A 52371-nucleotide genomic window follows, 5' to 3' on the forward strand; every position below is an offset into this window, starting at 1 on the left:
GACACTACACTTAAGAATAACAACAATTACGGTGTTGTAAGACATTAATTTCTTGTTTAGAAAATAATATGTAATTAATATTAGGAGTACAAATTGAAAACCGCCGTTTTCCAGTAAATGGCGCCAGCGGTAAATGCTGGCGCCAAACGTTAGATCAAAAATTTTAAATGTAAGGTTGGGCATCTGGCAACAATTCCTTATCATTGCAGTTGTGAATTTTTATCGGCGTTATATATTTTTTTGTGATCGAAAATGTCGAAATTTGTGCCCAATAAGCGTCATTTGCGGGAAGTTTTGCTTTTTGCCTTCAATTCGAAAAAATCTGCGGCTGAGGCGCGTCGAATGATTGTAAAAACTTATGGTGAGGCTTCCATTAGTGAAAGAACGTGTCGAGAATGGTTTCAACGCTTCAAAAGTGGTGATTTCGGCGTAGAAGACAAGGAGCGTCCCGGACAGGTGAAAAAGTGTGAAGACGCACAATTGGAAACATTACTGAATGAAGATTCATTTCAAACGCAACAGGAGCTTGCAGATTCATTGGGCGTGACTCAACAAGCTATTTCACATCGTTTGAAAACCATGGGAATGATCCAAAGCATGGACACTGGGTGCCATACGAATTAAAGCCGAGAGTCAAACGGCGTTTTTTCGCGTGCGAACAGCTGCTCCAACGGCAAAAACGGAAGAGTTTTCTGCATCGTATTGTAACCGGCGATGAAAAGTGGATCCATTATGATAATCCAAAGCGAAAAAAATCGTGGGGCTACCGCGGCCATGCATCAACATCGACGGCCAAGCCAAACATCCATGGCTCGAAGCTCATGCTATGTATTTGGTGGGACCAGCTCGGCGTGATTTATTATGAGCTGTTGCAACCGGGTGAAACCATCACAGGAGCTCGCTACCGAACACAACTAATGCGTTTGAGCCGAGCATTGCAGGAAAAACGGCCACAATACGAGCAAAGACACGAAAAAGTGATGTTGCTGCACGACAACGCTCGGCCACATGTTGCTCAGGTCGTTAAAACCAATCTGGAAACATTGAAATGGGACGTCTTACCTCATCCGCCGTATTCTCCTGACATCGCCCCTTCAGATTACCACTTGTTCCGATCAATGGCGCATGGCCTGGCTGAGCAGCACTTCCATTATTACGAAGAGGCCAAAAACTGGGTCGATTCGTGGATCGCCGCAAAAGACGAGCAGTTTTTTCGACGCGGGATTCGTATGCTGCCCGAAAGGTGGGAGAAAGTAGTGGCCAGCGATGGACAATACTTTCAAGAATAAGTATGTAACCATTTTTCAACAATCAATCCTCAAATTTTGACCAAAAACGGCGGTTTTCAATTTGTACTCTTAATATAAGTTAAACATTTATTTACTGGTCTACATGATTCGACTAGAATATTTGTTCTCTTCAACATTTTATAAATAAGGAGACTTGGATTACAAAAAATTATTACTCACACATTCCATACCTTCACTATTTAACGCCAGCTCATCAATTAACAACAAGAGAACTAACATAAACCTAATTTAAAAATTAGTTAGAAATTTCATCTTTTATACTGCATTTATACAATTCAATTAATGTGTTTATTAAATTCGATTAGTGTAGAAATATGCATAACCACGCTACTGGCGCGTGCACTTTGGGTCATTTCCTTACATACGTAACTCTTGAATCTATACATATCAATACTGCCGAGACGTAAACATTCTATTTCAAGATAGGAAATGACCCTAAGTGCACGCACCAGTGGCGTGGTTATGCATATTTCTACACTAATCGAATTTAATAAACACATTAATTGAATTGTATAAATGCAGTATAAAAGATGAAATTTCTAACTAATTTTTAAATTAGTTTTATATTAGTTCTCTTGTTTTTAGTTGATGAGCTGATAGTGAAGGTATGGAATGTGTGAGTAATAATTTTTTGTAATCCAAGTTTCCTTATTTATAAAATGTTGAAGAGAACAAATATTCTAGTCGAATCATGTAGACCAGTAAATAAATGTTTAACTTATATTAATTACATATTATTTTCTAAACAAGAAATTAATGTCTTACAACACCGTAATTGTTGTTATTCTTTAGTGTAGTGTCGTTTTATTTTGTAGTAAATGTTTTTCTCAATGTCTGCGTTTTCATGTTAAACATAGACTGTCCTCGAAATGTTTTTGTCATCTTATGCGAGAAAAACATGCATTCAACTTTCATTGAAAACATTTTTCTTTATCTCTTATAGTTTCGACGATACACGCTTCGAAAGAAAAAACCCGATTTTCTTCAAAGAGGTGTTTCACTCTTAAAAGTGTATTAGGACACGTGTAAAAAATACGTGTCCCTTATTTTAATCTGTACAACATATTAAAGGCACGTCGAAATTGGAGGGAGTCACTTCCGTAGCGCACAAACGCGCGGACGGGGCGCGTATCGTGCGTATAGAGAGGTTTTTAATTATTTTTGGAAAATGGGAATGTTGTATCGTAACTTTATCATATACCGTTAAATTCGTAATAAAATAAGCTTTATTTTGCTTATAAAAAAAATAAAAATTTTGAAAAAAAAGGTAAGTGGTGGGGGAAAGTATTAAAAAAAATTAAAACAAAAAATTTTTTTTCGCTGTTATAAATTACTCTTCGAGCCATTCAACTTTCATTTAAAACATTTTTTTCTATTTCTTATAGTTTCAACGGCATACGCTTCGAAAGAAAAAAACCGATTTTCTTCAAAAGGGTATTTCACCCCCTTAAAGTGCGTATGGGCACGTATAAAAAAATACGTGTCCCTTATTTTTATCTGTACCTCAACATATTAAAAACTCGTTTTAATCTGAGGCGGACACTTCCCTGAGTTTCCTTGTAAGCACATCCTCAGGGTATTAGAAATCCCTTGACATACATCCGCAGGATATCCCTGGGATCAAGTTTTGTTATGTGGGAAGGTTTGTTATCACAATGAACTAATCAACCCAGCTGACAAGACAACGTCGAAAACATAATTATTTTCAAATTGGTTGTACTATATTGTATCAGTTGTATTATGTTTTACTGGAAAATTTAGATTCACAATTCAATTGGAAAATTGAAAAACATAATTTAATTGAACGCTATAGAGCTCAATCATTTTACTATACAACTGATTTAAAAGGTATTATGTTTTACTAAAAAATGCAAGTTCAAAAACACAATTCAATCTTATTAGACCGAACAGAGCTTTCTAATAATTTTAATAGAACATTTTCAGCAGGGAAGAAAGAATGATATATAACATCTCTATAAATGTTTAGATCATACGCGGACTAATTGAAACGATTAAGATATGACTAATATTTATAAAACAAATATAGTAATATTCAAAATTCGTTTTATGTAATTTTAACACTTTTATTAGATACACGGGAAAACCTAATTTATACCTGTCAGTATGATAAATCATTTATTGACCTTTGATGAAGATTTGCTGCTCTTACATATTGAACACTAGTAAAATTAAATACTACAAAAAACTATTTAAAACTATGTGGTCACTGAGTGAGAATGCGAAATCAGATTTGCATCAGCGCTGCATCCTAAATTCCAATATGGCGAGGTTAATAACAAGAGCTTACTGTAGTATAATGTAGTAAGTTGACCCTATTACTGTACTAAGTTGGCCTCTGTAATATTTGTATTACAATAACTATACGCATGTGGTTCATCAAATGTAGTATTTTCGTGCTGGGTTACAATAATCACATGGATTACAATTTTTAGCCCGTGACTTTTTTCGCAAGAAAAGTGCAATAGTGTTTAGTGCAGTAGTGTAGTGATGTACGTCGAAAACACATTAACTTTTTGCAATAAATTTTATATTGTTTAAATAATTTTTCGTAGCCGTGCGCATTTTTTTTAATTTTTCTCACTAGTCGGGATTGATTTAGAAGCCTACAATAATGTCCTAAAAAAAATTGCAGCCCCGACCGAGGCTTCCTTCCCTTATTTCTGCAATAATTTGTTATATGTTTAAATTATTTTTTGTAGCCGTGCGCATTTTTTTTAATTTTTCTTATTAGTCGAGATTTACTTAGAAAGCTACAATAATGTTCTAAAAAAATTTGCAGCCCCGACCGAGGCTTCCTTCCCTTGTTTCTGCAATAACTCGTTATATAATTTAAACAATTTAGTAGACCTGCGCATTTTTGTTAATTGTTCTGGATAGTCTGATCTATTTAGAAGCGTATAAGTGTATTTCGTGCAGTTACTTGCTAGTTTGCCTTTATATGTCGAAGTTTCTTATGTATTTTATTTTGAATGAGAATCCCTGCTTTGACGAATCTGCTGCTGCGAATCTGCTGCTAGCTTCAACGTCATCTACTTTTACTAACAAATGTCATTTTTTACTAAATAAAGTCCTAATTGCGCAATATAACATAATGTCCAAACAACGTCCATAAAAGTCCTTTTTATGTCCTGCTGAGACGTCCTAATGACGTCCATTTGGCGTCCAAAGGCAGTACATTGTACGACCGAAAGACGTCTCCTAGACGTCTACAAGACACAATTGGTATGTCACTGGACGTCAAGACATGTCGGACCGCGACGTCCATTGGACGCCTAAAGGACGTCCTTGTGTTGCGTAGGTATTTTTACAAAATAAGCAGCAGCGCTTTGAATGCATTCAGATTCCATAATCGAATGCCCTTTAGCCATCGTTATGATTATTATTTATGCTGTAACTGATGTATAATACATGTACTATCTGTTTCCATGTGCTTAAAAATATATTTTAGTATGTTGTGAAATTAATTTACTCTTTTGTAACGTAATAGATTTCAAAGTGTTTTTACAATAAAATAATATGTTCTGTGCAAAAACACATAAATTGCAAGATGTTTATAAAACCAAATACTTGTAAATAAATTTATTTTTACCTTCCTGCCTTTCTTAAGTTTAAGATATCACTTTTTAGGTAAGAGCAAGTTTTTCTTTTGCAAATATGAGTTTTTACCACTCTTGTCGTGGTTATAACTAGTTTTCTGATTATCTGTATGTAAGATTTTATAGATAACCAAGTTTATAATCATAAGACAATGAGTCGAGTACCTTTCTTTTGTTGAATATGCTTTTTATTAAGATTTTGATTCACATAGGCTAAAACGTAAAACGTTACAAAAATGTGAAGTTTAAATAAAGCTGTTAATGCTATAATTTATAAGAAAGCTAATCAAATTCAGAAATTTTTAATGTGCATAAAGGTTTGTTTAATACTAGAATTACTAAAAAAAACTCAAAAAAGAATGGCAAAATAGCGCTAGTGCAAGCTATTAAAAATTTAAATATAATTCCAATGTAATAGTTATATCTGATGCAACATAAATACTATTTTACATTTTATATAACAACAATGTAGATAAAATATAAAATCTGTTATATAAGTTTTGTTATGTTGCTGTTATTTCAATATTACACGAAAATAACAAAAAAATGTAACAGTTGCATAAAATAGTTATATTGTACCCTAATAACATTTTAAATTGCATTTACACGATTGTGAGGTAACATCTGTTACCTCACGTGTTACTCCAATACAATGTTGCAGCTATATTCTGTGTTTGCTGGGTAAATTTAATAAACAATGGCTCAAAAAACGCATAAAATAACGTACTTTTGTTAGGTATAACAAGATTAAATGAATAAATTACGGACTTATTGCCTTATTTTCTGAATGCCAAAATTGCAACAAAAATCATGATTTTACTTTTTCTTATTTTTTCAATTAATTACGTTTTTAAATAATATAACCTATGATTATACTATATTAAAAAAAACTATCTTTAGCCTACAAATATCAACGTGATATGATTGGTGAATTTTTTACGGTAACGGTTATAATAAACTAACTCTTATAACGGCAGTTAAGTTACCGGCATACGGTTATTACCTGCATAAACCAGCCTTAACACCAGATAAACAACATAAAATCAATAGACTAATGAGAATCTTATGAATCAATATGGTGACTTTACTTTCCTTTTAGTAAACACAGTTGATACAATTAAGCATCATTCTATCCTTTTTTGGTATTCAATATTAAGTAACAAATATAGAACGACGCTTGTATCAATTATGTTCACTAAAAAGAAAGCAACCAGATAGATAATTAGAAGTGTAGAAAACAAAAGGGTTGGTGTAACAGATTTTAAAAAATAACGTATACGTGATCTCAAATTGTCAGCTAGAGCACATGAGACATTTAAAAAAACAGATACTGATTCCCAAAACCAATAATATATTTATCGAAAGAATTTTATCTTTATCTCCCGATCTTAAAACGAGTTTGCTTTGATAAGAAATTTAACATTTACAGTTAAAATTATATAAATCTGATTAATTAAACAATAAGTATATTACGTACGGGAAATAAATATTAATAACGAACATTGCTAATAAAGCATGGAATTCGCCAACTATCTAATATATAATATACATGTTTCTCAAAATCAATATTATCAGAGTTTATGTAGAGAGAAAAGACAAGGATTTGAAGGAAAACATAAAATTTCTCAAACAGTTTTTTCTGTCAAATAATTCTTGATTACAACGAAATTTCCTCAATCGTCAATAGGCGTTCGTCTCTCACAAATATTCTCGGCACCAGGATACTATGAGGAAAGATTTTTTTCCCCTTTGGCTCGACGCCACGACCGCTCCCACCCCCGTGTAGCGTATGCGCTTTTACATAGCAAGCATCCCCCGTACCAGGGCCGCATGCAAGCTCGAATTTTTGCTACGGTACAAATCCGCGAGTCACCTTTCTTTTGCATCGGCGAAACTGTATAGCGTCCTTCGACACGCTCGTCAATGACCTGTCACTCGTCAACAGAGTGGCGCCAGAAGCATTCGTGCCACCAGGAAGCTATAACTCAGCCACACGCTCTCTCTCTCTCTCTCTCTCTCTCTCTCTCTCTCTCTCTCTCTCTCTTTCTCTCTCATTCTCGCACGCACAGCTCCCACTTCCGGGTTAGATTTCAGCTCTCTGAGTAGGAGGGTGTTCCAGAAGCGCCAGGATAGCAGGACTTTTCGCGTGGTGCGACACGTGCACTTGTAAATTACCTGCAAATTACGTCTAAAACAGACGAGTTTTCCGTCAATTTATGAATAACTAAAAGTTTAAGACACTCTTAGATACTTTTTTTTTTAAATAAATTTACTTAGTTTCTGCTTTCTATCAAAACATTTTCGAGAACAGGATAAAAAATTAGATGTACAGATTATGAAATGCGCGCTGATTAAAAGTGAGTCAAAACGAAAGATAAGACGGATAGGTATTACTTCGTTACATTACCGTTTTCCAATCGACTCCAATCCACCTTCCGTGCGTCTTAATTTCAGGCGTCGATCACAGGCGATCATGAAACGGCATGCAGCCGAGCCCGAAAAAATATCCAAATATTCGAGCATATTTCCAATAACGCTACAACACGCAACACTGTATCGGTGATACGAGCATGGATATACCATACAACTAAACCGCAGCGCTCTACCGCGTACTGTTTACTCTATGTTGATAACGATTCACGCAATAGTACACTTTATTCTTGACAATAATCTATAATTTTGTGAGGTTGCTAATGCGTTGTAATATTTAAAAATACATATGTAATTAAAACTCCAGAGATACAGAAAACTTTGATTAATTATAATGTAGATAACGAAAGAAGAGACACAACGAAAAAAGATGTGTCACAAAAACGTTTTTACATAATTACATAATTACACACTGAGATAAAAAGTATTAACTTAAATTGATTAAATTTTTCAACTTGATTAAATTTCTTTAGCCCAATATTTTTGTATATTTAAATTAAATAGATACGTAATTAAATACTTGAAGTGAAGAAATTTATAAAATTTGAAAAGTTTAATCAAGTTAACAACTTTTTTTTCTTAGTATACGTAATAAAAAAAAACAAATAGTTCCTTTACGTTTAATACAACGCAATTTTACAAAAAATATGAATCGGAATGGCAAACGTTTTGAAGGAAAAATTATGGAAAATTCGGGTTGCTTGCAAATTCGAGCAATGAAAGTTTAGTTGCGGTGAGTATTAATTGTAACAGGATTTATCTCAATTTGTGCTTCAAAGCACGATCTTGTTTTTTCACTAGGGGATCATACGAGCAATGAAGTCGCTACACTCCTATAGAGTGACGTTTCTATCGCTCCGTTCCTCGTTGGCCTGGACGAGAGAGCAATGACCGCAGGTCGATACTTTGAATATCCTGGTAACTCTCTTCGCGAGCGCAGGTATGTGATGACTAAGCGATGAAATATTGTATATAAGTATATCTGCAATCAATAATCTTTTCCTCGTTTGCATCGCTAACGAAATGTCTTTGCATTGATTATAAGTACTCGACGAAACGCTGGAAATTATCGCGATCAAAAAATAACGTATGTAAATACGAAAAACGGCACACAACGGGATAAAAAATAAAAAAATAAACAGCACACTTCATCCAAGAGAGGTCCCAGAAACGTTTTTAGGACATACTGACGTCCCTTTGAACATTCCACAAACATCCTAGATCTGTGCTGTTAGGGAGCGAGAACTCAACAAGAAGAACAAACACGGAAATTTATGATTTCATTAGATAATTCCTTTACATATAATATTATTCCTCTAATTATTCTATACATGTAAAAGTATTAAAGTAGAATGATCGAAAAATCAATAATTTATGGAACATTTTGTATTTTATTTCAGCATATTTTGAGATGTAATATAAAATATCTGGTAAACTATTCTCAAATAACATCAGTTTGCTATTACTAGATAACTGCCTAATCAAAATTAGTTTTGAAACTTCTAAATTGTTCTCATGAAAATAAATCGATAAAAATTGTTCACGTACATAAAATAATTGTCTTGCTTTCTATAATAGCAATGCTCTCCAATCGGTGTCGGTATTTTCTTACCTCTTAAATTTCTGAGTGTAACAGCCTCTGGGCGTTTAAGTCCTCAAACCGTTTTAATTGAGCTTCTTCCTTGTTACGGCGGAAGAGTTATCAGAAACAATGTCCGGAACAAAGAGAGAACAATTGATGCTAACAAAGGCACGTCTTCGCTTTGCCCTCTTCCTCCCCTGCCTTCCTGCATGATCCAACTACTCCGACTTTTGCTTGCTATTGTTCTGTTGGCGATGTAACATGAATGCGGTGTCGTAGTAACAAGTAATAAAGTGACCAAAAAGATTTCTCAAGATTTTGAGACAATTAGTGGACGAAAACAATGCACAGCTAACAGGAAATTCCGAAAGTCGAAAACGCAAAATATGTACATGTATGTACACGTTGTACATATGTGTATATACATATATGCATAGGTGCTGAGGGGGAAGAGTGCGTTTAGCTTCTACGCTTATCGTCTGTACACACACACACTCACACTCGCACTCACACTCGCACTCACACTCGCACTCACACTCATATTTAAAAAGTTTAAACTTGTAAATCAAAAAAGTCAAACTTTATGTCTATATTCTTAATTGCAAATGCAATATATGAAGATACATTTCTACAATAAATATGCTAAATGTTTCCGGGATAGAGTGCAATATAATTACGCTTTTTCTTTCCGTTTTTATTTAGTTTTTACAATTTAAGTAAACCAAGTATAATTAACAAAATCTATTAGCATACACTTTGCAACATTTTATTTCTATCGTCATCATTATGAATTCTTTATTATTTCCACGATCACATTTTACAAAGTTAATTTAATTTATGTTTTGCCGGAGAATCGCGACAGTGCAATTAAACTCGGTTGCAAATTAATTAAGCAAGAGTTTCCTACCTAATTTCTCTCTCGCGCAAGATCATATGACGGAGCATCAAAGAAAAAAAATTGTTTTTTGAGATCTCCCCCCGTCAGAAAAAAAGCAGCACCTGCATTTCATTTTGCTCGAGTATCATCCTTGCATACAGCAAAACATTTTAATTAATTATTCCGTAATAATAACACAAGAAAGTAGTTGGCATTATTTTCGCGTTGGTTACTCAGAAATTTTCTTCTCTTCGTAGAAACATTACATTGCTCTCTTAATACTATCTTTGTCAATCTATTCCTTTAAAAAAGATCTCTCTACTTTTGCTATGTGATAGATTTGTTTTTACAGAATTTTTTTTACATTGTTGACATACAAATGCACTTACTTGTACGTATAAAATGCATACAAAAATTGTGTGTTTTCTTGTAATTATGGAGCAAATTTTTTAAAACGCAACTTGTTTTAACTAAAATGTTTAACTTAAATACATAAATACCTGAATTGAAGAAATTTAACAACTCCTCAGTCAACAACTTTTTTCTCAGAGTAAAAATTTATGTAAATCATAACTAACATTGATATGGCTTCTCGCTACTTGACGGATATTTATTATTTTTAGTATAAATACAATTTTGCCATTTTTCATATATATATATATATATATATATATATTAGTATTTAAGAGAGAAAACGAAAGCACGACGGGAGTTACGGAAGGTGTAGAATAACGATTCTAGGGATACCGGCCATAACGCGAACCAGTCGGCGCTAACTTTTCAATCTCGGTCGAATAATCCGGCAGAAAGCCCCGTGGTTACTCGCGGCGGTGACGATCTGGCCTCTTATTGGCTCATGGGCTTTCGCGCAAACCGTCTCCACCTCGTACCTCGTTCTTACTCACCGACTCACCACTACACCACTCTCATGAGTCGTGAGTCGTGAGTCGTGAGTCGGCGGCGGCGCGGCGCGCGCCGCACGACGCACTGCTATACCCACCCACTAATCCTCCAGTCCTCACTGCCTCCGTTCCGTCGTCGCTACCCTCCTCCCTCGTGCACTTAGCCCCGTGGTTAACTTCAATGAGCGGATAACAAGCCGCCCCTCGACTCTGCGCCCGTGTAATATTCGCTCGTATAAATGGACCCGTGGCTTTGTCAAATCAACTGTCGCTAGTAAACAAGCGAGCCACCCTCCCAACTTGGGCGCACTGATACACTGCCGCGCGCGCGTTACCGGCTCCATGGGATACCGTGCTCCTCACGCGCCACTGCCTCGGGCTGCTTTCAGCAGCAATACCTCTCTCCCTCATAGCCCTCATACTTTTAATTCATAATCCGTCGATCGTTATCCTTCGACGATATTAGGGATCTCCCTAACAATTTTATCACTCTATCTAGATCTCTAGATAGAGCGTGATAAATGTGTTTTTCAAATACGCCACAATCAAATATCGTCTGTCTTGTCATTAGGATTGTAATTGCAGCGTATTATCCTAATGTCGGTACATCGATAGTTTGATCAAATAAAAATATATAAGACATAAATGTGAGGACAAAGTTGAATCATCTCTTCGACGAGAAATATCCTCTTTAAATTATTAGCTATATATTTTAATTTCTATTTTATATGTAACTAAGAAATAAAACTTGATATAATAACTCGAGGCACCTGCTTAATGCCGACTATTTTATGAAAACTCGCTACAAGAGCGAGATACTTGATGTACTTCTCCGCAGGATTACCGTGACATAAACGAGCCAATCAAGCACCTTTGTGACGACAATCGTTCCTTTGATTACTCAGCATTTTGCGCAAAAGCATGAACGCGATTACGTGTGGTAATCGCCGCCGGTGTGCTGAGTAGCGTCCCGTTTCCCGACATCAAGAAAATGCATTATGGAAGAATAAGTGTGCGCTGGAGCCAACGTTCCGAAAATCATTTGATAGTCCTTCAGGCTATTTTAGCTATACGATACCAGCTAAAAGTTATTAAAATTTTCAAGTATTGGCTTTTTATAAGTTTTATTATTTTTTCTTTTTCTTATCCTAATCAACAACAAAAAAATTTAGTCGCAAAGTTTTGCTTATATTTTGCTAAAGTGTTTAAAGCCCTGAAACTAAGTATAAAGAAAAAAACGACAAATAATTTAACTTATAATAGCTTATGTAGCGTAAATGACTATATTTTACTTTAGTTTTAGGTCTAAGTAAATAACTTTTAAACGAGTAAGTGGATCCAAATTAAGATTTACACGAACATTTATTAGAGTTTTATTAGTATGCGTAAAAAGTCTTATTCAATTCATAATGCTACTTCCTCACTAAAGCAAATAAGTATTGTTACGTTTGATATCTTTAAGTTTGGATGGTTGTCATCTATTGATGAGTGACGATGTCGTTGTTTTCCTTGACTTTTAAAAAAAGTGTCACGTTAATTAAAAAGCCTACGTTTTTCTAAAGCTTGCCTACTTATTTCTCGTGTGTACGAGTGTAAACTGAGAGTGCGAGTGTGCTAGAACAGATTGACCCTACGGGACGTAACAGTATGATATGATTTTACATAAGATTTATAAATAAACAGAAAAATAATTTTTAAATAAATGAAAGAATTTTACTCAAATATGTTCCTACTGAATTTTCAACAGATATAATACTCAAACATAAGAGTAAAAGAATCTGAAAAATGTTTGTATTCTTCGTAACGCTTTGAGATACGATATAACACGTGCAATATGTAGTCCTAATCCTAGTTCTTATGAGATACAAATTTTGTATAATTTTATTGATGCGTAGTATTATTTTCTTTTGACGCAAATGCGAAGATTGTGTGTTAATTGTAACCAAATACCGGAATACGCAAACTTTCTTCGCAAAGAAAGTTGCTGCTGCTACTGCGATTGCGAAAATTGTGTATTTGCTATGGAAACGCGCTCACCGAACTCAAAAGTGGCCATGGGGTTAGAGTACGGTGCTACGAGGCACTGAAGAGTCCGCCGTGCAGTTGTGTAGGAGGCGAACAAACAGGAGCGCCTTTCAATCGTAATTGGAACCGCAGGGGCCTGACCATCGTCCGTGTTCAAGCACTCCTTTTCCCATAACCATCATTCTTCAAGAGAGTGTCTCCTTCTCTCTAGAAAAAAAATAGTCCGTATACAAAATAACGTCGAGTTATGGCACATATCAAACGTAAGATACTCGCGAGAAAATAGCGTGCTCTAAGAAAGCTAACGTGTCATTACTTTTGTATATTTACCCAGCAAACACAGAAAATAATAGATATATAACTTGTGTATGTCACGTTATATAACGAATTTTTATATTCTAGCAATATTACAGTTATGTAAAATTGAATTTTTGATATTACAACATCATAACTTATAACAATCATGTAACTGCCATTTATTAGGTTTATACACTACTCAAAAGAAAATAGGGAACACTTTCCAGACACCAAAAATTAGGCTATTTTCAAATGACTGTAACTCGGTGAAAAATCATCGTAGATAAAAAATAAAAAAAGCATTTTGAAGCTTGAAGATCCAACTTTAACGCTCTATCAGCAGATTTTCAAAATTCTTTTAACTTCCTTGTCTTATGCAGTAAAAAAGCACACCCTGTTTTGTTCCTTAAAATTTCGTATTTTTGACACTTTGCAGCTCGACCAACAAATTTTTTTCGAACAATTCAAGTAAAGCTTCATAAACTACAACATTTTGCCTACAAAATGCTTTTTTTAAAATTTCTCTACGATTTTTTTTGACCGAGTTACGCTACTTTGAAGCTAAACCTGCATTTTTTACAAATGATATCCGTACTCCGTGAAAAATCATCGTAGACAAAAAATCAAAAAACCATTTTAAAGCTCGAAGTTCCAGCTTTAACATGCTGTTAATGGTTTTCAAAAATTTTCTCAATTTCTTAGTACTATGCCCCAAAAAAGATACACTGTTTTTTCCTTAAAATAACGTATTTTTAACAGCCTGTAGCTCAATAAAAAAATTTTTCTCGACAAATCCAATGCAAGTGCCATAAAGTATGACATTTTCTCTACAAAATGCTTTTTTTAAAGTTTTCTCTACGATTTTTTTTGACCGAGTTACAAGACTTTGAAGATATACATTTTTTACAGTACATTTTTCCGAAAAATGACGTCTACCGCCGACATTAGCATTACCCAATGTGCACCACGTGGAGGTTGTCGGTCGGATTTTTGCACATCGTGTGTGTGTGGTGAGTGAGTGAGTGTGTGTGTGTGTGTGTGTGTGTGTGTGTGTGTGTGTGTGTGTGTGTGTGTGTGTGTGTATGTATGTATCACAGCAGAGATAAGGACCCCGCAGTTCGTCACTTCTGCAGTATTTAATGACTCCAAACCCTCTCTGCTGTGTGTGTATGCGCTCGCGCGCATGAGAGTTCAATAGTGTGTATTTCCTCCTCTCTGATCAATTACTGCTTGCAAGCGTTCTCGCATATTTATACATCTTGCAATACGATCTTGCGGAATGTTGTGCCAAATTTCCGTTAAAATTTCTCCCAATTCTTCTAAATTTCGCGGCTGTTCCTCGCGACGCCTTAATCGTCGTTCCATTTCATCCCAAATGTGCTCGATTGGATTTAAGTCCGGGCTATTGGCGGGATGATTTAACAGTCTAATTGCGTGTCGTTGAAAAAAACGTCGCGTTATATTCGCCGTATGAGGTCGAGCGTTGTCCTGCATAAAAATAAAGTTCCGACAGGTTCGATTTAATAGCAAAACGTGTGGTCGTAGAATATCGTTGATATAACGAACACCCGTCATTGCCGGAGGTGGCAGGATCACTAGATCACTTCGTCTTGTAAGTGATATACACCCCCACACCATCACGGAACCGCCGTTGTAGGATCGTATTGGCATAACGCAACGTCGATCATAGCGTTCATTTCGTCGATGCCAAGTACGTATACGAGCATCATGCGAGAACGCTTGCAAGCAGTAATTGATCAGAGAGGAGGAAATACACACTATTGAACTCTCATGCGCGCGAGCGCATACACACACAGCAGAGAGGGTTTGGAGTCATTAAATACTGCAGAAGTGACGAACTGCGGGGTCCTTATCTCTGCTGTGATACATACACACACACACGCACGCACGCACGCACGCACGCACGCACGCACGCACACACGCACACACACACACACACACACACACGATGTGCAAAAATCCGACCGACAACCTCCACGTGGTGCACATTGGGTAATGCTAATGTCGGCGGTAGACGTCATTTTTCGGAAAAATGTACTGTAAAAAATGTATATCTTCAAAGTCTTGTAACTCGGTCAAAAAAATCGTAGAGAAAACTTTAAAAAAAGCATTTTGTAGAGAAAATGTCATACTTTATGGCACTTGCATTGGATTTGTCGAGAAAAATTTTTTTATTGAGCTACAGGCTGTTAAAAATACGTTATTTTAAGGAAAAAACAGTGTATCTTTTTTGGGGCATAGTACTAAGAAATTGAGAAAATTTTTGAAAACCATTAACAGCATGTTAAAGCTGGAACTTCGAGCTTTAAAATTGTTTTTTGATTTTTTGTCTACGATGATTTTTCACGGAGTACGGATATCATTTGTAAAAAATGCAGGTTTAGCTTCAAAGTAGCGTAACTCGGTCAAAAAAAATCATAGAGAAATTTTAAAAAAAGCATTTTGTAGGCAAAATGTTGTAGTTTATGAAGCTTTACTTGAATTGTTCGAAAAAAATTTGTTGGTCGAGCTGCAAAGTGTCAAAAATACGAAATTTTAAGGAACAAAACAGGGTGTGCTTTTTTACTGCATAAGACAAGGAAGTTAAAAGAATTTTGAAAATCTGCTGATAGAGCGTTAAAGTTGGATCTTCAAGCTTCAAAATGCTTTTTTTATTTTTTATCTACGATGATTTTTCACCGAGTTACAGTCATTTGAAAATAGCCTAATTTTTGGTGTCTGGAAAGTGTTCCCTATTTTCTTTTGAGTAGTGTATAACAAACATTTTATTTTAATAATATAACTGTTATAAAACTGAATTATTAATATGACTCCTGTATAACAAATATGATACAACTGTTATGTAACTGTTATTTTTCTTATGAGTGGGAAATTACAACTAACATGGACATTACATGTAACGCGCATGTTATATTGCGTGTTACTTCCAATTTTATTCTATTAACATTGCTGTTATGCAACTGTGTTTACAGGATAATCACTCGACATAATAAATTTATCATCTTTATTAATATGTATTTTTTTATTAATATCAAACACTTTTCTCTCATGGCATTTCATCAGATTTTTGCATTTGATCACAGTGCACTTGATCAAATTTAATTTAACGAGTTTTAGTCTGCACACAGAATAGGAAAAATCATATTGTACTTTCATTAATATAATATTAAATAAGTGTTTGATATAAATGTACAATATACTGTGATCAAAGCAAGTTGAAGAGAGCGTGAATTAATCGTTTTTTTTATGGCTCTCTCTCTTTCTCTTTCTCTCTTTCTCTTTCCGCGCGGTGTTTAAAAAACAAATGTTTTTACAATCTAAGAGGTTTGTATTATTTCACCATGAAAGCGAAAATAGTCTGGACTCTGCGCCACTTGATACGGAAATTTCACCTCGGCAGTTATATTCACATGCACGGTCGCACATGAATGGATTTCGCTTGCGCTTGCCATGATTGTTAGCGATTTCGAAATCCTCCGCGCACCACGACTGATTCGACGATCGTCATATATTCCTTCTCTCGTTGCCGCTTCTGTATATTTAAATGTCAGCCGACAGCTCGGCGTCCTGAAACAGAACAAAAGCCGGCCCGCGCTTCTCTTGTCCGATCGATCGATCTTCCTTCGATCAGCTTCTCAAACTCGGCCGAAAAACGGACACAACAATACAAATTAACATACAAATTTAAATAGACCGACCGCCGCCGCGCATTTAATAACACAAAGTTTTTACTATATGCGAGCATACATTATTTCGGTATAATTATTTATCCAATGATAAATAACGCTGTTGAGTGAAATATTAAAATTTACTTACCTTGTGTGCCGATCGCAGAAGTAATTCTTCGCCAACGAAATCTCATTTGTGCAACATAAATGTGTAGAGAGACGGAATAAGCCGAAGGGCGGATACCCCCCGAGATCTCGAATCCCACGGGGAAGCAAACGTCGCAAATTGCTGATAACGATCAGTCAGCGGGAGAGATGATTCGTAGCTAATTCTGTACAAACTGCCCTGCGCGCTTATTATCATTACTTTTGCCTTCATCCAGGATGAGATAAATGCGATAAACTGTTTCCGCGCGGTATTTCTCTCGTACTCATATGCATGGTCATATAAAGTACTTCCATAAAGAAGTACCTCTAATCATCGTAATTATTACATTTGTAAATCACGCAATTGTTTAGAAATCGCGTGTTTCGAGGGCTCTATATCTTAATTTTATTTAATAAGATTTGTGTGATACATTTTATATGTATATATATATATATATATATATAATGTATACGCATACGTATGCACGCAAAATACACTTATGTACACGTGGCACAGTGATATAATTCCATTGCACAGTTCTTTATAAAGTTTAATGCAAATTCAGCATTATTTGATAAACGAATGGATACAAAGTTTTCGTTTTTTGAATACTTATTTTCGATAATTATCTTTTGTATCCGTGATCATAATTTGACCATTAACGCTGGCTTAAGGAACAATGATTGACACCGCGTCTCGTCGTCGTAAAATTCAGCAGACCCTTTGTTTCTCGCGGCTTCAACGATCATCTCGGCATACATTTATTCCTCCTTGACGCCCTTTTTCTGCACTTGTGAAAAAGCAGCATCTGGCCGCTTTGCTACTCCTTGAATTAATTTCCCGCATACGTTAAGTCTAATGAATTCCGAAACGCGCGCGTCAATTTCGGCTCACCCGAAGCCAAAGAGTCTCTTCACCTTCCTAGTAGCGTGCGATACCGTCATTGCTGTCGCCATTGAAATATCGTTGACGTCGCCCGGTTTTTTTCTTTTTTTTTCTACATCAGTGATGCACGTTACGTTAGCATGCCATTTTATGCGGTGCCACGCGCACGGCGCGGCGTTAATACACTCGCTAAAAATTCGAGGGTAGGGTATCCACTCGTTATCCACTCTGTCGTCCGTCGCTAATTCATCTGCCGCACACTTGCGTCAAGATAAGCTCGTGCAAGCGATCAGAATCAATTAATTAGTATTTGGTTATTGCTATGTATTAACCTCGGTATTAACGCTTCTGCAAAATTTCAACCAAATACATTATGGTAAAATTTGTGAAATAATCACGGATTTGTATATTTTTGTGTACATCCCATAAAGGGTTTTCAGTATACTGGCGTAGCATTGAATAGCACTACCGATTCCCAGCACTGGTTTCTAACAACGTAGACTAATATTTTGCTAAACAATTCTAACATAGGATTGTTATAATTCAGTAAACATTTTGCAGCATCAATATTTTCAAGACATCTAAAAGACATCTCCAAAATAAGATGTCTTGAAGACATTATTAAAAGCTGTATATATCTTTCTAATAGACATCTCGAAAAAGATATCTTGAAAAAGACATTTTTAAGACGTCTAAAAGATGTCAAACATGCTTAAGATATCGTAAAAGAGTCTTAAAATATTTTCAAGATGTCTTTTAGATATCTCAAGATATCGAAAAGATGTCTAAAACTGTTGCGTTTAAAAGATGTCTTTACGATAATTATTAACATATCTTGCAAGACACGCAAGACATCTTTTAAATGTCTTTAAGATGTCTTTTTGTCTATATGAGAATGAAATAACTAGAGTTAAAAAATGACAAATAATATGATCTAGTGATAATGTATAATATCCATATCAATAAACTTTTATTAACCTATTAAAATCCATGATCAAACCAACAAAGATTATAGCCAAGCAAAAAATAATAATTGGAAATAGGACCGAAGCATGAAAAAGCATTACTGACATAAAAAGCACTTTTTAAAAATCAATTTTGCAACTAATTGTTATAAAATAATTACAGCTCTTTTGTAAAACTAACAAATAAGTAAGAGCCAGTAAGAATACATAATATTAAAGTTAGTAACAATGAAATTGAAGTAATGTTATTTTTAAGATATTTTTTAAATCGACAAAAAGTGTAATAACTTTAATTGTAAATCATTATTTAAATAATTGAACACACACATATTTGTGCACATATAACGATGTATACTAAATTGACATATATACATATAAATATATACTTGTATAATTATTTATCAAATAATAACTTACAGTTAAAATTAATGTTACAATATCAAAAATGAGTGTTACTTGAATTTGATTATTAAATTGACATGGATATTATATACATTTCCTAGATCATTATTGTTATTCTTAAATGATAGTGCGATTATAATATCTCTGCACTATATCTCTGCACTATAATTCTATGCTGCACCAGGATTGAATCTGTGTTACTAGCCGACGTTAAACAGGCCGAGAGTATACTGCAGTTATACCGCAACTCTGATAATCAGTATGGGCCCAGTACTGGGACAGTCGTAAGCCAAGAGTTGACTTGAAGTTATCATCTGACGCTGGCTCATCATTAATGACACTTGTCAGTACTGGGCCGGTTGTGAAACCTTTACATTGAAGAAATGTTACGCTCTTTTTTGCGATATCCATATATGTACAATACAGCCATTGACAAAATTATTAGGCACCCTTGCTTTTTCTAAATTTTTTATAACTAAATTGCGTAAGCTAAAAAATAAATTATAAAAAAACAATGGTAGACCAAGCAAACATTAGTTTATGTGGTTATTTAAAAAATGAATGATAACATTTATAAAGATAGTGTTATGTATTTCTTTATAAATTAAAAAAATTGTTAAATAAATAGGGTGCCTAATAATTTTGTCAATGGCTGTATACATATACCTAATACACCCTATTTAGTTGAGATAGATGTATATACGAGTATCTACTATTAAAGCAACTCTATATTTATTTTTTATATATAGTTTTGATATTAATACAAAAATAATGTTTTATGATGCATATTATCATGATTTCGCAGATATATGTATGTATCAAGAAACATATTGTAGACTTATAGGACATACATATAGGACATTGTGACATTTGCGTGTTACACACTGAGAAAAAAAATTGTTGAAAAATTAAAATATTTATTCCGATGATTTATACGTTCAACTAAATATTGAGTTGGTTTGCTTAGTACATTCTTGATTACAAAATGGTTGACACGAATACACTATACTGTTTTTTACGCAACTGCCATGAATAATTGTTGAATCAACTCAATGCGTATAATTGTTTAATTTTTAAATGTGTGCTGCGTTAAGTTTGTCAATAAGTAATATGAAATGTAGATTTCTATAGTTTGCATTAATAAATTAATCGAATGAATTGATTGGACTTAATTTTTAGAATTTATTGTATGAATATTCATTCGGAGGCGCGTAATTCTTTTTCTTTGTACAGAGTTTTTCGTAATGAAGCCAACAAGTGCGAGCAACGATGAAATGAAACGACTGAGTGACAACAGCAGAAACTCTAGCAAGTATCCGCTTTTCAAGCAGTAAAATCATAGAAAGCAGCTATACATATTATATCATACGCTCGCGGAAAGTTTCACATTCAATTTGTTCCTCCCGTTTCGCAGTAATCGCTCACCAATGACTTTCCCTTCCCACATTTTTCCTCTCCAGCTTTCATCTCGGTTTCCGCGTGGGCGATAGCGGGTTTCCACCTTCCACCGCGCCGCAGAGCAAGCTCTCCTCGCCTCCCCTACCTTCTTGCATCTTTACCGGGATCCACTTAAATCAAAGCGTGCACCAGTATACCAGATCGCGAGTATAGGGAGGAGGTCGGCTGTAGATTTTGCCGACCAATCGCGACGCCAGAATTTCACTTCCTCACCCCCCTATCCCAGTCCCTGCGAACCAATCGGGGAAGCACGCCGCTGGAGTGAGCATGGCGCTTCCACCCCCAAAATGGCTGCGAAATCGCGCGCGCATTAGACAGCCCGTTCAAAATAAACGGGCGGATTAATTCGAGGAAGTCACGGAAGCGACATGGAGGATAAGCGAGCGCAGGGACTGCGCCCCCACCCCCTTGTATATCATCCCTTTTCAACCGCGTATTAACTTCCAGATCCAGTTGATACACGCGTGTCTCCAGGTCTCCACCCCCCCGTGATAGTCGGTGCACCGCACTCCGCAGTGTGGTGTACCGGGGGTTTGGACAACTGCAAGTTTCCGCAGGTCGGCTCGGCCGCAGTGGCCGTCGCGTCGGTACGACGCAGAAAGACGTAGAACGACGCCGAATATCCGTATAGTAGTCAATAGTGTAATGAAAGTCGCGAATTTTCCTACGGTGTGTGTTCGCACGATTCGTGCTAAATTGTCGCGCTGTTAATTATTGTCATTTTGTCGAGGAGAATACAACTTTTCAATTGGCAATCGACGATCGTGAGCATCGCGAGTACACCACTAGCTTCGTTGACGACAATGATGCAAGAGCACAAATCCTTTCTGATTAGAGATCTTTTGGGGGATGTATTGGCTGATCGAGTTCAAGGTATCTATACTAATCAAAACGCATAGACACGCGGTAGACATGCATGCCATATCACCATGGAGAAAATATATTTCTTCACATCTTCAAGTTTACCCTTAAAATCATAATAGTCAACCGCGTCGCGCGGACAACATGCAGGACTTGGAAGAATTTTACTAAAATTACACTACATTTCACTAAATTGTACTAAACTTTATTAAAAAGTTATAATAAACTTTTTCCTAGTTTATATTATATTCCATCACTATTATAATGCGATTTTAAATGTAAACTTAAAGGTAAACTTTAAGTGAAAAATGATGTAGAAATTGTGGTAGATAATTAACGCACGCTATATCTTATGAAATATATATATATATATATATATATAAAGACTATATATATAGATATATATATATATATATATATATATATATATATATATATAAAGACTTTCATTCTATATAATGTCGGGATGGTTCTTTAATCATTTTCTAATTACACTTGTAGTGATTAATTCTTTCTCTACGCGCGACTCGAAAAATTATCGCGATGATTGTAAACAATTCAATATTCGCGTATAAAACAATTACATTAAAACATAATTTTTATACATTTTTATACATACTTTCTAAACGTATAATATATATATAGGGAAAACCGAGGTTATTCGTAAGACCTTTTTTCTTTTGCGTCTCCTGAGTCCTATATTTATAAAAAAAAAAAACATGAGACGGTTTGTAAGGTTGAACCTTTCCCTTCACAATGCCGGTATAGATAGAACATGGAAATGTACTTGTTTGGAAGTACATATAAAAATGTTGACCAATGCCAAATATTTTGAATAGCCCCAAGCCCGGGGTAATTCAAAAATAGTCCGGGAATATTCTGAAATTTGTGTTTTAAAATTAAAAAATGTAAAAAAGCTGTTGTGAAGACTTTCTTTTATTAAGAAAAGGATATTATGTCATAAAGAAATGTTATATACAACAACAAAAAATTACAAACACATAGTAAAGAAATTTATTGCTTTAACGTTTTTGAAACAAGTTAGAGACTATTCGTATTTTGTGTAATTACATCCGTTAAGTATTAAATTGTGTATGTTGATACATAGAACACAAATATGAAAGAAAAACATCGTCCGAACGATGATTCGACGTTTGGTTTTTTGAATAGTCCCGACGTCAACTGTGCGCATTATTACACTGAAAGAAATCGTTTGGTAGATAGTGATTAATTGAATTTTATAGTTAATTGTAACAAAAACTTAGTTACATTTAACAAAACTTTTTGTAATTTGTTGTATGAAAATAATTATTTGATTAAGGCGACAAATTGGTCAGTCAAAACAACTATTACATTTAGTAATTATAACTATAAAACTCATTTGATTTCAACCAAACGTTAGTCGATTTTAGCAAACATTTCTCTCAGTGTGCGTATGATCTAGAAAAATAGACATCACACAACAAAAAGTAAACACGAAATGTTTCAAATACATTGAACTGGACACCACATATTCAAAGTTTTCAAAAAGAATCTTTTATTTATCTTACTTAAATTTCGAAGAAATACTGGCTATCAGAAATTACTTTGACTGTCGCAAAACACATTTTTCATTACTACAACTTCAATGTGACGCTGTTGCCAATAAAACTTCGTTAGCAACATTGTTATATTAGGACATGTTTACAGTATTTATAGTAAATTTTTAATATGTACCCATAAAAAGATATTTTCGTTTTTCGAATTACATCTGTCAAATTGCCCCGGTCTTCCCTATTTATAAGAATATTATATATTTTTTGTCATCTTTCGTAAAAGAATCTTCAAAACACTTACGCAAAACAAATTATTATATGTACCTATATAAAACAGATTAAAAATTCAAATATTTAAATATAAAAAGAAAATTAAAACTTCTGTAACATAAATCAATTGAATTACATATTTTCTATTTAATCTTAAATAGACAAAGTAACTTTCACCAAACATAGAATACAGTGGAGTCTCCTACATCCAAAATAATGAGACAAAATTTATTGCTTTAACGTTTTTGTTTTGGATAAGGGAATTTTCGAATAATAGAAGAAACACATTTTTATATTAAATTTTATTTATTCAAACAGAAACTTAAATTTTTTACAGAAAGGATTTCATATTATTAAAAAAAATTGTAATTCTTTACATAAAGACAAAAAATTAATATTACAATATGTTTTAACATTCAGATAGTAGAACGTTCGAATTTAAATATTTGGATAATGATACTTCGGATATTTAAATTTTGAATAATAAAACTTTGGATATAGGAGGCTCTACTGTATGTAAAATTATATAATTATCTAATATTTTGATATGTACATTTTATATGCATTTTATATGCAATTCACAATTTTTATTAGAATTTATTAAAATGTGTACGGAAATATAAAAATATTACGCGGATTTTATTTTAATTAATTTTTTAACCCTTTTATTGGGAAATTAAATTAGCATAATCTAAAAAACAAACATGTCTCTTACAATTTTTTTTTAGAAAACTATAATGAATTAGAAGAAAACGGGATTTTTCTTAATTTTATAATGCAATACTTTTGTAAAAATTAGGGCTATATTATTATTTAAAAAAAAAACTATTAAGTGTTAAACTAAAATCTTTAAAAAAAAAATAAGCACGCATTGACATTTTTTCATTTAAACGCAAAAAATCTGCAATTATATTCTTAAACTAGAAGTTTCAAAACATTACATAATGATAGTAAAAGTTTTGTTTATAAAAAAATTGCCGCAGTTAAAAAATAATTTTGATTTTACAGAACAATTTTTTGCATTTTTTGTTAAATATAAAAAAGTTATATTTGTAGAAAAAAATTTATGTAAAATCATTATGTAAATAAGGTTTACATATCTTTTTAAGCTTGTAGTAATTAATTTATTGAATGTTATTTCTTGCATATGACGTCATATAAACAATATCGCGCCACGTGAGAACTAATTAAGCTTTGAAAGTATGTATATATTAGAAAAAGATTTTAATCAATCTTTTTAATTTTTAACTTTCTCTACTCTAGTCTAATCTCTTAATTTCGCGAGATACTTAATTTAATTCTTTTTTTCACGCAAACTGCATTTACCGAACACCGTCGGAATTGTCGTTAAAAGAGTGCAGGATCCCGTCGTGCGCTTCTATTATTTAAATCGCCGACGCGACGCAGAGCAGCTTAGGGATGACTAACCTCCCTCGGAGGTGGTACCCCATTAAGAACAATTCTACAGATGGTTCGAGGTGCCGAAAGATTCGTTAGAGCTCGTTAGTCTCGGGATTTTCATGTTATTACCCCCCTCGGCGCGCTATTGCGAGTCTATTGGCTAATCCGACATGAGTGCGGCAGGCCTTGGTAATTGAGATGGTTTGCTCTAACTGAGATCGATCACGATCGATTGAGGTTCGTGGATTATTTTTCGAATAATAGACTTTGCTCGACCGACCAAGTCTGCTGATTGGATTAGCTAGAAAATAGTCATTAACACATATAATAGAGCAGGAGAAACGCGTTGTGTTTCCACATATTATATTCGGATATTTTTCTTTATATAATTATAATCCTATATATTAATTGCGTGGTTCTTTTTTATCATAAATAATTGGGCAAAGTGTATTTTACATCTTTATTATATTACATTTTAATCATCTTATTTTCTTTAATAATTTACAATTAAATATAAAGCTTGATAATATTCTACATATTATTTACATACGACTAAATATAAAAGCTTTTTTCCAATTGTATGAAACAACTTATGTTAAATATAATAATAATATGTATGGCAAGCTCAATAATTATTGAGAATTATTGAGAAGATTGGAAAAATTCACAATGGGAGAGGGACGTAAAGATGGGGGAAGGGGTTTCCTCTAATAATATTTTTGGATTATAATGACAAAAACATGTGCAGAAGACTCGGGGGACGATTCGGCGGTCCATTCGGATTCCGAAGACACCATCGATCCTGGCAGCAGTCCTTGCACGCGCCTAGGAAGTCCTCCACCGGCGCTCTCGCCGTCGCCCGGTCCGGCGAGCACGTCTGGAAAATCTTGCGCGGTGATTGCCAATAGTGCACCACCAACCGGTAGAAAACCGCGAAGACGACGAACCGCTTTTACTCACGCTCAGTTGGCTTACCTCGAGAGGAAGTTTCGTTGCCAGAAATATCTCAGCGTGGCGGACCGTAGCGACGTCGCGGATGCTTTATCGCTCTCGGAGACCCAAGTGAAGACTTGGTATCAGAATAGGAGGTAGAGGAAAATTCCCAGAGAGACGTACGTAAGACAACACAAAATTTTAAATCGGGTCATAATTGACATTTTTCCTTTTACAAAAGGTCTTTTAGACCTATTACCTATCTTACGATCAGATTCTAGACTTTGTGTTGTCTGGAGGTGAGTGGTGTTTAAAAGCTTTAAAAGCAGATTCGAGAGGAGATGAGATTGGGAGGAAGAAGAGAGGGTTAGGGGCACTGCACCACGATTGTATTGCAGGACAAAATGGAAGCGACAGAATCAGCTGCGATTGGAACAGCTGCGTCATCAAGCCACCGTCGAAAAGGATCTTTTGGTGCGCAGTGTGGGTCTTCATCACGGTAACATAGATGCTTACTGTTCACCCTACAACTCACAAACGCAAACCAGCCATCCGCCACCGCCGCCGCCGCCGCCACCGGCACCATCCACCGCCTCCACGGCGGCGTTTCTCTCCACGGCGGCCGCACTCTTCCGAAATGTCACCTATGTTCACGGCTGCCCCCTCTAACACCCTCACGCGTAATCGAGATGGCGTAATCTCGAGTCGTCACATTTCCAGATCAGAGCGAGCGATTTAGCTCGGATGAAACATTTCGACCAACTATTTGTGCCGTGAGTGCTGAACTAATAGTGTTGATAAAAATCTTACATTTATCTTTTATTATTTCAAAAGTTTCAAATTTTTAGTGAATTGTTTGAAAGATTTATATTAACAAGTCGTTTTATGTAGTACACTACTGTTCTTTTCTCTCTTCGCGTTATACATATCTTTCTTACAATGTTACGTTTAACATTTGGATATTGATTTAGTTTGAAGATTTAGTTTTTTCTTTTTTTTTTCAATGAAAAGGAAAGATAAAAAAATATATAAATTATTAAAATTAGAAATATTAAAATTATAATTTATAAATCCTATGTTAATTATACGTTAATTATACAGTTAAATATCAGCGCGTTGAGTGTTATAATTTTTTTTGTTATTTGCTCGAAATGTACTATATAATAGTTTTCTTTCACGTGTTTCTTTTTGCATGTCAGACATTAAACGAAAATCAAACAAAAATGTAAATATGTAATTACGAAATTTCAGTAGTCGTAGCAGCTTATCTTTCACATACCATATTTAATGACTATTTTATGGAGATTTACATCTCATCTCTGAAGAATAGCACAATTTCCACAGTCGATACTACATGTATAATAATGCAGCATCGCGTTATCCCATACACCACAGAATATTCCAGCAATGTCGCAGCAATACTTTTAACGTTTCTCTGCAATATTACCGAAACGTTCAGTGTTGTATGGCTATTATACGTCACCATAGATGATGTAATACATATATTAATATTGCATTTGAAAAGTAAATGAGAAAAGCAGCTGTTTCACCATGGAAGGAAGAACATGCGTTGTAACTTTACAATATTTAAATTGGACCTAAGCGTACATATTTTTATTGACGCTATTTAAAAATTTACGCAATTTAATAACAAATTTAATTCGTAGATATTTTAGCATCTTAGCAGTGTAATCTCGACGTGTGCGAGTGAACATAACGTTATTATCTAATGTGCAATGTTTCAGCATGTATGTAAGACAAGCGCAATTATCTCCAGTAATTTGGTTATTGTTATTCGTCATCGATAATCTATCGATTACTTTTTTTCGAGACAGAAAACTATTGTAGATGAATAAATTATTATTAAAACTCATGCCTACCGATATTTCATTTATAGGGTTAGTTTTTATTTATACATACCGTAACACACTTTATTTTTCGCTGTAGTTACGAAGATTCTCCAGCTTGAAAAAATAAAGAAGAATCCACACGCATGACCTTTTATTCAAATATTTATATATTTTAACAAAAAATATATTTCGGCATTGCCGTCTTTAAAGTAGTAAAAATAAAACTTAAATAATGGAAATAACAATTGTTTATTTTTTAAATATTTTTTTTTGTAATATTGAGATAAATACTGATGTAGGTAAAATTGAAAAAGAATTGTTTATAATAATTTAAATGTAAAAACAAACAATGTTGATCATTTTCACTAATATAATGTCATATTTAAAATTAACAATTATAAAAGAATTAAATAATAATAGCATAAAGAAAAAAATGATGCTGTGTAATTAATAAATATTTCATACTTTTACACGAAAATAATATACGGTAAAACTTTACTGTTTTTAAAAAAATGTTCTTTATATATAAACTTCATTCTTTCTACGAATATAGTAGTTAAAAATTTGAAAAAATTCAAGAATATAATGATAAACTTATTCTCAAAGTTTTAATCAATTTCTTATATTATGTGAAAAGACTAGTGAAGCTCCTTAAAGAAAGAAGTTTGAATGATAAAGTAAAAACGAAATTTACGAATTTATTTCAAGAAAAGAGATGGTCACAGTTCTTTGTTTAGGTGTTATTTATTACTATATCTGATATATAGAAAATTAATTCGTAATATAAAATTTGTTAAAAATATAGGAATTTTTTCTATCACTGAAGAAAGACCCGAAAATTCGAATTTTAATATTACGATGACTTATAAAAGGTAATCTGCTATTTTCTGATTTAGTTTTTCTCAGGACATTTTAATCTACAAATTTTTTAAGCTTAAAATAAACCATTAGAAAAATATTAGAAAATTGTAACAGCATAAACATGAAATTTTAACGCTCAGTGTTACACTTTGCTATTATTTTACGTTTTATCTTCGTTTCGTTAGTGAGGGAAAGGGATAAGTTTTTATAAATACACACGTGGCGATAGGCACGTGAGCAAGTAGGAATAATTGGTTGAAACCGATACATGTTAAGTGGTTCGACGTGACGCGACGGTGCTCGTGCTGATTGGAATTGGTGCGTACATGGTGGATCTAATTGCACGGAAGTAATAAGAGAACGTGCAATAACTGATATGATTATCACATCAATCGGTTTGTTTTCTGGTTCTTGTCATATTTTGATTAAATAATTGTCATTATGCAACTGTCGCACAATGCAAAATTAAATTAAAAAGGGACAATTCCGATAGTGAGCTTTGTATTAAAAATAAAAGTGTAGTGTTTATGACTTTAAATTTTAAAAAATTTTAAATTTTGAGAAATGTCCAATTCTCAATTTTGATTTACATAATTTAATTTTAAATAATGTTGTGATTATATCAAGGCCTTCAAACTAGACTAAGTTATAAAATTAATACCCAACTCAAAATTACATTAAAAGTATATTATTCATCTATAAAACTGAAATTCAGCTTTTACGAAAACGCAGTGAACTCTAATGACCAGTGATTATTCTACAGTATCTAAATAGTTGTAACAAAATAATTTTAACGATTGCCCCTAGAATTCAACGCAACTATACAAGATGTCATGGTCTCTTACTACCTCACATCTCTTACTATCTCATGACCCCCCCCCCCCTCTCTCTCTCTCTCCTCTAATATAAATTTATTACATGACGTATGTGAACAATTACGCTTTTAAAACAAACTTAAAAAAAAAAAATGAAAATTGTGCACAATTTTGGCCGCGTGTGTTAATATCTTTATCGCATCTCTATAGTTCGATATACGATCATCTTTATCAAGAATCGAGTGGGATCTCCAACCGGGTTACGTGAGACAAGTTCAGCCACGTGCGTATTGTATTGTGACGAACAGTCGCACGTACACGTGTGCATACGTGCGTAAGTTATGTTAGCACTTGGGCACGTGCTTTTTATTCCTCTTCTGCTGGCTTCGTGTCTCCATAGTGCATCGTTAAATACTTGACTGAGAGGGACAATCCCCGTACATACGTGCGTAAAAAAGAAATTCTTTGGCTCGTTTCGCATATATGACTCCTTTGCATTTCCAATTGGTGTTATAATTTTCTCGTTGCTTGTCAACTTCATGAATTGTGATTATACCATTCAACGAAAAATGATGTTTTTCGAACACAAGAAGGAAAGATCATTTTTCAGTTTTTTTGGTCGCTGAATACGATTCCATTTATCAAATTACTTTGTTATATATATGATCTGTTGCACTTTTTAGATTAAACTTTTTAGATTAAGCTTTTTGCAGTTGAAATTGCAAAACGGCCTATTTTAATTTATTATTATTATTATTATATATATGTATATAAACTTGTTTTACATAGGTATTGATGATGGATGAAAGTAAAATAAATCTGGTAAAATATATTCCCTATTTGACAAAAAATATAATAATTATTTAAATATGAAAAATGATCCGAAACTAGTCCCAATCCACATCTGGTTTCTTTATCTTATTTTGGTTCTTGTACACAATTTTTTTTTTACACAGTGCCATTCAACTGAATTAACAAAATATTTATTACGCCTCTTACTCTCGTGACAAGACTTTTTCCGGAGACAAATAAATTCCTTTATTCAGATTTTAATCCGTTATATACGTAGCAAGCCAATGATCAGAAAGCGTAGAAAAAAGAAAGAAATGCGAAAGAAAACGATGCGTACATAGCAACTTGTAATTCTTTACAACAGAAAGCAGCGAAGTAATTGCGGGAGAAAAATCTGTACACCAATTTCTCTCTCTCTCCCTCATTCCTTCTTCCTTTTCTTTCTTGATGAAAGGCAAAAGCCAGAAGTAAAAGGGATCGGTCGCCTCGAGTTGGAAAAAGAAGGCGGAAAGGGTGATAACGGGCGATGGCCCGGCAACAGGACCGAGTGTAACGAAGCTCTGACTTTTTAATTGGAATATATTCAAAAAGCAGTACGCCTTTTCATCGCGGTATTCGATGCGATGTGCATACGTCAAGTGAATGCGACCTGAATCAACCCGGGATCAATCGGACTCACAGATCAACTCCCAGAATTTCGCGGTTTCGCGAAAATCACATGGAATCTATATTACGGAAAAACTACGCGACCGCGACGTCACATTTTTTTCTTTTTACGTGTTATTCATGTAAACGATCGAATGACACATCTTAATATATGACGATGTAAAATACGCTAAATAAAAATAGGATTTTTTTAGTCCGTTTGTAAAGAAAAGTCGCAGTCTCGACGTTTGAAATAATTTTACATTCTACAAATGCATGTAAAGATGGCGATTATTGGATCGTGTCATCAGCAATTAATCGTTGTATGATTTCAGATATAAACAGAGTCCGATAAGTTAATATTGTTTTTAAACTAAATTATAATTAATGGCTTATAAAATTTAGTTACAGTAAGAGTTACATAAATAAATAAATTAAGTTAAATTAAAAGTTAATTTTAAAAAGTATTTTTTATATTAAATTAGAATGTCATAATTAAAAAAAAGTTATTATTTTGTCCAAATGACAAAATAATAACGATATGGATCGTTAAATAAATTTAATATATTTTATTTGTAAATTAAGTTATTCTATAGTCAAGAAATCTATAATAACAAGTAGTATTTTTTATATGGAAATGTGTATTATCTTTTTCTTTTACACACACACACACAGGTAAATTTTTAACTTGTATAAAAAGTTAACAAATTAAATTTATGTGCTTTAAAAATAATTAAAGTTAAAAGTTTATTTGAAATTAACCAATCTATATTACAAGTTATTAACCTTTTAACTTTATTATTTAACTTTCGACGTGTTACTACTCAACTCTAGATATGAAAAAATATAGTTAGAAAAAAATGTAATTAATTAATGAAATAAATCTTTTTGTTAATTATTTTTTTCATTTAGATTTGCACAAAATGCCTTTTTCAAAAAAAGTTGAAATGTCGGGATTACTATTGTAAGAAAATGCGAACAATGACTATCTCCCTTCACACACACGCACGCACACGCACACACACACTGCATAGCTAGGAAGAAGGCAATGCTACGGCCCACGGCGAATCGAGCTTAATGGGCTGTTTGCTTGCAAATTGTGCTACCGCTAAAGGGCAGCAAACAATTCACGACTCATTTTAACTTGTATATTTCAATCCCGCGAGCCGACGGCAACGGACCCTTCTTGCAGGCGTCGCATTTACATAATTGTCTCTTATGTTCCGTTTCTTTTCCAAGCGAATCGTTCTCCCTCCCTTTCCCCTTACTGTTCAGCTTCTGTAAATTTTAAAGCTACAAGAAACAATAGCATCGACTTTTGTCGCTTGTGATAATTAAATAATTAAAAATTATCCCGTAACTGTAAAATCTTTATTATATATCTCTACATTGGGCGTGATAAAAAAAATACAAGAAATTTTCCTCAATTTTAGTAAACCAAGTGTTTACGAAATCTTTAATTGCATGTAATACAATGTTGACAGATGTCCTTAAGATAGGGGGACAAGTAGCGTCGAGTGCGGCGCAGATCCAGCATATGCACGTATACATACATATACATGTATACCCAGCAAACACAGAAAATAATAATTATATAATTTGTGTGTGTGTCACGTTATATAATATACGAATACACGAATTTTTACATTCTAGCAATATTATAGTTATGTAAAATTGAATTCTTGATATTACAACATCATAACTTATAACAGTCATATAACTGCCATTTATTAGGTTTATATAACAAACATTTTATTATAATAATATAATTGTTATAAAACTGAATTATTAATATGATTCCTGCATAACAAATATGATACAACTGTTATGTAACTGTTATTTTTCTTATGAGTGGGAAATTACAACTAACATGGACATTACCTGTAACGCGCATGTTATATTGCGTGTTACTTCCGATTTCATTCTATTAACATTGCTGTTATGCAACTGTGTTTGCTGGGTACTGATATAAGGTACATATACATACATGTCAAAAAATGTATAAAGTGGGAAGGTTCAATTCTATTATCCTTTTAATGACATAGCTTTACTGTTTAATACATCAAAATATATTTTATTACTTAGTTTATCAATTTATGTTATAGTTAACTCCTTTTCTATGGGGTGGTCATGTTTGAATTTTGCTATTACTGCCTAGAGTGCTACAGTTTTCCAAAGGTCCAATTTCTATGATTCAATTTCTAAGAAACCTTGGATGATTTTTTTATTGCGAAAACATTAATTATTACAAAATACAAAACAGTATTATAAAAACTGATGTATTATATCTGATTGCATAAAATACCTGCGCTTCTTATAGTTTGTATTCATGTTTTTAAAGTTTTATTTTTAGCTTATTTTATGTAAGAAATATTCAAAGACAAAGTGATATGCCAGCCAGTTTTGGCAACCTTTTCCTTTATTTAATATAAAATAATAAATAATCACGTAAAAGATTGATCCGGGTAAGGATCGAACTCACGACCTTAATTAAGATTATTACTTACGCGCTGCCAGGTTTCTCTCTGGCGCAAATCGGATTGCGACCATTTACATACACTGTTTTCGACTTCAACGAGTTCAACGGTTAAAGCTCAACCCTTCGACCAGTTTCGACCGTCTCGACTCTCGACTCTCGACTCTCGAATCTCTCGATGCCGTTCGATGCTTTTGACGAAGGTTAGAACAGTCGTTTTCTTTAGTTTTCTTCGTAGTATGTACATTTATGTACATTTGTCAGTGACTGTTGGTGATTATTGGTAATTGTCCATTGCTGTCCATAGCAAATCATAGCCATAGTTTCCAACATGACAGACGCGAAAAGTTTAAAGGAAGCTATCGAGCAGTATGAAATCCAGGTATATTGATGTTAGAAATTAATTTATCAACAATCAATATGTAGAAACAATTTTTATATGAATTAAATTCATCGTAATTCTTTTTTTACGCTTGTTATTTATTTTTGTAGCTATCGCAAGTGGACACCACATTGTCTACAACACCGAAAGGTCCCGACAGAGACAACTTGCTCAGCCTCAAGTCTAATATCGAAGAACTCATTTCCTTGACGAAAGAAAGTTTGCAAAGTTTAGAAGGAAATGTAGACAACGAGAAGAATCACGATGACAAGACAGAGGATCTATTGGACAGAGAATATGCACTGTTTAAGGTTTGTCTTAGAAATGATTACCATTTGTTGTCAGAGCATTATAATTTATTTTGTTGCTTTCATTCTTTTTTAATTAATCAAAGTAAATTGATATCGAGAAGAAATAAACTACTTTATTTCTTCTAACTAAAGTAGAATTAATATGATAAAGGACATCTTATGATATACAGCTTTTGTTACAGCATATTTTTGTAATTTTCAATCATTTTGTGAATATTGTGTACATTTGGTATGTAAAATTATAATTCAAAGGCAGTTTCAATGCGTTATTAAATATTTGCTTAAATCCATCAGGCAGAGTTGGAAAAATCTTCAGATGACAGTGAAAATAAACAGGATGATCCAACTGCTGCAGCTTCTGGTAGCATTGAAGTCAGTATACAACTATTCTCTGTGTTGTAGCAGTGACACAATTATACGGTGCAAGTTGATCTTTTAGGACGAATTAAAGGAGCTGCAGGGTATGAAATGTAAAGCTCCTCATGGCAGTACTTGGGGCGGTATCGGTTATCACAATGCTATGGTATGTTCTGTTTATAGAGACAGTGATGAACCGATTAAAAATATTCACGATATTAAGGCAAGTTAACAGTATACTAATTGTAAAATTGTTATATATATATATATTTTTTTTTTTATTTCATCTTTGGCTTTGATTATCCATTTGATTATCAATTCTAGGTTCGAGTGCTCTTTCTCAATCCAACGCACAAAGAGATGATTCCATGTCCATATTTTCTCGATGGTAATTGCAAGTTTTCTGATGAAAATTGCCATTATTGTCATGGTGAAATTGTGCCATTTTCAAGCCTACAAGAATACAAGTATTTTTTCTTATTCAATTAAAAAGATTTCAAGATTTGTTTTCTATAAGAATCAAACAAGTCCAAAAAGTTAAATTTGAAGGAAATGAAACTTCTCATCTTTAAAAATTGTTTATTATATAAATAAATAAAATAATAAAATAATAATTTTTCAGACATGTAATAAGAAGAGAAAACGAGAAATAAAGAATTTTAAGTTTATTTATTTATTGATTTACATTTTAAAATCCTATTTAAAAAACAGAAAATAAATAAAACCTCTGGACTTATTTAGTTCTTATGAAAATTTTATAGTTATTACCAACTTGTATTTACATGTCTGGTTTTTTGTTTGCTTGCTGGAATAAAATTGTTCACAATATTATTGATAATGAAAGATTCGACGTCATGATCCAGATCTATAAAAAAATGAACTTGTTTGATAGAATAACTTGCGATTTACAGGGAGCCTGATTTTCATAGTATCAAAGTAGGAAGCAAAGTATTAACTAAACAAAAAAATAATATGTGGCATAGATCCATTGTTTTAAAATTGCCTGAAAATGATGAAGATGAATATAGAGTAAAATTTGAGTCAAGTGGTAAAATTATAGAAGCCGCTTTACAAGATCTCTTGCCTCTTGGTAAAAATATATTATAAATTAATTATGTCCATTTTTTGAGAAACAAACTCATTTGAGAAAAATGTGGATTGTATTCGCAGATGACACAAACTTAGAAATATCAGATACATCTGATGATAGCGATGATAATGATGATGACGATGATAATGTTAGTAATGTTGATAATATTGATAACGATTCCGAACCACATTCCTATATAAATGATCAATTGGTTCACAAATCTCTTTTGACATTACAATCTAACGAGCCTTTAGGAAATTGGGAGAGACACACACGTGGTATTGGCAGCAAATTAATGATGCAAATGGGTTACGTAATTGGCACTGGTCTTGGAAAACAAAGTGATGGTAGAATAGAACCTGTTGAAGCTCAGGTTTTACCAGCAGGAAAATCATTAGGTTAGTTGTTCAAGTTTCTTCAATTATATAAAACGATGTTAAATGTTTATTTTACTTTTTAGATCACTGCATGGAATTACGTGAATTTGCTGGCAATGATAAAGATTTGTTTTCCGCCGAACGTAAAATGCGTAAACAACAAAAAAAATTGGAGCAGCAAAAAGAAAGACAGTATCAAAGAGAAAAACAAAAAGTGGATAACAATGTATTTAATTTTATAAATAAAGCGTTAGGTGATAAGCGTAAGTTGAAAAAAAAACATTTATTGACTATAAATAACGTGAAAATTACAGTTAAGTATTATTTATACATTTTTGTGCAGCTAAAGAAAGTTCAGCTAGTAGTTCGCAAAGTAAAGATAAACTTAGGACAGAATCCACTAGGAACCTAAATGTAGCAAGTTTTCAAATTGGAGAAAACATAAATCGTTTAGAACGGGAATCGTCAAAGCTCAAAGAATCATTAATGAAGCATGCCAAGGGTAGCGTACTTTATAATAGTATTGCGATAAGATATAACGAGAAACAAAAGGAACTCACTAACTTGAGAGCTTCCGAAAAAAATATTGTCGCCGAACAGAATCAAAGGAAGACTAAAGCTAAATTCTCTGTGTTTTGATATCTACATGAGAACATGAGAGAAAAATATGTTAAGTCTGCTTGTATATAAAGCTAAATATATTGTAGTAATACTTCTCACATAAGTGGATTTCCTTTTTACAAGCTAAATGTTCCTGACTGAAAAATCAGTAATATATTTGTAATTATGAAGATATTTGTGAAGAACAAAAAGCAAGGAAATGGCAAATTAACAAAACTTTTTTTATTAAATGCAAAGTTATGAAAATGTACATGTTCCACTTTAAACAGTGCAGTCAAATATCTAATATCGAAAACTGGTATCACGGTTTTTTAAACAAGTATATGCATACACAGCCTATAATAATAAACATATTAATAATTTTATCATATATATTGACCCTAGTGGGAAAAAATTTTAATAAAATTTTGATGATTGTTTATGATTATTTTGTTGACTTTTATGTTCATCTTGGAACATTTTTATTAATAATTTTATCAAAAATTTATTAATTTTAATAAAATTTTATTAATTCGTCACTACAATGTCTGCAATTTTTCATTATAATTTCATCACAAATTTATTACACTTTCAATAAAATTTTCTTTTGTATTAATTAGTCCTGTTTTATTAATAATTTTTTGTTGAAATTTCATCAAATTCTCATTAAAATGTTTTTTATTAAACGCAGAAAATCTTTTCAGCGATATTTAGCGATAATTACAATTTTATTGCGCATATTGAAATTTCACAAAATTTAATAAAATATCGAATTTATAGAAATTCTATTAAATTTTCTCAATTTTGAGTAGAAAAAATTTATTAGGTTTTGTAAATTGTAACTTTTTCTGTAGGAAATGTAAACAAAAGTTATTAAAGATAAAAGATGTGTATATATACTACATATATAATTAATATTGCTATTGTATTATATTTTATATGTAATATTATTAAATATTATATAACATGATCAATTTCCTACGAAAAGAAATTTAAAAAATTCAAAAGAGAATATAGATCTGCTGCATGAGAACATTGCCAAGTATATTATTAAAAGTGTGATATTAAACGGAACAAACAAAAAATAAAACAGGAATGAAGCAAGAAAGATTATTCAATAAAATTTACAAAATTGAATTATGCGACGATTTCTTTTTCTTGCGCGAGATTTAACATATCTTCAGAATTCACAGTAATGTCTCTATGAGTCGACAGGATCGACGGTCACGCTATGCAAATGATCAGTCATTGTGTTGCACAAATTTTTACAATTTTTCGAAATTTAAACCTTCCTCTTTCTTTCCGAATACGTTCATGATTCAAAATATGCGTTTTTGAAACAATAGTATCATAGTACTGTTATTATAGCACGGATACGAACCACAAATTATATACCGACAGTGCAAAAAATAGAAGTGACTACGTAATTCATGTACACTTTGCCAGCTGGCATTAGAGTGCAGAGGATATACTTGGTGTTTAGATTTCTTTCTGCATGTTGTGTGATATTATTTATTATTGTATTTTCAATTGTGAGTTAGTGACGCATAAGTATTAATGATGTCGGAAGAAATTTTGTCAAAAGGCTCGAATTATGAGAAAGATAAGAATGATTCCACGACGTTGTCGGAATTATTTGACAACGCTTTTGAGCTGTACAATAGTATCAATGCTACTGCAGAACCAACAAACAGTTCAAAAGTACAGGTAAAATTTAAAACTTTTTTGACAAAATAATTCATAAATCCTCGATTATTATACAATATTTAAATATTGTACAATATTACTGGATCATCTGGAGGCTACATTGAGTTTATTTTGAATTGTTGAAAAGAATATAGTACAATATTTATTATTGTATACTATTTTATGGTATATAATTGATTTTTACATAAAATAATACTCGTCTCTTATTGCAACAAAGATTGAATACCTTTTTTGTCTTTTTGTGTTACTCGTTACAGTTAGACATAAAACGAGCAATGCGTATGTTTGAGGATGCAACAAAACTGGTATCTATGGTGGATATGTTTAGCGACAATGAAACTTTCGAGGAAGTGGCTACAGAGAATATCAAATACTTTTTATTACCAGCTTTGTTAGGCAAGCTCACCAATCAGATATGCATCACTGATGACAGAATGCATCTTGTTAAAGTAGCAGAAGTCTATTTTGTAGACTTTTTAAAGAGACTGAAAGCATATGGTTTGACAGACATTAAAATACCAGAAATCAGTTCAACCGACGAAAAGAATAAAGTAGCAGATCATAATACACCGGAATCTTCATCAAAAATGTTAGAGAATATGGTTGGTTTCTTTTTTATTACACTGTCATATTATAAACTGTTGTACAGCATAATTATTTTGATCCTGTCTGTTATAGGTGATTCGTAGAAATACAAAGATACAAAGATATCAGCAGGAAAAAGATTTGGAATCTCGTTTGGATACTTTGAAGAAAAATTTGGACAATCCAAATATTGACGACGAAATCAAAAGGGAATATTTTGTTACTCTTTTAAAATTATACGTGGTTCGAATTGTTGAGGAATTAAATTTATTAAAGACAGAGAAAGAAATATTAGAGAACATGAAGAAAATGGAACCGATGCACACTTTACCTTCTGAATCACAAAGGACTCAGAAGCAAAGATCGTCGGCTCCAAAACTGCAACCCATTATCATTACGCGTAACGAGATGCAAAAGAAAGTTTATGGAGCGGGTTATCCAAGTTTACCAGTCTTAACGGTACAGGAGTTCTATGAACAAAGAGTCAAAGATGGAGAGTAAGTAGATATTATTTATTATATATTCTTTGATATTTGAATATTTTTTAAAATTTTTTCAAATATTGGAAAAGATTTTTTTGCAATTATTTACACATCTATATGGGCATATTAAAAAAAATACCAGCTTATTTTTGCCATGATTTAAATTGCAGAAATTATCCGAAACAAAATATTCAAAAAAATTCTTAATGTAATTCTTATCCAATCTACAATCAAGTTAAAAAAAAATAATTGTGTATAAATAGCAGTTGAAAAAATTTTCATATTTTTATTTCATTCTTTTTTCGAGATGTTTTCGTATTTAAAAAAATCGGAGTTTAAATTTTTTTATCAAATTCTATGAGAAAAAAATTTTAATACAAATTCTCAAAATTTTGAGTCAATTAAAACTGAACGAGTTACCGTAGCAATATATTCGAAAAATGTTTTTTCCGAAAAAATACGTTACAAATTTTGCACCAGTTTATACATTTATAAAAACTTGAAAATTTTTTATCTTTAATCTCTCTCTCTCTCTCTCTCTCTCTTTCTCTCTCTCTTTCTCTCTCTCTCTCGGTTCAAACTATCAAAAAATGTTTTAAAAAATTCGATTTGTTGAAACTCTAAAAAGCGAGAATATTCCCTTGACAAAGCATTTTTTTATTGATGAAAATTGGTATTGTTTTAGTTGGCCTGATCCATCGCAGCATAATGCAACAAATTCTCAGTGTCTTCAAGATATGGCGAACAAAGATACGAGCGCGAACAATGAGGACAGCGAAGCCGTTTTGAAGGAGGAGATGGAAGAAAATGATGATTCTGAATATCTCGAACGAACGCGTGCAATGGATGAATATAAAGACACGCATCGTCGCGGATGGGGTAATCGTGCTAATAGAAGTTAGACGTACGAGAAAATATACAAGCTTAATAAATGTTATTTTATACCCCAGTATGCGTTTTTTTTATGTTTTCATTTGATTTTTGAAACTGTGACTCACGAGTCACATTTTATCAAATTTGCGAACAATTACGAGTTTATCTTGAGACAGTAAAATAAACCAGCAAAATGAGTCCTGCAAGCGTGGAAGATATTTAAGACAAATCTTTAAAACAAATTATTAATGTATATATGTACGTGTGTCTCATTCCTCTAATTAAACAACCTCTTTATGATTAGTAATTGTACAGTATTCCTCGAGATAATTAATGCGCAATAATATTAAGCGTCTAGCAGGGTGCCCGCCTCGGTAAACTTACAAACATACATTTTTGTAATGAAATGAATAATAATTTAGTATCTCCTTGAAATCGTTGACTGAAATAATTTTCGTTGATGTCGAAAATGTTTGCAAAGTTATATTTTATGTTTCCGCATTGTGTGTGTATAACAAGATTCCATCGAATACGCAATGGAGAAACCAGTGGGGTTCTTCCTACTTAACATTAAGCGCGCTATTGTTATCATTGCAAGAAATAAAATCATGAATTATTTAATACGAATCTGTAATATATTTATCTGTGGAAATTTATCGCTTAGCTATATTCTAGATCCTTCAGAAAATTGCGCTGCGACAGCTCGCTCGCCTCGAGGATTCGTGCTTGAATGTTAATCTTGATGTTAGTAATGACTCACAATCCTGTAATATACATGGTGCACCTATCACCTATAGTTGAATATCTGTAAATGGTTGTCTCGCGACGTAGTGCACTTACTAGAAGGCCATTACATATGCGTATGCTATAGTATACATAAATACATAGAAATCTGTTATATCCCAACATACGCGTGTCAGTGCATGTAATCAACAGTACCATAAAGTTAATATCATCAACGATAATGGTACTCGATCCGGAACGCGGCAATTTATCAAGTCGATAAATGCGAATGTAATTTACATCATTAACATCGATCAAATTTTTATATTTTCTATTGATTGCTCTCATTACAGATATGAGAAACCTATGGATTCGCATTCCGCGCGTAATTTTTCTATCCGTATATGTATCTGTATATAGATTGATTATCCTTCATATTTTTTTCAGAGAGAGAAAGAATGAGTATGTGTTTTGCTGCAATCACTGCATTATTGTTTGTTCTCCGAAGTATATGGAAGCTTATTAAAAAGAGAAATTATTCAGAAAAGCAAGATATCTTAACGTTTAAATTTTATATTGAATTATAAATTAATAAGATTTATTGAATCGATCTATTCAAAAGAAATATCTTTAAATAAAAAGTTTTTTCAATATTTCATGTTGTTAACAAAAAATTATATTCTTCATCAGTGTATTTCTCAATGTAAAGAAGTCAAAAGAAAAATGGAAAATTCTAAAATTTGCTATCTATTTCTATTCTGATATGGGCCACGTTGAAGAGTCATTAGGGAGAAGACTGTGAGAGAATGGATACAATTATGATTTAGTTAGCTGTAACTGTATTTTAGAGTGTCTCTCTATAATCTTGAAATTTACAGCACAACTTTACTCTTAGTCATAACACAAAAAAAACCACAAAATTGCAGACATCATCTCCAGATTTAATAGATATTGGCTAATTGTAAGTTTAATATCCATATGGACATTGGGGTGCTCTCGCTCTCTTTCTCTCTCTCTCTCTCTCTCTCTCTATATATATATATATACATATATATATACATATACATACATATACACACACACACACACATACATACATATACATATACAATCTCCTCAGGCTTCTTTCTGAAATCTCTGTAGTTAGATTGCTCGCTCAGTGAGCATATTTAGCTACTCCATCCAGCTTGAACATAATTACGATATAAACTATGGTGGTAGACGTTCTGAACACCTTTTATTACTTTTTGTTGACATTATAAGGCATAACAAAACTTGTGAGTCAATCACATCGAGATTTAAGTGGAACGTTTGATTACATTAATTAAAGTGGAAAAAATAAATGCCTCTAGTAGCATTTTCTGCAAAGCAGAATGTGTAGTTAAATGCAGCAAAATTGAGTTAGATGTGCAAAAGATTATTCACAATATGGTTCTGTTGACAGTCTGTCAGCAAGATTCGTGCAATGTATGTACATGCAAATGAACTGTTGGCAGATATTTGCTGCAGAAATCGAACTTAATTGAAGTAAATTCTTTCCCTAATTGCAGTCTGTAAACAGAATGCTGTAATTCTTGTAGCAGATACGTCCAAGTTTCTTACGAGACTCTGCCTTACAAAATCTTTTGGAGGACTTGAGCAGAATGAGGAAGCAGATCATAGCTTTCAGAATTTGACAAGATGTGCTGCAAGATTTACAACAGTCTTATTACAACAAATTGCTACTAGGGGAGTTTAATATTTATTTGACAAACAGACAACTGATTTTGACGGTGGCACCAAAAAATACAGTCACTTTCTTGCTCACCGCTCAATGAAGATGGCGTCTAACCCTGAAATCGCGCCATAACGCGCAGGTGTCATTCAGGAACGACAAAAATGCTGCGAGCCGCGACTCAACGGTGCATATACACGCGCGCGCGCACACGTATATATATACATGCATGTGTGTTAGTGTTGGCGCGCAACAGGTTGTCCGACAGTGTTTGAATATTTTTTTCCGTAACGTGTTGCGTGCTTGGAAACACGCATGTACGCAGTCGCAGCGATTAATACCGCGCGCGCGCCGCATATACGTTGATATACGTATTGTATGCATGCACGTATGTAGTATGTACATACGTATGTACGTATGTACGTATGTACGTATGCACGCACGCACGCACGCACGCACGCACGTATGTATGTACGTACGTACGTACGTACGTAACGTATGTACATACATAGCATTTCGTTTTCGCCCGCGCTACCGAGCATTTCAATCTCCAATTCTCATTAGACATTCTCGGAAGTGATTAACCTCGAAAAATCGCGCTCAGTATTCGTTTCTCGTGCGATAAAAAGTGTATCACTCCCCTCAGCACACTTTGCCTAAGAATGTCCTTAAAATGTCCTCCGTACCTGTACGTACGTCTTTAGGACGTTCCTTGGAGATCTGTGTGCTACATGGTGCTGTGTATGAGCTCGTAGCTCACAGAAGAATGTTCATCTCTCTCTCTCTTTCTCTCTCGCTCTTTTTCTCTCTGTTCAAATTCTCCAGTATCTTGAAACTTATTGCTTTCGAAGGCACACGATGAGCCTGCACACGTCATTGAGTTCCCCCGCAAAGGACGCTCTCGCTCGTTGCGACGCGCATACCAGCGCGTACTCCATTCATGAAAAAGGCGTCGCGGAGTTGCAACTGCAGAATTAGTGCAAGTCGCAGGTGACGAATTACGTTGCGTGTCGCGATGTACGCGCTCATACGTGCTCGTAAACACTAATTGCGCACGTGTGTGTGTGTGCGTGTGCGTGCGTGCGTGCGTGCGTGCGTGCGTGGTGCGTGCGAGCGCGCCACGTAAAATGTAAAATGTATTTCGATGCATGTGCATGACGAGCGTGAACGAGCGCACCAGAGCGCACGAACGCGAGATTTGTGGAAGCTGCGTGTTTACACAAACGCGCCTGCGATGCCGTCTATTATTCGAGGGGGGGACGGTGTACGTCGCAAATTAATCACCCGACTTCGCGCCTCACGCATTCTTTACGTCTGTTCGACTACATCTCTGCTGTTTACGAGCATGTTGGAAGTCGCGCTCGCGTTAAATGCGTGTACCAAATAAACGATCGTGACTGTTATATATCATCTAAGTTTGCTCGTGGAACGTGTGATGAAACACTCAAGTTTGCTCGATACACGTATCACTTGCGACATTTTACTAAAAGATATATATTTTATTGTGAATAATTGTTTGTGCTCCTCAATTGTGTCGATCAAGCGCTCCGTTAAAAGTCTTTTTGGAGTCTTTGGAGTAAACCAGAGAGTTGCGCCATAAATTTCACAAAATTGCATCTGTACGTTGTTTATATGTTCTTTACATTTACATACTTTACGTTTACATGAAACTTCTTCAGGTAGATAATATACCAGAAAATTTATTATAAATTAGGTAACACAGCTACTATCCAGCATTGAGCATTTACAAGTAAAATATAAATTGTTTACTTTACATGTATGTACAATGTATACTATGTTTAACATGTCACCTGTAACAATATGTAAACAATAATCTATGAATTATCAAACATTCGGATTTCATTAGAAACAGTAGAAATTATATTTTCCTTTTTAATATTTAAAGTATATATTTCATTATTTTATCCAAATATTAAGGTCTTTATCACTATTAAGATGTATTATCAATCTTAAAACTAAACAATGTGTAAATAGATCATGTTAAAATTTGCAGCACAATCCTGTTTGATCATTTACGTTATGTTTACATGAATCCTTTTCATGTAGACAATGAGCAATGTAAACTTTTTATAAATTGTATAACATAATACAAACAAAAATGTTTTAGGATTGTCAATAGCAAAATACAAAGATATATATAATAGATAAAAGATATGTGATATTATTCTGAAAATATCATTTTCAGAATAATATCACTACCTGTGAGCTTTTAAGATATAAAACACAGTTTTGTTAGATTGATATACGGTATATATAAATATGCATATTTATTTATTTTTACAGATATAAAATCAAGATTTTTAAAACTTTTTATGACCAATCTTAAAAATAATTGCCAAACTAAATAATAGCAAATGGAAAATAAAATTACAAACAAAATATAAATTTTCAACATTTTTGTTCAACAAAATATGAATCCTTGATGATAAATTAATCATTGTTTATATAGATGACATGTTAAATGTAACTTACATTATATATACATAGATTATTATATTTTGCACATAAATGCATTGATGTTAATTTGCTGCATGTATTTTCTTTTTAATTTTGATGGTAAATGAACAAACTTTTGGTGCTTAGTCTATACAGAGTATAATATTTTTGTCATCTAGTTAATATAAGACGAACAAACACAGTGCATGAATTGAAGAAATTTATCTCGAGTTGTCTTTTTATCTGTAAAGTATCATTAAAGACTGATATAAAAATGATTATTTTATATCATTCACACACAATGTTATGAAAAAATTACTAGGAATTAATAATCATACAATTTTTTTCATGCTGCCTCTGGTATTACTCACAATAGAGATAATTTCATACATTTACTCATGTTGATCGACATTGATACGTTGATGTTATCTCTCTGAATCATTTGAGATTAGACTATGAAAGACATTAGTGAGATATAAGTGAAATTTTGTGACATGATTAATACCATCTTTTTTTAGATATCAGAAGAATACGTGCATGTTTTGGAGTGAGAGTGTTTCAATGTTTCCAAAGACTCTTTAATTGATGAACAGAAAACACACAACATACACACACACACACATATCCAAAAGATATAAGAGAAACAGGAACATGGACAGAGAACGTGGTGCAACCTACGCGGGAGGTGATAGCCACCTACTCGAATACTGGGAGGAATATCAGAAAATGATAGAGGAGACAAAAATGTTGGATGATTATTTAGAAGAAGAGTGCAGCCCCCGAAGTTATGATGGTATGTATTTACTATAACTTAAACTATATACTATAAATAGCAAGCTAAAAATGATTTTATTATGTTTTACTATGTTTTTTTTATGTTTATGTAAATGTGAAGTAATAAAAAAGAAATTATGATATAAAATGCATTATTATTACTTATTAGTCGGTCCATCGAAAGCTTTGATTACAATGTTACATGTGCGCAGTATATTTAATCAATTTGTTTATCATAAACAAAACAATTATTAACTTTAAAAAATATCACTTTTCTCATTATAGATACCAGTATGTACCTGCAATTTTATATATCATAAAAATTATTTTTAAATATTTCTAATGTACTATAAAAACGCATATAATGTTACTATTGAACAATATGAACAACAGTCATGTTGAAACAAAATCAAGTCTTGTATTTTTTTCGTTTGCTTACAATATAATATAAAAGTTATACTTATATTTGTGTGTATGTGTATGTGTAATTGAACAATATATTTTTGAGAATTTCGAAAGATGTAAAAAAATTTAAAAAATCAAAAACGTCATTATTGTGCTGCAACATAGTATTATATATTTGAAATATATGTATAGAATGAGTATACTTTAAATTTTTTTACAGAAGGAGAAGAAGAAGCTGAATGGTTACGTGCAGCAGGCTTAGGGCAATTAACAGAGGCATGGAAAGCAGGCAGGGAAGTGCAACCTGAAGAATTAGGAGTGGCTTTACGTCCTTTGTCACGGGTCCAAGCAGAAGTTGTGAAACGTCGCGTGAGATCGCTCAATCATACAGTCAAGCAACGTTTTAATCAGCGCCAACGTGTTCGCAAACCAGATATTAGAGATGTCTTTAAAGATGTAGAGGTATATTATTTAAGTCTAATTAATGAAAATATTAAAATAAAAATTTTTTTTATATTATAGACATTTTTGATTATGTGTAAATAAAGTATTTCATTTAAGTTGAGCATTATAAAATCCCATTTTATATGTTGTTTTTAATAATATGGAAAAATATCAAAATGTTATTTGTGTTTCAAAGTAATAAATATTATGCTAGAACACACATTTTGCTTAAAACAATATAAGTTATATACTATATAAAGTATATTTTTTTGAAAATTTAAAAACCTGTAATTAAAAAAAATGAAAGTACATGTATTTTTATTATTGCATCATAATGACTAAAATTAAGACTGCATAATAATGCAATCTTTATATGACCTTGAGTCGAAAGACCCAAAAATGTATAATAGATAATGAAATAACTGCAATAGAGAGATTAATTTGAAGAAAATTTAATAAATTTATTATTATTTTTATAAATTCTCAAAATTATTAACTAATATATCATTTATATTTATTTTATATATTAAATAAAATGTATTTTTAATGAGAAAATATATAAATAAATTGTGTGTATATATAAATATTTAAATGTCTTATACACACATACACGCATCGTATATATATATAATTATATAAACATTTATTCATAGGTCTCCAGTACGGGTACGCGATCACGTAGTGCCACTCCTGATTCTTTAGATTCAATTCGAGGTCCTACACCAGAAAACACATCACCTCCTTCACCTCCAACAGTCACTGTGATTGAGGATACCCATCAAAAGTAAGTTATATTATGATTAACATACAATATTTTTTTATAATATAATTTATTTTTAATTGTTTAAAGCACTAGTGTTCCAAGTTTTGTTTCTATATTTCACCGTACGTCGAATGAAGGAAAAACAACGGTTCGTAGGACACCAAGTGCTCCTCAAACAGTTCTCAATTCTATGTCAGTGTCTGCTCCAACTTCTGTACCTGTGCAAGAAATTTTTAGGAGAACTGGCAATTGGTCGAGAGGAAATGTTGCAAATGATTCTGGTATTATTTTTTCATGTGTATTTAATCATTTTTGAACATTCAATATGTATTTAATATATATATATATATCAATTATAATTTGAAAGAAACTTAAAATGTTATATATTGTTACAGAAGGAATTCAGTTGACCGGTTATCATAGATTGGGGACAATACATATCGCCAGGCCAATTCAGAGGCATGATAACGATAATAATGATGTGGCAAGTTTAGATGACGAGTCAGTTAGAAAATTGACCGTATCAAAGGAATCGACTCTTCGGTATTTTTAAAATAACTAAATAAGTGCTTTTAATTTTTCGCGAAATGTTTCTTTTTTAAATCTGTCATTTTTTTATTTCAGACGGAGTTCAGGAAATCACGCGGCAGTAACGCGAAGTCACAGCAGTTTATACGGCTTAACCAGACCAGCAGATGAAAACTTAATAGCTCGTCCATTAAGTCGTACATCGTCGCATGGTCATCTTAGTTTCGAAGAAATGTGTAAAACCAACGAGGCCAAATCTCAAGTGTGGCCTTCCGACAGTCTTATGACCGATGATGATTATGCTCGACAAGATGTAGAATTGTTGTCACAACGAGATTTTATGAGATTACAGCCCCTTTTATGGCTCGAGCTAACGGCGATTTTTGATAAATATAATATACCGCTTACAAGACGAAAACCCAATAAGCGACGGAGGAAAAGTACGTAGTATGATTATACTTGTCTTGTGCCATGAACCTTTTGTAATGTGCGTTTATATATTTGTAGCTGGAAACTTGTTTGGCGTTTCTTTGTCAACGCTACTACTCAGGGACAGTCAACTGACAAGCGAAGAAAACAACATACCATTGGTGTTTCAAAAGATCCTTAATGAATTAGCAAAACGTGGAATAAGAGAGGAAGGTATTCTTCGTGTTGGGGGCCATAAGCAGAAGGTAAGTATACATACAGTCATTAGTAAAAATATTATTTGACTAAATATTATTTGACTAAAATGACAATTATTTAGGTGGAAATAATTTGTACCGAGTTAGAAACAGATTTTTATTGTAAACCAAAGGAGATGGATAAACTGTTTAAACGTACTCCATGTCACGATTTGTCGGCTGTTTTGAAAAAATTATTACGTGATTTGCCGCAGCCTCTTCTTACTGTTGAACTGATTGATGCTTTCTATCAAAGTCATGGTTAGTAGATGAATTATACGTTATTATTATTTATTATTAATTTTCCTTTGACTTTCAAATGGAGCGTAGAACCTCTCAAAAGAAGAGGAGCAACTCAAATTGGACTTTTAGCTTTCTCAAATATACCTACAGTTTAACGTTTGGTTCCAAAACGACTACATTATATACACAAGACATGATATTTTATGTGTATAGTATGAAGGTGTAAAGAAATAATTTCATATCACATAGGTGTTAAGAATCCCAATGACTTGGTGTATTCTCTCAATTTGTTGGTGCTATTACTGCCTGTCGAGCATCGGTGTACTTTAGAGGCATTACTGAACTTCCTGAAGCTGGTCATCGAAAATCAGGCGTCAAACAAAATGTCGATACACAATGTAGCAATGATAGTGGCACCATCGCTCTTCCCACCTCGATATGTTCATCCTCGAGATCATACCGACCTGACCGCCCAGGTTAACATGGCCGCTATATGTTGTCAAGTAACGGAGGCTTTGCTTAGCAACGTCGATAAATTATGGTACGTTCCGATGGAGCTCATCAATCAATTACGGAGACAATCTGAAGTGGACAGATATCGCAAATATAAGAAAAAATATTCCTGATTATAATTAGATAACTTAGATTATTATTATATATGCATAATATTTCAAACTATTACTTTTATATTAACCCTCCGTGATCTAATATTTTTTCTGTTTTCCTAGTCCAACCGGATCACTCTGGTGCCTGATAACGTTTTTTAAAGTATTTTTGGGCTCTGAAAAAAATTTCAAACTATTCTGATACACTCTTTCAACATTCCAGAATACAATTTCACAATTGTTTGACCCAAAGTGGTTTTTGCATTTTTTTTTGTACATGTTCAAATTTGAGGCAGAATCGGCATAATTTGTTGTTGCATTAAAAAATGCACAACTTTTTTTGCTTGCATAAAAAACTTTTTTAGCTTCCAAATAGTCAACGGTTAATTACTTACGAAAAAAATAGTACTATGGTGCCTGCTTCAAAAAAATATAATTATTTAATGACATTAATTTTGGTTTATAGAAAATAGGAAACAAAGATAATATAAAATAAAAAAAAAATATTTTTTACAAAGAAAATCAGTATTTTATTATAAAATTGGTCACTTAAAAGGTTTTTGTCACATTTTCTTATTTTTTTTAAGAAGATGGAATTTCATCTGCAGAGCATTCTATCATCTCAATATAGATTTGTTCTGAATCTCTGTATTACAATAAAAATAATTTTTTACTTATATTTCGTATCAAAATTAGGATTAAAAGTAGTTAAAAAACGTGACGAATACAACTTCGCTGATACAATCGAGTCATTGGTGCTGGTAGCACGCGCTCGACTTGCTGCTATACAAAATAACCGACAGAATACGGCGTCATTTGGCTGATAAGTTCTCACTATCAACTTTGGGGGGGGGAAGAGGAGGAGCCGATCCTTTCCGTTTACCATCAAACGAATAATTTAAAATTTAAAATTCGCCTGTGCCTTCAAAGTCCCAATTGGATCTCGGAGGGTTAATAGATAGGTTGTGCAATATATCGACAGATCGAATTTTATAAGAATAATCTTAGGTAATTCTAAAAATATGTTGCATCCATAATATTCTGAATAATGATAGTGCCTATCTATGTATCATGAGATCTGCAGTTTTCTTTTATATAATAAATTATAAGATGTGTAATTAATTAATGTTACTAAAGCATTTTTTAATTCTCATTAGTTAATTATGATACATTACATTTCACCTCATCTTTCATAATTATAATTAACTGTAGTACTATACTATATTATTATACTATATTGTTTATCAGTTTGCATATGTAATGATTCGTCTAAAGATGCAATAATTTAACATAGAGATAGAGTTTTTTCTTTTGGTGTATTCAAAATTAAGTACAATTTTTATAAGAACAAATTTTTTTATACAATTTTTTTTAATACATGCAAGTTGAGAAATTTTATTTTAATCGAGATCTTATGTCGCAACAAATATCAGTTTGTATATTATGATTGCATAAAGTATCAGTTCATACACAGAAGAATGTATTCTTGCGTTGTATCTATAAATCTCTTCTTCTTAACTCTATTATTATATTTATTTATGATTGATAACCAGCAGTATACAGCAAGATAAAATATATGACAATATATCCATGTATTACATAATTTTGTATATTGTAATACAAGAAGTGACATTTCAGATGTTATTATAGCATTAAGTTTCATAATTTATTATTGTTAATTACAGTCTGTGTGGATCCTCATTAGGATTATTAGAATTTTAATTCTTTATTCAAAATATGTATCTGTTTTCAATTAATTTATGCGACAGTTTGGTCGCATAAATTAAGAAGTCATGATCAGTCAGAAAGCCAAAAAATATGTAATTTTTGAGAATTTTTTGCAAAAACTATAAGATTTTTAAAAATGTGTTCGTATATGTGAAAAAGTATATTGAACATAATTTTTGTTAATAAAAAATATTAATAAAGAAGAATAGCAATTCTCCCGAAGATCCTTTTAAAATAGTTGTTTTGCGGTTATCACTGTTGCGCGGATAATACGAAATATTGATTTGGGACAAAATGTTAAAAGTTTATAAAATTTTGATTTTAATGAATCGTTTGTTCTTCAGTTAAAAAAAATTGCATCAAAGAAAAAATCCTTCGTTCAAGAACTAGTTTTATATGTCTATCTATAAAATTTGAAATAAATTGACACAGTAGTTTTCAAGATATCTTGATCACCAATTTTGAAAATGCGATTTCGAGATAAGCTTGTTTAAAACTTCAAGACTGGTATACTTAAATAAAATATTTATTTTTTTACACATAATTATCCATTCCTATGTAGTAAATAAATTTTATAAAGAGGTAATCCAAAACATCTATTTTTGATGCTGCCGATTAAGCACTTTTTCGTTTTAGGCGCAATATAACTGCTTAATTCTATCGAATAAAGTGTATTTCGAACGTTTCTAACTTCATCAATTTTAATTGGATTAACTTGAAATTTTCAGGGAATATTCTCCAAATGTGTACTTACAGGAAATGTCAAAATGCAAAAATAAATTTTTTTTTGAATTTTCTGACTGACAATGAGTGTGACCCTTTAATCAACTGGTAACATGGTATTTTGGCTTGTATAAAAATGCATATCAGACTAATTAAAAGAGAGATTACTATTAAGTTTTGTTAATATATTTTTAAAAAATCCAAGATGATATATTTAGTATCAAGAGATACGCGGTAGTGTCTCGCGCCAAGTGAACGCGCAGCGAGACGGACCGCGTCTCTTTATCATTTATTAGGTGATCACATAGTTATTTTATATTTATTCAATGATATCAGTAATGTGTCTATAAATCTCATAGGATTGGAAACTACGAAAATCCATTATATATAGGATAACGTTATGAAGAGGAAGAAATAAGATTTCTAATGTTTGTGTCATTGTGACGTGTTTTCACAAAGAGTGTATTATCTTTACCATTTGATATGCCATATTATTGTAAGATTTTGTACATATTTCATAAATTGTTATATTCGCGTTAATAAAGTGCCAAAGAAAACAAAACACTGCGTGTATTCCTACATACAACCTCTTTGGGATTCCTCGTGCATTATATTATATATTGTACAATCCGCAGATTAGAGTGTCTCGAATATAAGAGACTACGTCAGCTTAATTTAAAACTACTACTTAATCATTCGCTAAGCCAAGAGAAACGTTGGATCTAATTCGTTATGTTTACAGTATATAATTGACGTTCTTTCTATGCGAAAGATCAAAATATTTTCTGAAGAATTGACGATGAGAATAT

The 52371-nt window shown here is 32.8% G+C and overlaps 4 protein-coding genes and 1 long non-coding RNA gene across 12 annotated transcripts; 4 read left to right on the forward strand and 1 right to left on the reverse strand.

Moving 5' to 3' along the window:
• The first annotated feature begins 20770 nt into the window (after positions 1 to 20770).
• Positions 20771 to 27460, forward strand: LOC105199180 (barH-like 1 homeobox protein). The gene is made up of 3 exons (XM_011166150.3): positions 20771 to 21460; positions 25403 to 25742; positions 25986 to 27460. Exons 1-3 carry the CDS (start codon positions 21391 to 21393, stop codon positions 26254 to 26256), a joined length of 681 nt encoding a protein of 226 aa, XP_011164452.1. The 5' UTR covers positions 20771 to 21390; the 3' UTR covers positions 26257 to 27460.
• A 5725-nt stretch (positions 27461 to 33185) lies between these two features.
• On the forward strand, positions 33186 to 36267 carry LOC105199185 (zinc finger CCCH-type with G patch domain-containing protein). The gene is made up of 9 exons (XM_026140676.2): positions 33186 to 33408; positions 33519 to 33719; positions 34014 to 34091; positions 34159 to 34299; positions 34401 to 34543; positions 34988 to 35166; positions 35247 to 35564; positions 35627 to 35806; positions 35887 to 36267. The coding sequence occupies exons 1-9, from the start codon at positions 33358 to 33360 to the stop codon at positions 36180 to 36182; spliced, it is 1587 nt and encodes a 528-aa protein (XP_025996461.2). The 5' UTR covers positions 33186 to 33357; the 3' UTR covers positions 36183 to 36267.
• On the reverse strand, positions 34344 to 42507 carry LOC105199183. Its single transcript, XR_850917.3, has 3 exons — positions 42321 to 42507; positions 34859 to 34941; positions 34344 to 34529 (listed from the first exon to the last, which is right to left on the reverse strand). It is a non-coding gene; the product is annotated as an uncharacterized LOC105199183 (long non-coding RNA).
• On the forward strand, positions 37617 to 40417 carry LOC105199182 (immunoglobulin-binding protein 1b). 2 transcript variants are annotated; one of them, XM_011166159.3, is made up of 4 exons: positions 37617 to 37850; positions 38108 to 38452; positions 38529 to 38932; positions 39603 to 40417. In XM_011166159.3, the coding sequence occupies exons 1-4, from the start codon at positions 37701 to 37703 to the stop codon at positions 39817 to 39819; spliced, it is 1116 nt and encodes a 371-aa protein (XP_011164461.1). In that variant the 5' UTR covers positions 37617 to 37700; the 3' UTR covers positions 39820 to 40417. The 2 variants fall into 2 exon arrangements, with proteins under 2 accessions (XP_011164461.1, XP_025996462.1); XM_026140677.2 differs by having other exon boundaries at positions 37713 to 37850; positions 38112 to 38452.
• LOC105199181 (rho GTPase-activating protein conundrum) lies at positions 42396 to 52124 on the forward strand. Of its 7 annotated transcripts, none has more exons than XM_011166155.3 (10): positions 42396 to 42414; positions 45203 to 45477; positions 46084 to 46325; positions 46961 to 47091; positions 47158 to 47351; positions 47466 to 47613; positions 47695 to 48038; positions 48106 to 48272; positions 48347 to 48524; positions 48756 to 52124. In XM_011166155.3, exons 2-10 carry the CDS (start codon positions 45270 to 45272, stop codon positions 49130 to 49132), a joined length of 1989 nt encoding a protein of 662 aa, XP_011164457.1. In that variant the 5' UTR covers positions 42396 to 42414; positions 45203 to 45269; the 3' UTR covers positions 49133 to 52124. The 7 variants fall into 7 exon arrangements, with proteins under 7 accessions (XP_011164457.1, XP_011164458.1, XP_025996460.1 ...); XM_011166156.3 differs by lacking the exon at positions 42396 to 42414 and adding an exon at positions 42500 to 42615; XM_026140675.2 differs by lacking the exon at positions 42396 to 42414 and adding an exon at positions 42767 to 42915.
• The last annotated feature ends 247 nt before the right edge of the window (positions 52125 to 52371 follow it).

The sequence above is a fragment of the Solenopsis invicta genome, chromosome 6 (genome assembly GCF_016802725.1).
Source record: "Solenopsis invicta isolate M01_SB chromosome 6, UNIL_Sinv_3.0, whole genome shotgun sequence".
NCBI classification, from domain to species: Eukaryota; Metazoa; Arthropoda; class Insecta; order Hymenoptera; family Formicidae; genus Solenopsis; species Solenopsis invicta.

Bases quoted from the DNA above. Each gene is read 5' to 3' on its own strand.
- LOC105199180 (XM_011166150.3), top strand. From the start codon at position 21,391: ATGATGCAAGAGCACAAATCCTTTCTGATTAGAGATCTTTTGGGGGAT. The intron at 21,461-25,402 runs GTATCTATACTA...AAACATGTGCAG, and splicing joins ATTGGCTGATCGAGTTCAAG to AAGACTCGGGGGACGATTCG. The intron at 25,743-25,985 runs GTAGAGGAAAAT...ATTGTATTGCAG, and splicing joins ACTTGGTATCAGAATAGGAG to GACAAAATGGAAGCGACAGA.
- LOC105199185 (XM_026140676.2), top strand. From the start codon at position 33,358: ATGACAGACGCGAAAAGTTTAAAGGAAGCTATCGAGCAGTATGAAATC. The intron at 33,720-34,013 runs GTTTGTCTTAGA...TAAATCCATCAG, and splicing joins GAGAATATGCACTGTTTAAG to GCAGAGTTGGAAAAATCTTC. The intron at 34,092-34,158 runs GTCAGTATACAA...TTGATCTTTTAG, and splicing joins CAGCTTCTGGTAGCATTGAA to GACGAATTAAAGGAGCTGCA.
- LOC105199182 (XM_011166159.3), top strand. From the start codon at position 37,701: ATGATGTCGGAAGAAATTTTGTCAAAAGGCTCGAATTATGAGAAAGAT. The intron at 38,453-38,528 runs GTTGGTTTCTTT...TGTCTGTTATAG, and splicing joins CAAAAATGTTAGAGAATATG to GTGATTCGTAGAAATACAAA. The intron at 38,933-39,602 runs GTAAGTAGATAT...GTATTGTTTTAG, and splicing joins CAAAGAGTCAAAGATGGAGA to TTGGCCTGATCCATCGCAGC.
- LOC105199181 (XM_011166155.3), top strand. From the start codon at position 45,270: ATGAACAGAAAACACACAACATACACACACACACACATATCCAAAAGA. The intron at 45,478-46,083 runs GTATGTATTTAC...ATTTTTTTACAG, and splicing joins CAGCCCCCGAAGTTATGATG to AAGGAGAAGAAGAAGCTGAA. The intron at 47,352-47,465 runs GTATTATTTTTT...ATATTGTTACAG, and splicing joins AAATGTTGCAAATGATTCTG to AAGGAATTCAGTTGACCGGT.